Here is a 53,504-nt window from a genome sequence, read left to right on the forward strand (position 1 = left end):
ACCTGCACACCCACTGCCCTGGTCACTAAGCTCTCCCTGTCCTCGCCTACTAGCAGTTCTCACTCAGGGGATCCACCGCCTCTTCTGCTAATTCCAGGGACCCGCTCTGGAAGGACCCCTCCCACTTCTCCAGAAGCCCCCTCCCCGAAAGATGTGCCCTACTGGAGGCTCCCTTTCTGGTAGGCTTGCCCGCCCACTCGACGGCCCCGCGGCGGGAGAGCAGCCTCCCCGCCAGACCACCTGAGCCTCTGCGCACTGCGGGGACCAACCACCTCAGTTCGCCTGCGCTGAAGCCCCAGCGCGAGGGAGGGGCCCCTGGCGCCCGCGAGAGGACTACAAATCCCGGCGTGCCTTGCGGTGGCGACCGCCGCTCCTGGCCGGAAGGTTAAAGGCTCTCGGCCCCGCCCCGGAAGATAAGGCGGCTCTTGAAGGCCGTGTCTTCTTTTTCGGCAGTGCCCAGCAGCAGGTAGGACGTGTTGGTGCCGCCTGGTGCCATCCGGTGCCATCCGGCGCCCTAGGGCCCGTGAGGGACCCCAGCCGGCTCTGCAGAAGGCGCCGGGTCTCACGGCCGGGGATGGGGGCGCGGAGGGTGCCAAGACCTGGAGGGAGGAGCCGGGGGAGCGGGAGCCCTGAACCCGGGGTGGTGGGGGTACCTGGGCCGCCCGGCCGCTGACCATGAGCCGCCCCCAGACCGCCGCGATGGGCCGCGTGATCCGTGGGCAGAGGAAGGGCGCCGGCTCCGTGTTCCGCGCGCATGTGAAGCACCGTAAGGGCGCCGCGCGTCTGCGCGCCGTGGATTTCGCCGAGCGACACGGCTACATCAAGGGCATCGTGAAGGTTCGGGGCGCGGGCTGGGGCGGGTGGGGGCGTGGGGCGCCCGGGGGGACCCACGCCACTCAAGCCGCCTCGGCCCGCAGGACATCATCCACGACCCGGGCCGCGGCGCGCCCCTTGCCAAGGTGGTCTTCCGGGATCCGTACCGTTTTAAGAAGCGGACGGAGTTGTTTATCGCCGCCGAGGGCATCCACACTGGCCAGTTCGTGTACTGCGGCAAGAAGGGTGAGCGTCGCGCCTAGATGGAAGGTCGCGGTGGGGAGGGACCTGCGGTTCCTTGAGGTTTACGCCTTGGGTGGGGGGAGGAACACTGAGGTTGCAGCCTTCACGTGGCGAGACCTGCTTGGCCACGCGTAGCCGGTGGGCGCCCGGAGAGCTGTAGGAGGAGGCTGGCTGTGGAGCGCTGCGCTGGCTTTGTGTCTGGCAAGCAGTGGTTAGGACACACCACCTTACGCTGTTGACTGCTGCCGGGTGCTGCTGTTTCCCCTCGCAGCCCAGCTCAACATCGGCAATGTGCTCCCAGTGGGCACCATGCCCGAGGGCACCATCGTGTGTTGTCTGGAGGAGAAGCCTGGTGACCGGGGCAAGCTGGCCAGGGCCTCTGGGAACTATGCGACTGTCATCTCCCACAACCCTGAGACAAAGAAGACCAGAGTGAAGCTGCCCTCGGGCTCCAAGAAGGTCATCTCTTCCGCCAACAGGGCTGTGGTCGGTGAGTGGAAGGTGGCAGTTGAATGCTGTGGGTGTCCTGTGGACAGCCAGCAGCTAGACAGGGACCTGGAACCCAGCTGCCTGCTTCACTGAAGTGTGGGCCGTGTAAGCTTGAGCACAGCTCTAAAGCGGGCGTAGCAGTTCCTACTTAACTGCTGGTTGGGTATTGAATGAGACCGAACCCCCTGAGACTCTTAAGGCAGACTTGTCTGCGCTTGGGGATAACGTGGACTTATGTGATCCCTGCCCATTAACATCCTACCAAAAGATGTGTAATTTCCTTAAAGTCACCCAGAAAAAAAGCGTATGAACCCAAGTGTGTTTACTTTGCTTTTTGTCAACACCTTTGAATCCGTGTGGCAAGGCCAGTCTTGCATGGGGGAGGCTCTTGAGGATATGCTCACAGAATAAACAAAATAACGGCAGAGAAGTGGCAGGCTAGGTCAGCTGTCCTGTTTGGGGTGGGGAGGTGCTTGCAGGAGCCCAGTGTCAGACCCTGCAAAGGGGATGACTTCCTGGAGAACCGTGGATCGAGGCAGGCGTTCCAGACGATGTGAATAAAGCCCTGGCTTAACGACCCTGCAGCGCCTGAAGAAACTTGTCAGCTGATAGGCTGCAGGGGGGCTTGGTGCTTGGTGATGGTTTCGAGGCATTTCTGAGGTTCCTGGGAACGTGTGATCCTGTATGACACACGGGGGTGGGACACTGGCACGGACCAAGCAGGGGTTGCTCTGCCTGATGGGAGGGTCCCCCAGTGCTGGGCAGGGTGTGATACATCTCCCTGAGGTCCCTGGTCTCCAACAGGTGTGGTGGCTGGAGGTGGCCGCATTGACAAGCCCATTCTGAAGGCTGGCCGTGCCTACCACAAGTATAAGGCAAAGAGGAATTGTTGGCCACGCGTGCGGGGTGTGGCCATGAATGTAAGTGGCCCAGAAATGGACAGTGGTGGGGGTGTTCAGTGTACTGGGGCTGTGAGATTGGGTGGACAGGCTCCTTCTCTGTGGTGGGGGATCTGTAGTGTGAGGCTCTCGGTGATGGTTTGTAAGCACAGGCTGGTGGATTATACCCTTCCCCAAGCCCCCCTGAGGCAGGTCAGGGCCACCCCGAACACCACTTCCCTCTTCCCGCAGCCTGTGGAGCATCCCTTCGGAGGTGGCAACCACCAGCACATCGGCAAACCCTCTACCATCCGCAGAGATGCCCCTGCTGGCCGGAAAGTGGGTCTCATTGCTGCCCGCCGGACTGGGCGTCTCCGGGGAACCAAGACTGTGCAGGAGAAAGAGAATTAGGGCTGGGGGCTCAATAAAGTTTGTCTTTTTCACAGCTGAGCTGCGCTTTTCCATGGTTTCAGAGGGAAGGGTCACTGCTGGGAGGAGTGCCCTGGTGTTCCATGTATAGGGAGGAAGGAGGAGGATGAAGTAGTTGCACTAGTGAACAGTGGAAGCTTTGGACAGAGAAGGTAGGGCTGCTGGGCTGCTTCACATCTTGACTCCTGGAATCCCCCACCACCTGCACATGGAGCAGAGAAGCCCACTCACAAGGCGTATATCCCCCAGACCTCCGTTCACTGACTTATCTTGAGCACTTGGAGAATCTGTATGAGGCTTTGGGTGCTGTTGGGTGAGAGAGTGGTGTCCCTGGACCCACAGCCTGGAGAGCAGGGGTGCTGCCTGCAATGGAAGGGCCAGACTAGTTTCTCAACAGATGGGCTTCCTTTTTGGCAATAGCCCACTAGCACCTTGTCCCAGACTAAATGATGGACTGGTCAAAGCTGATCGAGCCAGGGCAGACTGGGCACCAAGATGCGAGTGGAGGCCCATCAGTGCCTCAGGACCAGGACACCTGCTTCCCAGAGGCCAGCCAGAGCTCCCTGCCCCTAGTGGTACCCCTCGTGAGCTGATGTGAAAGCAGGAGCTGCAAGCCACTGTGCCTGACCGACCACTGGAGTGAGTGGTAGGCTGATTGGCCAGCAAGGGTGGATGGCAGGCTGAGGTGTGATGCCCTCTTACAGACTGGGTGGAAGGGCACCAGCTGGAGTCTGGCAGCCACCTTCCTGAGTCTCGCGCATGAGAACTGGTCCCCTTGACTGTTCTGGGAGGCTGGCAGGGTTCCTCGTGGGCGGCAGGGCCTCACTGGTTGCCAGGTGGCTCCCGGTTCTCGTGGTCCACACCTGTCTCTAGTGCGAACCTCAGTTCTAGTCTTGCCTTCCTGGGGCCCCATGTGTCCTGTGCCACCCACACCTAGACAGTGACCCAGTAGGGCTAGGACCTCGGTCATGAGAGGAGGGCAATGGTTCCTTCTGAAGGAAAGGGCACTGGACATGTTCGCCTGAACCATAACCTGCTTGCAGTATTGCTCCCTTCTGGGTAAAGTGGCCTGGGGCTTTGTCCAGGGGACTGGCCAACAGGGAGAGTTTGCTCCAGGAGCATTCGGGCACTCAGACCCTGAGTGGACACTGGGTACCATTTATAGGAGTTGGGGCTGGGGGCAGTGGGTTAAACTAAAACAAGGGCTGCTTTGACCAGTAAGTATCCTCTTCACATGGCCCTGAGAAAGGGCGTGGTTTTCTGCCTTCAGCTGCAAAGGAAAGGGCCTGCCTGAACTTTTGTTGGTTGCAGTGTCTTGAGAGTTTCACTGAAAAGGAGAATTACTGGAAATCTGCTGGTCACCAAAGCCTCCGCCTTGCCTTCGCTGCGAAACCTGGGGTGTCGTGGTTCCATACTGCCACCTGGTGGCAGCGTTCCCGATTTACCATGCAGCTGCTACTTTCCTCGAGGCGGCCGACCACCGAGACGCGGCGTACGTTTCCCAGAGCGACCCTAAGGCGTCTTCTGCCGGGATCCGGGAGGAGGGCCACGTCACTTCCGGTCGGGTTTCGGTCGGCTGGGCCGGAGCGGCAGGCGCGTGCGGCCGCCGTTGGGCGGCGCTGAGGTGAGTGTGGGGCGGCGGCGGCGGCGCCGGCCTCCTCCTGGGCGCGGAGCACGGACCCTTCCCTCGACACCGAGAGCTCCCGCCCCTGGTCCCACTGCAAGGCCCCAAACCCTACTGTTTTCCCCCGGTCGGGGTCATTCCTCGCCAGGCCCCTCTCCCGCTGCGGAGTCTCCGTCACCGGTCCCAAGCCCGCCCTGGGGTCTCTCCACCGGACTCCCCTCCCGGGTCGCCCCAAGGGGCTGCTTCCGCGGCGCGAGATGCCGCCGGTAACCAGGCGCCGCGCGCGCCGGCCTCGCACTGTTGTGCTCCCCTCTCCCCCTCCGCCCCCAACTCGTTCCGCCCCCGGTACCCTCCTCGCGGGCCTCCAGCTCGGGGGTTCATGCCCGCGCACACTCCGTTACCTCCAGCGTCAGCCCGCTTCCGCATTTCCCCTGCGGCCCTGCGGGTCCCGCACCCCGCCCCACCGGACGTATCTCCCTTCCTTCCCACCCTTCTGCTTCTGGCCCTCGGAAGCCTTTCTCCCAGCAGCCAAATTTTTCTCTTTCTAGAGGCTTTTATTCAAGGTCTGAAACCTTTTTATTTGCCCCATTGTTTTGTGCTTTTAAAATGTAGCATTAAAAAGTCCTTTTCGATAAAACTTAAGTACAGAAAATGGATTAGCAAACGTCAGGGACTGGGATTGCCAGTTCTCTTTTTACTACAATTTTTTCAAACCCACCCACCCCACCGCCCTTTGTTTTTTGTAATTTAGGAAAACTGTTAAAAATCCTGGCGGACCAGTGGCTAAGACTCCGCGCTCCCAATGCAGAGGGCCTGGGTTTGACCCCTGGTCAGGGAACCAGATCCCACCTGCCGCAACTAAGAGTTCACATGCCGCAACTAAGAGTTCGCATGCCACAATTAAGACCCGTAGCAGTCTAAATTAAAAAAAAAAATTCTCTTAGCAAATTTCAAAGTATATAATACAGTATTGTTGACTATAGTTACCTGGCTGTTCATTAACTCTCCAGAACTTACTCATCTTACATAACTGAAAGTTTGTACTCTGAGCATCATGTCCATTTTCATTAACCCCCAAACCCTGGCGACCACCATTCTACTCCTTGAGTCTATGATTTGGACTGTTTTAGATACCACGTATAAGTGAGATCATGCGAGCGGGGGCTACTCTTCGTTGTAGTGGCTTCTCGTTGCGGAGCACGGGCTCTAGGCGCGTGGGCTCAGTAGTTGTGGCTCACGGGCTCTAGAGCACAGGCTCAGTAGTTGTGGCGCATGGGCTTAGTTGCTCCGTGGCATGTGGGATCTTTCCGGATCAGGGCTCGAACCCGTGTCCCCTGCATTGGCAGGCGGATTCTTAACCGCTGCGCCACCAGGGAAGCCCCTCCTTGTGGGTTTTTTTTAAAATTAATTTATTTGTTCACTTATTTAGTTTTTGGCTGCATTGGGTCTTCGCTTGCACATGGATTTTCTCTAGTTGCTGAGAGCGGGGGCTACTCTTTGTTGTGGTGCGCGGGCTTCTCATTGCGGTGGCTTCTCTTGTTGCAGAGCACGGGCTCTAGGCATGTGGGCTTCAGTAGTTGTGGCATGCCGGCTCTAGAGTGCAGGCTCAGTAGTTGTGGCATACGGGCTTAGTTGCTTCGTGGCATGTGGGCTCTTCCTGGACCAGGGCTTGAACCTGTGTCCCCTGCATTGACAGGCGGATTCTTAACCACTGCGCCACCAGGGAAGACCCCTCCTTGTGGTTTTGATTTGCAGTTCCCTGATGATGAGTGATGTTGAGCACCTGAGCATGTAGCTGTTGGTCATTTGTATGTCTTTTTTGGAGAAATGTCTATTCAGGTGCTTTGCCCACTTTTAAGTTGGGTTATATGGTTTTTTTGCTATTGAGTTGTGTGAGTTCCATATATATTTTGGATCTTAACCCCTATCAGATATGTTGTTTGCACGTATTTGCTCCCATCTCTTAGGTGCCAGAAAAATAACTCTGTTGATTGTTATTTTGCTGTCAGCATGTTTTTTTATACCTCTACACACTTAATATTGTTTCTGTATTTTAAAATGTACTTACGTATCATACTGTTGATATTCTACACCTACCAGTTTTACTCAGTCTTATAACTTGTGTTTTGTCTCCTCTGTGACAGTGATGTGTTCATTCCTTTCAACCGCTGTGACCTTGCTTGTTCCCTGATGATGAGTATTGAGGTTGTTCCCTTTTTTGCTTGTACACAGACATGCAGGAACATCCTTGTGTGTCTTTTGTGCATTAGCAAGAGTTTTTATAGGGCACGTACCTAGAATTAGATTTCCTGACCCAGGGGTTTGCAGAGTTTCAGCTCTACCAGGTGGTGCCTGATCGATTTCCAGAGCGACTACCGGACTACCTACGGGACTCTGAGAGTCCATGTTTCTCATGTCTTCAGCGGACCACCAGGGAATTCCCTTTTAAATTTTTGATGGTTTGTTTCTTTTTGTTTTGTATTTTTTACAAAAATGCTGTATATCTTTTATTACATAGGTTTGAAAATATTTTTTTCACTCTGCAGTTTGCTTTTAATTTTTTAAAAATATTTATTTATTTATTTGGCTGCGCCGGGTCTTAGTTGTGGCACTCGGGATCTTCGTTGCCACCTGCGGGACCTTTAGTTGCGGCATTCGAACTCTTAGTTGTGGCATGTGGGATCTAGTTCCCTGACCAGGGATTGAACCCAGGCCCCTTGCATTGGGAGCGTGGAGTCTCAGCCACTGGACCACCAGGGAAGTCCCAGTTTGCTTTTAATTTTGTGATGTCTTGTACAGAAGTTTTTTTTGATGGAGTAAAATTAAGCAACTTTTCCTTTATGGATGGTGTGTTTTCCGTATTATTTCCTTATAATAGCTAAAAACATTTTAAAGAAACATTTAGGCCTTCAGCCTGTCTGAAATATATTTTTGTGCGCCATGGAAGGCAGGATCTAATTTTACTTCCCTGTGGAAAATCAGTTATGCCAGCTCCATTTATTGAATGGTGCATTGCCCTTCACATTGCACGTGTGTCACTAATATATGCGTGGATCTGTGCCATTCTCCTTCCCTGTGCTCTTACAATCAGCCCTCTGTGTCTGTGGGGTCTGCATCTGCGGAGTCAACCAACTGAGGATTGAAAGTGTTGGAGGAAGAAAAATTACAGAAAGTTCCAAAAAGTAAAACTTGGATTTGCTACAGCTAGCAACTCTTTTTTAATAAATTTTATTTTATTTTATTTTATTTTATTGATTGATTGATTGATTTATGGCTGCGTTGGGTCTTCGTTGTTGCGCGCGGGCCTTCTCTAGTTGCGGTGAGTGGGAGCTACTCTTCATTGTGGTGCGCAGGCTTCTCATTGCGGTGGCTTCTCTGTGTTGCGGAGCACAGGCTCTAGGCACGCGAGCTTCAGTAGTTGTGGCATGCGGGCTCTAGAGCGCAGGCTCAGTAGTTGTGGCACATAGGCTTAGTTGCTCCGTGGCGTGTGGGATCTTCCCAGACCAGGGCTCGAACCCGTGTCCCCTACATCAGCAGGTGGATTCCTAACCACTGTGCCACCAGGGAAGACCTACCTGGCAACTCTTTACATAGTATTTCCATTGTATCTACAACTATTTACATAGCATCTACATTGTGTTAAGTATTATAAGTAATCTAGAGATGATTTAAAGTATATGGGAGGATGTGTATGTGTGTGGGTTATATGCAAATACTATGCCATTTTATATAAGGGAGTTGAGTATTTTCAGATTTTGGTATCCTATTGGGGTCCTGGAATCAATTCTGCATGGACACCTAGGGACAGCTGTATTTCACTTTTATTACCACAGCCTTATAATAAGACTTGATATCTGGTAGGGCATGGCTCTGCCTTAGTTCTTCTTTGGCATTGCCTTTGCTAATCTTAGATCATTACTCTTGTGATATTTAGAGTCATTTTGGTTAGATATCATGATATGTCCCATCAGTTTTACTTGTACAGAATTAATAGATTCATTTGGGGAGAACTGACATTTTTGTGATATTGAGCCCTCCTGTTTATGAACATTGTCTGTTTCTCCATAGGTTTTGTTTTTTTATGTGTGTGTCCTTCAATGAAGTTTTATCATCTTGTCCATAAAGTTAGATTTTTTTTTGTTAGATTTCGTAGGTGCTGTATAGTTTTTGTAGCTGTTAGGAATGCTGTTTTTTTGGTTGCTGATTGTTAGTATATGGGAGTGATATTAATTAGTCTGTTGACCTTGTATATGGCAATCCTGTTGAACTTTTATCATCCCAACACTGGGTTGATACTCTCGGATTTTCTATGTAGATTGTCTTTTTTCTTCTTCTTCTTCTTTTTTATTTTGGTTACGTGGTGGCATGTGGAATCTTAGTTCCCCAACCTGGGATCAAACCCGTGTCCCTTGCAGTGGAAGCACGGAGTCCTAACCACTGAACTGTAGCTTGTATTTCTTTTTCTGTGACTTAATGCATTGGCTAGGGTCTTCGGTACACTGTTACATAGCAGCTGGGTGAGGGAGCAAGCATTTGCCTCTTGTTGCTGACTAATGCTAATGCTTCTGTTGTGTTCCCTTAGCGTTGTTATGAAACAGACTTGAGCGCTAGGAGTGCCAGGGTCTTGGCCTGCACTCTGAGAACCACTACTCTTATGTGTGGTATGTAGAGTTGTGTTCCCTCTTTTGTTCTTAATAGTATTTCCTTTTCCACCTTTTCCCCTTCCCCACATTGGACTTGCCAGACGTTTGTGTATTTTATTAGCATTTTCAAAGAACCAAGGTTGAGATTATTTTGTTTCTTTAAATTGTGTTTATTTTTTTTCATCTTCTTTCCTTGAATTGCTTTCTTATTCTGTGCCTGGTTTCTTGTTGAATGCTTAGATTATTATTTCAATCTCTTTGTTAAAATAAGTGCATTAAGGTTTCCCTTAGGTAGTCTTTGTTTCCATTTCCACCTTAATTTCCATTTCTGTGTTTTTCTTGAAGGGGGGTCCTTTTTTAAATCAGATATTTCTAGTGGAACAACATTATGAAAGTTTGCCAAATGATATCAGCCTTTGGAATTTTTTGTGTTATATATATATATACACACATACACACACGTTTTTTAAGATTTATTTTTTATTATTTATCTTATTTATTTTTGGCTGCATTTGGTCTTAGTTGTGGCACGCGGGCTCTTTAGTTGCAGTGTGCGGGCTCTTTGTTGCGGCGTGTGGGCTTCTCTCTAGTTGTGGTGTGTGGGTTTTGTCTTCTAGTTGTGGCGCGCAGGCTCCAGGGCGTGTGGACTCAGAATTTGTGGTGCGCGGGCTTAGTTGCCCTGTGGCATGTGGGATCTTAGTTCTCCGAGCAGTGATCAAACCCACATCCCCTGCATTGGAAGGCAGATTCTTTACCCCTGGACCACCAGGGAAGTCCCCGGAATATTTTGAAACTTTCTTTTTTGCCTGGTATGTGTTGTTTCTTACAATTTCAGTGTACATTTTGAAAAAGTGTATTCTCTGTGCTTTAAGTAAGTATACTTTATTGGATCCACTCATTTCTGAGGGAAGTGTGTTAAAATCTCTCATTCCAGGGGAGGGTTTGCACGTTTCTCTTTGGCAGTGCACTTAGCTTTGGCTTTCTATACTTCGAGAATTTGTTTGTAGGTACACGTTTGTAATTACAGCTTTTGGTGGATTTTTCATTTTATTAATACCCGGTGTCTGCTTTTGTTCCTAATAATGACTTTTGCTTTCAGTCTTGTTTTGATTGGTATAAACATCGCTAAGGCACATGCAGCGAAGCATGTTTAGCTTGCAAACACCGTGCTAGGGGGAAGAAGGCAGCACGAATGCAGAAGGCATAGCCCCTCTGACAGAGTCCGCAGGGTGCTGATCTGCGCTGCCAGGAGCCAGGCAGAGGCGGCAGAGCCTGCAGCGGCGGCAGGGCTGCCAGGGCCTGGTTCTGTGGGCCGGGCCTCTCGAGCTGTGTGTTCGGGTTGTCGACTCTGCTGTGTGAACGTCATACTCCAATAAAGAGCTTTAAAGATACAGAAAAGGTAAATATAGCTATTAGAGCTTTATTTTAATGAGTGTTTCTTTGGTCTGTCTTACATTTAGCCTTTCTGTGTTATTTTAGGTTGTATAGGTGCATTTGTGTCTCTAATTGGAGAGTCTTGCGCTTCCAGTAGGTGAGTTTAGTCCTTTTACTTCTAACTGTTACACATCCATTGGTCTTGTTTCTACTAGTTTTGTATTTTTTGCCTCCTCATCTTTGACTTTGCTTTATGCCTTCTATTGATTGTTGTTTCACTCCTTTTTCTTCCTCAGCCCTTAATGTGTTATCTTTATTCTTTCATAGAAAGTGAATGACTTTCTCCGTCCTCCTCCTGAATGAACTACTTGGTGCCCAGGAGGAGGTGGGGGCAGATGACCTGAACTGTTGTGCGTGTCTGCAGGGAGCGGAGTCTGCCTGGAAGGCCGAGCACTGAGGCCGCTGCAGGAGGGGCCGGGCTGGACCTGCACATGTCCCTTTCTTGTCCCTCAGCACCTGAGTGACGGGCCGCTGCCTCCATCCCCGGGAAGCCCAGGGTACTAGGCGATGGCAGCTTTGCATCTGTCTGCCCTGCCCCAGGTGAGCATCTCTCTTCCCTGGGAGGCGTGAGGTCTTCTCCCAGGACTTCCCTGTCTGCTTGGCCTCAACAAACACTGTCAGGCATCTCTGCTGTGGGGCGCTGAGCAGAGGAAGGGTGACCCTGGGAATCCCCCAACCTCCCTGAGTGAGCTGGCTCAGCAGCCAAGGGATCAGGTCACCCCCTAGGGCCACGCTGAGGGATCAGGCCTGTGATCACCCCTGTGCTGCTTCTCTAGCCCAGGCCCAGCCTGAGCCACGCTTGGGCCTGCAGCAGCTCTTGTTGTTCCAGGCTGAAGTGACCTTCGAGGACGTGGCTGTGCTCCTCTCCAGGGAGGAGTGGGGCCGTTTGGGCCCTGTTCAGAAGGGCCTCTACAGGGATGTGATGCTGGAAACCTACAGGAACCTGGTCTCGCTGGGTGAGGCCCCTTCCTGGGATGCAACTCAGGGAACAGTCCTGGGGACTCAGGGCTCAGCAGGGCCTGGGCTGGGGGCCTCATCCCCTGGGCCCAGAGACGGGTGTCACTGACCCTGGTCCCAGGCAGGCCTGGTCTGCACAGAGGAGGGCCCTGGGTGGGGCTGGGTTTGCCAGCACCGGATAAGACTGCCTCCCTGCCCCAGGCCCAATGTAGGTGCACCTCCTGGTGGAGAGAGTCCCCTGTGCTCAGATCTTCATCTTCATGACCACGTCCACCCCTCCAGGGAGTATCCAGACTTCCCATCACCCCCTGTACCTGTGTGTCCTCTCCCCCGCCAGTCCCAGGGTGAGCCCACACTGTGTCCTTGGCATCAACCCCAGGCCCTGTCTCCTTCCCAGGAGCTGGACCTGCAGGCCCCAAGCCGGAGGTGATTACACAGTTGGAGCGAGGGGATGAGCCGTGGGTCCCGGACGTGCGGGGGAGAGAGCGACCGACCATCGATGGCTCAGGTGCGTAGGGGGGCTGACTCCCTGACTCACTTGCTGAACAAGCATGTGTGGGGGTCCATGATATGTAGTGTCAGCCCACTCATGAGTTTGGAGGAGGATGCATTATGGCCAGTGCAGTAGCCCTGGGAGTGGCCTCTGCTGAAACCCGGGTCACCTTTGCCAGCTTGGGTGCCACAGTGGGGTGACTCTTTCTTTCTTTAAATTGAAGTATAGTTGATTTACAATATCCTGTTAGTGTCAGGTGTACAGTGTAGCGATTCAGTATTTTTACAGATTATATGCTTCATTTAAACTTGCTACAAAGTAATGGCTACGTTTTCCTGTGCAGCACAGTATATCCTTGTTGCTTATTTACAGGGTGATTCTTGAGCTGAATCTTCTAGGGGGGTAAGAGGGGGCAGTGTTGGTGGAGGAGAAGAGGGGAAGGCACTCGGGTGTGCTGTGAAGGAAGGCCAGGCCCCCCGGGCTCCATGGAGCCCTGCTGTCCAGGGCTCATGCCCTCCGAGGGGCGTCAGACCGTCAGGCGGGGCCATAACGATGGAGAACATCGCTTTGTTTGCCCTCTTCTAAGTTAACCTACTAGATGATTACAGGCCATTATAGGAAAGGGAGGGAGTACACATCACCCCAGATCTCAGCACCCAGATACAAATGTGTTCCAGTGTGTACCTGCTGTCCCTTTTCCAGTGAAGTCTGGTCTGTGCCCGCACACAGACGTCGCTTCCTAACAGGAATGCAGTGATCTGTGTGCATTGCAGGGTCGCTGGATTTTTCACTGAATGCATTTCCATTTCTGTGCACGCGAGCTGTGGTTACTGCTCTCCGTGGAAGTGCTGTGGGGAATGGTGTCCTGGGTTCACTGCCACAGAGAACGCTGATGAGTGACTTTTTGCAGGTGTCTTGCTGATGTCCTAGGAAGGAACTGTTGGCTCAAAGGACTTGAATTTCACGTTTGTAAATTTGTTTATTCAAATATAAATACTTACAGAAATGGGACAGACCCTATTTACAGCTCAGTCGATTTTTATGAAAAGCTATCATCCAGATCAAAATAGAGAACATATCTAGTTCCCTGGGAGCCCACAGGGCCTCCTCCGTCATTTCTCACTGCTCCCCACCGGCCCTTCTATCTGACTCGTGTGGGGCACCTGCATGTGGTGAGCCTGCCATGTTGTATGGAGTTTGTTCGGTCTGTGTGCTGTTCTGTCGTGAACACACCACAGGTTTTTTCCATTGTACTTCTGCAGGGCATTTGGTTGTCCCCCTTGTGGGGCTGTGTGTGTGTGTCTTGGCTCACAGAGAATGCATTTCTGGTGAGTGTACTCCTGCAAGTGGAGTCACTGTGTGCCCCGTCAGGGAAGAAAGGGTGGAGACATGGGCTCAGACTTGAGGGCATCCCGTGTCGCCTCTTGAGTTTAGGGCGCTGGTGGCCCCCGGGGTGGCCTCTCGGGCCCCTGGGAAGAGCCCTGGGAATGGGCATGGCCTGCTAGGGAGGGCTGAGGGGCCCAGCCTGTGTGCTCTATCCTCTCCTCCTCAGTTGGCATGAGCTCTGCTCTCTGCCCTTCTGGGGAGGCAGCTGGTTTTCCCACCATGGATTTTGGGGTGGATTAGCTATTGTTAGGCAACCTTACACTCGCTGAGCTTTAATTTCTTTGTCAGATATCCTTCATGACTTTTGGGACCCCTCCTTGCTCTGGTTTCCATGATGCTATGAAGCTTCCATCTTCTGTCCTTTTGTGATGAGGACAGGTATCCCGCAGTCCCAACCAAGCAGGCTCTGTGGGCAGAAGGCAGGCAGGAATGGTGTGGGTGTTGGCGAGTTGGGCGGATGCTTGTGCTGCTGCGAGATTGCAGCCCTAGGCGAGGCTTTTAAGCCTCTGGGCTCCAGGCTCTCATGTCTGCAAGACTTTGGAGATGGTGTGGTTGTGATTTTGGAGATGGTGGAGATGGTACTCCACAGGTGGTCAGCAGCATCTTTATACCTTCCTTCCAGAGTCAGAACAGGTGACTGTTAGGTGTTCCATTTGTTGTTTCAGCTCATGGGACCAGGACTGAGAACCAGGAGTTGACTTCAGGCAAGATGCTCTATGGGGAAGAACTGGACCGACTCAGGGGGAGTGTTCCCCGGGGACCTGAGCCGGGAGAAGCCTGTGAGCATGTCAGGGAGCCAGAGGGGAGCATGGACGGGCCTGTGGAGCAGAGAGGCCCCAGGCCAGTCACACTGGCCAACAAGGAGAGTGGCCTGGAGTCTGGGGGAAACCTCAGGTTGGGGTCAAGCCCTCTCCCTGATCAGAGACCTCACAAATGCGATATATGTGAGCAGAGTTTTGAACAGAGATCATATCTTAATAACCATAAGCGTGTACACAGGTCCAAAAAAACAAATATAGTGTGTGATTTAGGGAAAGTTTTCACTGCAAATTTAGTTGTTAAAGAAGATCACAAAATTCCTATTGGAAAAAAATTGCATTATTGTGGTTGCTGTGGGAAAGCCTTCAGGTACAGTGCTAACCTTGCCAAGCACCAGCGGCTGCACAGTGAAGAGAAGCCCTACAAGTGCGACGAGTGTGGGAAAGCCTTCCACCAGAGCTGCGAACTCATCAATCACCGCAGGATGCACTCCGGGGAGATCCCCTACCGCTGCGATGAGTGCGGGAAGACGTTCAATCAGAGGCCCAACCTCATGAAGCATCAGAGGATCCACACTGGGGAGAAGCCCTACAAGTGTAGCGAGTGTGGGAAGCACTTCAGTGCCTACTCGTCCCTCATTTATCACCAGAGGATCCACACTGGAGAGAAGCCCTACAAGTGCAACGACTGTGGGAAGGCCTTCAGTGATGGCTCAATCCTCATCCGACATCGTCGGACTCACACTGGAGAGAAGCCATACGAGTGCAAAGAATGTGGCAAAGGCTTTACCCAGAGTTCTAACCTTATTCAACATCAAAGAATTCACACTGGAGAAAAACCCTATAAATGTAATGAATGTGAGAAAGCCTTCATCCAAAAAACCAAGCTTGTTGAACATCAGAGAAGCCACACCGGAGAAAAGCCCTATGAATGTAATGACTGTGGCAAAGTCTTCAGCCAGAGCACCCACCTCATCCAGCATCAGAGGATCCACACGGGAGAGAAACCCTACAAGTGCAGTGAGTGTGGGAAGGCCTTCCACAACAGTTCCAGACTCATCCACCATCAGAGGTCACACCACGGAGAGAAGCCGTACAAATGCACTGATTGCAAGAAAGCCTTCAGCCAGGGCACGTACCTCCTGCAGCACCGGAGGATCCACACCGGGGAGAAGCCGTACACGTGTGGCGAGTGTGGCAAGGCCTTCCGGCACAGCTCCAACATGTCCCAGCATCAGAGGATTCACCTCCGGGAAGACTTTTCCCCGTGACAGGTGGAGGCCCCTGAGGTCTGCTGTGCACTTCCTGCATGTGACCCACCCAGCCCTTTACTTGCTGTCCACATAGTGTTGCCACAGGTGAAAGGGCATTTCTGTCTAATTAAAAAAAGTCTTAAAACAGAAGCAGTGCATGTTCACTTTAGAGAAATCGAGTGAGAAACGTAAGCAAACAGGAGAAACTCTTGTAGCCTCCCCTTAGACAAAGAGAACTCACCATCACTGCGCCCGGTGTAGGTTTCGTCCAGACACACCGAACAGCATCCTCAAGAGAAGTACTGTGGTGCTTTCTGTGCAGCTCATTTCCTCAATCCTGGAAAACTCACACTGGATAGAATTCTATGTGTTTACATTGTTTTACACGTTGTAAATTTTAAAAAATTAGCATATGGTTCATACTTTTCTGTATCACTTAATAGAATTAACAATTGCCTTTTTTATTGTGGTAAAATATATACAACGTTACATGTACCATTTAAACCATTTTTGACTGTACAATTCAGTGGCATTAGATACATTCACAATATTGTATAACCATCAGCAAATCTGTTTCCAAACTCTTCTATCTGTAACAGAAACTCTGCACCCATTAAACAGTAACTCTCCACTCTCCCCCTTTCCATTTTTCTGTCTTAGAGAACTTGCCTATTCTAATTACGTCATATAAGTGAGGTCATACAACATTTGCCCTTTATGTCCTGGCTTCTTTCACTTAGCATAATGTCCTCAAGGTTCATCCGTGTTGTAGCAGGTGTCAGGACAACATGCTTTCTTTACAGCTGAATAATAACTGCACTGTTCGTAGATACCATGTTTTGTTTACCCATCATTTGTTGATAGATTACTTGGGTGTTTCTGCCTGTTGATTATTGTGCATAATGCTGCTATGAACATTGGTATACAGATCTGTACTTGTACTTTCCCTTTTTACAGTACTTTGGGGTATAATCCTAGGAGTAAAACTGCTGGATCATATGGTAATTCTATGTTTAAATTTCTGAAGAATGGCCACACTTTTCCACAATGGCAGTACTATGGTATATCCCCACTAGCAATTCACGAAGGTTCCAGTTTCTCTACATTCTTGTCAACACTTGTTATTTTTCCATTATTTTGTTCATAGTCATCCTAGTGGGTGTGAAGTGGTAACTTAGTGTAGTTTTGTTTTGCATTTCCATGATGACTAATGATATTGAGCATCTTTTCTTGTGCTTATTGACCATTTATTTCTGTGCCGCCTTTGGAGAAATGTCTATTCAAATCCCTTGCCCATTTTTTTTTTTTTTTTTTTTTTTGCGGTATGCGGGCCTCTCACTGTTTGTGGCCTCTCCCGTTGCGGAGCACAGGCTCCGGACGCGCAGGCTCAGCGGCCATGGCTCACGGGCCCAGCCGCTCCGCGGCATATGGGATCCTCCCAGACCGGGGCACGAACCCGTATCCCCTGCATCGGCAGGTGGACTCTCAACCACTTGCGCCACCAGGGAGGCCCCCTTGCCCATTTTTGAATTGGGCTGTTTGTTTTTGTTGTTGAGGTGTAGGAGTTCATGTATTTTGCATAGTAATCCTTTATCAGATATACTACTTGCAAATATTTTCTCATTCTATGAGTTGTCTGTCTACTCTCTTGATAGTGTCTTTTGATGCCAGAAGGTTTTAATTTTTATGATGTTCAGTTTATCTATTTTTTTCTCTTGTTGCCTGTGCTCAGGGTGTCATATCCAGGAAATCATTGCTAAATCCAAGATTATGAAGATTTGCCCCTACGTTTTCTTCTAAGGGATTTTATATTTTTAGGTACTAAGTTTTGGTCTTTGATCTGTTTTGAGCTAATTTTTATATATGGTATAAGATAAGGGTCCAACTTTAAACTTTTCTGTGTGTGGTTATCCAGTTTTCCCTATAACATTTTTGGAAAAGTCTTTTTCTCCCCCCCACTGAATGGTGTGTTAGCTTAAGCTGCCATAACAAAATACCACAGACTAGGTGGCTTAAAAACCAGAAATTTATTTCTCACATTTCTGGAGACTAAGAAGTCCAAGATTGGGCTTCCCTGGTGGTGCAGTGGTTAAGAATCTGCCTGCCAATGCAGGGGACACGGGTTCGAGCCCTGGTCCGGGAAGATCCCACATGCCACGGAGCAACTAAGCCCGTGTGCTACAACTAATCAGCCTGCGCTCTAGAGCCTGCATGCCACAACTACTGAAGCCTGTGTGCCTAGAGCCTATGCTCCGCAACAAGAGAAGCCACTGCAATGAGAAGCCTGTGCAGTGCACCTCAATGAAGGGTAGCCCCTGCTCGCCACAGCTAAAAGAAAACCCGCGTGCAGCAACGAAGACCCAATGCAGCCAAAAATAAATTAATTAAATAAATTAAAAAAAAAAAAAGTCCAAGATCAAGGTGTTGGCTGATTCGGCTCCTGGTGAGGCTTCCTTTCCAGGCTTGCAGGACAGCTGCCTCGTTGTGTCCTCACTTGGTGGAGCAAGATCTCAGGTGTCACTTCCCTCTTCTTATCAGGGCCCCACCCTATGACCTCATTTAACCTTTATCACCACTTCACAGGCCTTACCTCCAAATACAGTCACATTGGGGGTTAGAGCTTCAGCTTATGAATTTTGAGGGGACACAAACATTCAGTTCATAACAAATGGCCTTGGCACCCTTGTCAAAAATCGCCTGTACATGCAAGGGTTTATTTCTAGGCTCTCTTCTCTTCCATTGGTTATATGTCTGTTCTCATGCCAGCATCACACTGTTTTGGTTAATGTAGCTTTGTAGTTAAGTTTTGAAATCAGGAAGTGTATGTCCTCTAACTTTTAAATTAATTAATTAATTAATTTGGCTGCGCTGGATGTTAGTTGTGGCATGTGGGATCTTTAGTGGGGCATGAGAATGCTTAGTTATGGCATGTGGGATTGTGTTCCCTGACCAGGGATTGAAGCAGGGTCCTGTGCATTGGGAACGTGGAGTCTTAAGTCCCTGGACCACTAGGGAATTCCCTACCTGTTCTTTTTTTGAGGTGGTTTTGGCTGTCCCTTGAGATTCCATATGAATTTTAGGATGGGTGTTTCTATTTCTGCAAAAAAACGTCATTGGGATTTTGATAGGGATTGTAGTGAATCTGTAGATCAGTGAGTTGGGTAGTATTCTGCCTCAGTTGATATGATCAAGTGGGGTTTTTTCCTCATTTTATTAATGTGATATATTACAGTGGTTGATTTTCGTATGTTGACCCTCCTTGCATTCTGGGAATAAATCCTGCTTGATCATCACGCATAATCCTTTTTAAATGGGGATTTAAAAAAATTAATTGGCTGCACCAGGTCTTAGTTGTGGCATGCAGGATCTTTGTTGTGGCATGTGTGATCTTTAGTTGTGGCACATGAACTCTTTTTTTTTTTGGCTGCGTTGCGTCTTCGTTGCTGTGCGCGGGCATTCTCTAGTTGCTGCGAGCGGGGGCTACTCTTCCTTGCGGTGCGCAAGGCTTCTCATTGTGGTGGCTTCTCTTGTGGAGCACGGGCTCTAGGCATGTGGGCTTCAGTAGTTGTGGCACGTGGGCTCAGCAGTTGTGGCTCACGGGCTCTAGAGTGCAGGCTCAGTAGTTGTGGTGTACGGGCTTAGTTGCTCCGCAGCATGTGGGATCTTCCCGGACCAGGGCTCGAACCCGTGTACCCTGCATTGGCAGGCAGATTCTTAACCACTGTGCCACCAGGGAAGCCCACGTGCGAACTCTTAATTACGGCCTATGGGATCTAGTTCCCTGACCAGGGATGGAACCCAGGCCCCCTGCATCGGGAGTGTGGAGTCGTAGCCACTGGACCACCAGGGAAGTCCCCATGCATAATCCTTTTAATATGTTGAATTTGGTTTGCTAGTATTTTGTTGAGGATCTTTGCATGAATACTCATAAGGCTATTGGTCCATAGTTTTTTGTCTTTGTCTCTCATTGATATCGTGGTAATGCTAGACTCATAGAATAAGTTAAGTATTACTTTCTCTTCAGTTTTTGGGAAGAGTTTGAGAAGGATTGGTGTTTATTCTTTTTTAAATGTTCTGTAGACTTGAAGCCCTCTCTGTTGGGCTTTTCCTTGATGTCCTTATATCTAAAGAGAGTCTCTTGTAGACAGCATGTAGTTGAATCTTGGCTTTTTTTTTTAAATTTTATTTATTTTTGGCTGTGTTGGGTCTTCGTTGCTGCACGCAGGCTTTCTCTAGTTGCGGCGAGTGGGTACTACACTTTGTTGTGGTGCGCGGGCTTCTCATTGCGGTGGCTTCTCTTGTTGCAGCACACGGGCTCTAGGTGTGCAGGCTTCAGTAGTTGCAGCATGTGGGCTCAGTATTTGCGGTGCGCAGGCTCAGTAGTTGTGGTGCATGGGCTTAGTTGCTCCACAACATGTGGGATCTTCCTGGACTGGGGCTCGAACTTGTGTCCCCTGCATTGGCAGGCAGATTCTCCTTTTTTTAAAAAAAATTATTTTATTTATGTTTGGCTGCATCGGATCTTCGTTGCTGCGCGCAGCCTTCTGTAGTTGCAGCAAGCGGGTACTACACTTTGTTGTGGTGCATGGGTTTCTCATTGCAGTGGTTTCTCGTTGTGGAGCACGGGCTCCAGAGCGCAGGCTTAGCAGCTGTGGCGCACAGGCTTAGTTGCTCCGCGGCATGTGGGCTCTTCCCGGACCAGAGCTCGAACCTGTGTCCCCTGCGTTGGCAGGCAGATTCTTAACCACTGTGCCACCAGGGAAGTCCCTGGATCCTGGCTTTTAAAATCTACTCTGCCAGTATCTGCCCTTTAATAAGATAGTTTAATCTATTTACATTTTACGAGGTTCCTGTTGAATGGTTTATTTCTATCATTTATCTATTTGTCTTCTGTATGTCTCAAGACTTTTGGGTCTTCGTTGTGCGCGGGCTTCTCATTGCAGTGGCTCCTCTTGTTGCAGGTGGCTTCTCTTGTTGCAGAGCACAGGCTCTAGGCACATGGACTTCAGTAGTTGTGGCACACGGGCTCAGTAGTTGTGATGTGTGGGCTCTGGAGCGCAAGCTCAGTAGTCGTGGCGCCCGGGCTTAGTTGCTCCGCGGCACGTGGGATCTTCCTGGACCAGGGATGGAACCCGTGTCCCCTGCATTGGCAGGTGGATTCTTAACCAGTGCGCCACCAGGGAAGTCCCTCCAACCCACTCTTAATCACCTTTGCAGAAAAGACTACCCTCACCTCAGGAGAGGGCTGGCCTCTGTCCTGGGCTCCTGGATGGTTGGAATGTCCTGCCTGAGAAGAGTTATCTTTGTTTACCTGCAGCCTTGGGCCATGCGAGGTGGTCTACACCAACAGTGACCTATGGGGAGTCCTTGGGCTGCACGGCATCAGCTCAACCTCTGGAGGGGCTGGAGCCTGAGGTTGGTCATGCAGGCAGCCAGCTGTCACCGGCCCCAGTAAGAGCTCTGGATGCCAAGGCTCAGGTGAGCTTCCCTGTTGCCATACCCGTGCACTGTGTCCCACACCAGTGTCAGGAAAGTAATGCTGCCTGTGACTTTCCAGGGAGAGGACAACGGAAGCTCCACATCTGGAACTTTCCCTGGATTCTGCCCCATGCAGCCTCTTGGCTGATTTGAATCTGTGTCTGTTCCCTGTAACACACTGTAACCATGTTATATCAGCTTTCAAGGTGAGTTCTTTGTGTCCGTGTAGCAAGTTACTGAACTTGAGAGTGATCTTGTGGAGCCTGAACCCTGTGAGTGGTGTCAGAGGTGAGAGCTGTCTTGGGGACCCTGCACTGCACACCATCTCACCGGCACTTCTCAGCTCAGGAACTTTTACACATGAGACTAAAAGTGTTCCCCAGACTTATCCAGATGGGCCAGAGTCGAGACCCCAGTGCTGTCCCCACCACCACTCCTCTGATTTTCCTCTGCCCCCAGGGAAGTCCGACTCCTGGGCCTCCACCTCCAGCCTCTCTGTGCGCGGAGTGGACTTTGTGGACTCACCTTCCAGACCTGTCGTCCGGGAGTGCCACTGGCCCTCAGCCTCTGGGCTGCCTGGCACTTGCCAGCCACGTCCTGGCGCACAGTCATCTTCCTCCAGAGGAGATGGTCACACTGTTGTGTCCCCATACCCGACACAGGTGGACTGTATTGTCACCAGCAATGCATTTTCCTATCCCTTTACAGCTCTGCGTATCACAGCATAGCCTTCACTGATTGATTGGCAGGGGAGGCATGGCTTTGTTTGGATTTGGCACCCTGGTTGCATTGCCCACTCATGTCCAATGGCCTCTGACGTGTAGGAGATCCTTAAGCCAAAGTTACTGATCTTCCTTCACGCATAAATATGGGTTCCAGGCATTGCTTTTTTATTGGAAAATGTCAGATTATACACAGTACATCAAATTTTAGGTGGTCTAAAATATTTTCCAAATAATAGAAAATTTGAAGAGAACTAAGCATCAGATTTTTTGGTAGCTGTTAGAAGAAATAATATAAAGAGAAAGATTTAAATACATAAAATGTAAAGACTTCGAACTAAAAAAAATCCAAAGTAAGTGTGAATGCTGCTGACAAGTCAGAGGTGGGAGATAATGGCTGAGAATGGTGTTACCAGGGTGAGGGGGACCCCAAAGATCATTCCAGCCTCTGACGTGACTTCCAAAAAGGGCAGACTGCCCTTAGGTCCCAGCAGATCATGTGCTACTCCTGCTCCTTGGAAAGGCAAGTAGCAAAAATGCATGTTCCAGGCTCCTTCCCAGGGAGAGGGGCACTGCAGCTCGCCACCCAGGTCAGTGCAGCTGAGAGCAAGAAAAGGCAGAATGACAGAGTAAGTGCACTTCATTTGGCAAGGTGGGAAAGCAAACTATCCATTTTGGAATGATTTCCCCCAAAACCCTAACTTACTTGGAGGATTTAGCAATCAGAATGATTTGCACTGTGTAACTCAAGTTGTCCTGTGATACAGAGGGTCTTTCCAAATAAGCATCTCTGTACACTGAAATTACCTGACCTCTTATTTTCATCTTGACTACAACATGACCATTTCTTTTTTTTTTTCCAACAGAGCATTACTTTTTTTTTCTTTTTTTAAAAAACAATATATATTTTTAATTGAAATATAGTTGATTAACAATGTGTTAATTTCTGCTGTGCAGCAAGGTGATTCAGTTATACATATATATATATATATTCTTTTCTAAAATATTCTTTTCCATTATGGTTTATCATATGATATTGAATATAATTCTCTGTGCTATACAGTAGGTCCTTGTTTATCCATTAAACATTATATATAAAAGCTTCCATCTGCTAACCTCAACCTCCCACTCCATCCCTCCCCAACCCCCTCCCCCTTGGCAACCAATAGTCTGTTCTCTATGTCCAAGATTCTGTTTCAAAAATAGGTTCATTTGTGTCATATTTTAGATTCCACATATAAGTGATATCATATGGTATTTGTCGTTTTCTTTATGACTTCACTTAGTATGATAATCTCTAGTTGCATCCATTGCTGCTGCTAATGGCATTATTTTGTTCTTTTTTATGGCAGAGTAGTATTCCATTGTATAAATAAACCCCATCTTTATCCATTCATCTTGTCAATGGACATTTAGGTTGCTTCCATGTTTTGGCTATTGTGAATAGTGCTGCTATAAGCATAGGGGTGCATGTATCTTTTTAGATTCGTTTTGTCTGTATATATTCCCAGGAGTAGGATTGCTGGATCATATGACAATTCTATGTTTAGTTTTCTGAGGAACCTCCATAACTGTTCTCCATAGTCGTTGTACCAGTTTACATTCCCACCAACAGTGTAGGAGGGTTCCCTTTGCTCCACACCCTCTCCAGTATTTGTTATTTGTAGACTTTTTAATGATGGCCATTCTGACTGGTGTGAGGTGGTACCTCATTGTAGTTGGTTGTTTTTTTTTTTTTTTTTTTGCGGTATGCGGGCCTCTCACTGTTGTGGCCTCCCCCGTTGCGGAGCACAGGCTCCGGACGCGCAGGCTCCGGACGCGCAGGCTCAGCGGCCATGGCTCACGGGCCCAGCCGCTCCGCGGCATATGGGATCCTCCCAGACCGGGGCACGAACCCGTATCCCCTGCATCGGCAGGCGGACTCTCAACCACTTGCGCCACCAGGGAGGCCCCTCATTGTAGTTTTGATCTGCATTTCTCTAATAATTGGCGATGTGCATTTTATCACGTGGCTTTTGGCCATCTGTATTTCCTCTTTGAAGAAATATCTGTTTAGGCTTTCTGCCCACTTTTTAACTGGGTTTGTTTTTTTGTTATTGAGTTGTATGAGCTGTTTGTACATTTTAGAAATTAAGCCCTTGTCAGTTGATTGTAAACTTTTTCTCCCACTCTGTACATTGTCTTTTTGTTTTGCTTATGGTTTCCTTTGCTGTGCAAGTTTGTAAGTTTGATTAGGTCCCATTTGTTTATTTTTGTTTTTATTTCTATTTCCTTGGGAGACTGACTGGCTCAGGTACGATTTGTCAGGCAATGTTTTGCCTATGTTCTCTTCCACGAGTTTTATGGTGTCATGTCTTATGTTTAAGACTTTAAGCCATTTTGAGTTTATTTTTGTTTATGGTGAGAATGTTCTAACTTCATTGATATACATGCATCCAACTTTCCCAACACCACTTGCTGAAGAGACTGTTTTTTTTTTCTTTACCATTGTATATTCTTGCCTCCTTTGTCAAATATTAATTGACCATGGGTGTGTGGGCCTATTTCTGGGCTATTCCGTTCCATTGACTCATATGTTGGTTTTTGTGCCAATACCACAGTTTTGATTACTGTAGCTTTGTATTGAGTTGGCCAAAAAGTTCAGGTTTTTCCGTAAGATGTTACAGAAAATCCCGAACGAACTTTTTGGCCAAGCCAATAGTATTGTCTCAAATCTGGGACGGTTATGCTTCCTGCTTTGTTCTTTTTTATAAATTTATTTATTAATTTATTTTTGGCTGCATTGGGTCTTCGTTGCTGGAACTTGTGTCCTCTGCATTGGCAGACGGATTCTTAACCAGTGCGCCACCAGGGAAGTCCCCTGCTTTGTTCTTTTTCCTCAGGATTTCTTTGGTAATTCTGGGTATTTTATGGTTCCATATGAATTTTAGGATTATCAGTTCTAGAAGTTTTTGTGTGGAGTCTTTAGGGTCTTCTACGGCCATGGCTCATGGGCCTAGCCGCTCCGCGGCATGTGGGATCCTCCCGGACCGGGGCACGAACCCATGTCCCCTGCATTGGCAGGCAGATTCTCAACCACTGTGCCACCAGGGAAGCCCAACTTTTTTTTTTTAAAATAAATTTATTTATTTAATTTATTTACCTTTGGCTGTGTTGGGTCTTTGTTGCTGCACGCGGGCTTTCTCTAGTTGCAGCGAGCAGGGGCTACTCTTTGTTGTGGTGCGCAGGCTTCTCATGGTGGTGGCTTCTCTTGTTGCAGAGCACGGGCTCTAGGTGTGTGGGCTTCAGTAGTTGTGGAATGCAGGCTCAGTAGTGTCTCCCGGGCTCTAGAGCGCAGGCTCAGGAGTTGTGGCACACAGGCCTAGTTGCTCCGCGGCATGTGGGATCTTCCCGGGCCAGGGCTTGAACCGTGTCCCCTGCATTGGCAGGTGGATTCTTAACCACTGCGCCACCAGGGAAGCTCCCCCAAAACTTTTTGAGCAAAGAACTGTTCCGGGTGCCTTTTACAGTCTTCCAGGGAGTTGAAATTTTTTCCATTAAGAGAATTTTGTAAAGACTGAAATAAATGGAAATCCAAAGGTGCAATGTCTGGTGAATATGGCAGATGAATCAGAACTTCCCAGCCAAGTTGTAATAGTTTTTGCCTGGTCATCAAAGAAACTAGTGGTCTTGCGTTATCCTGATGGAAGATTATGCGTTTTCTGTTCACTAATTCCAGACGCTTTGTGATGAGTGCTGCTTTCATTTGGTCTAATTGGGATCAGTACTTGTTGGAATTAATCGTTTGGTTTTCCGGAAGGAGCTCATAATAGAGGACTCCCTTCCAATCCATATACACAACATCACCTTCTTTGGATGAAGACTGGCCTTTGGTGTGGTTGGTGATGGTTCATTTCTCTTGCCCCACGATCTCTTCCATTTCACATTATTGTACAGTATCCACTTTTCAGTCAGCCATCACAATTTGTTTTAAAAATGGAACATTTTCATTATGTTTAAGTAGAGAATTGCATGGGAAAAATGGTCAAGAAGGTTTTCTCCGCTTAACTTATGTGGAACGCAAACATCAAAGTGGTGAACATAACCAAGCTGGTGCAAGTGATTTTCAACGCTTGATTTGGATATTTTGAGTATGTTGGCTATCTCCTGTGTGGTATAATGTTGATTGTTCTCAGTTAATGTTCTCTATTTGATCACTATCAACTTCAACTTGTCTACCCGACCATGGAGCATCGTCCAACGAGAAATCTCCAGTACAAGACTTCGCAAACCACTTTTGACACGTTCGGTCTGTCACAGCACCTTCTCCATATACTGCACAAATCTTTTTTTGCATTTAGGTTGCAAATGCAACCTTCTTTGAAATAATGAAGCATAATATGCTGAAAATGTTGCTCTTTTTCTTCCATCTTCGATATTAAAATGGCTACACAGAAATTCAAGACTTCTGATACAAGTCTTTTTTTAAATGCACGCTGATATGACAGCTGTCACATACAGGCTAACAAAATTGTTTTTAATGAAGTTAAAGACAATTAAGTGCTACTGAGCCATCTTAAAGAAAGAGCCGAATGAACATTTTGGCCCACCCAGTAGTATTCACATCATCTGCAAATAATGGCAACTTTACCTCTTCCCTTTCAATTTGGATGCCTTTTATTTCTTTTTCTTGTCTGATTGCTGTGGCGAGGACCTCCAGTACTATGTTGAATAGAGGTGGTGAGAGTGGGCAGCCTTGTCTTGGAACATGACTGTTTCTTACTCTAAAACTTCCACACAATTAGGAATTGTGTCCTGAGTAGTGGTGGGCTCAGCTCTGAGTAACACTGGGAGTCAGACGCCAGTCATGGACTGAGTCAGAAAGTTTGGTAGCTTCCCTGTGGTCTCAGTTCCTCTCTCATGTTACACCTGAGTGATGTAAGCTCCTCTCAGCAGTGTCTGCAGAGAGGGGAAAACAGGCTTTTACCTGTATCAGTGATGGCTATGGACGTAAGGATCAACACTCTAGGACTTCCGTGGTGGCACAGTGGTTAAGAATCCACCTGCCAATGCAGGGGACAAGGGTTCAAGCCCTGGTCCGGGAAGATCCCACATGCCATGGAGCAGCAAAGCCCGTGCACCACAACTGCTGAGCCTGCGCTATAGAGCCCAAGAGCTACAGCTACTGAGCCCGTGTGCCACAACTACTGAAGTCCGTGCGCCCGGTGCCTGTGCTCTGCAATGAGAAGCCCACGCACCAGAACTAGAGAAAAGCACACGTGCAGCAACAAAGACCCAACACAGCCAAAAAAAAAAAAAAAAAGGGATCAACACTCTGGTCCTTGATTTTTCCTGAGAAGCTGATGTGTTCTCAATAGAAAAAAACTTTTAAAGATTATGAATAAACTAGATTAATCACAGTATCCGACAATGAATACTAGACTCTCTTGGAACTAGAGTAAAAAATGAAAGAAAACCCTCAGTCATAGGAATAGAAATATCAGAAAGTAAACAAAAAGCTATTTGAGAATTTTGTTTTAAAAAAGTATGTGCCAGGGCTTCCCTGGTGGTGCAGTGGTTGGGAGTCTGCCTACCGATGCAGGGGACATGGGTTTGTGCCCCGCTCTGGGAAGATCCCATGTGCCGCGGAGCAGCTGGGCCCGTGAGCCATGGCCGCTGAGCCTGCGCGTCCGGAGCCTGTGCTCCGCAACGGGAGAGGCCACAACAGTGAGAGGCCCGCGTACCGCAAAAAAAAAAAAAAAAAAGTATGTGCCAAAGAACTGTCTTTTTAGTAACACTATTTTTGGGAAACACCATAGTGTATAAAGAGGCACCCACGTGGTGTAGCAGCTGTGAGGTCTGGGCTCTGAGTGCGAAGAGGCCTCCTAAGCCTACATGGGCCCAGAAACCAAAGACATACCATGATTTCTATGCACAGGTTTTGAGGAAAAAATCCATTTTTGAGTTGAATCTTCACTAATAAGTAAGTTAGGACATCCCTTCTGATCTTGAAAAGTTAAAGGAGTAGATAAAGGGTCTTCTAACCTTACATAATTTCTCACTAATCTTTAGAGTCCCGCCCCCCCCACCCCCCTGCCACCTGGTTTTCATACAAAACAAGTGGTTCCACACACACAGGACTTTCAGTCATAATACATTACGACACTTGGTGACAATCTTTTTTATATCATTTTATCCACACAACATTGTAGTGCTTAACAGAATACTGAAAATATAGTCCAACATTCTAATTTTAAGTGCAATAATCAGAACAGTCATTGAATTTAGGAAAGGCATATAATGTTTTAAGAAGAAAACCTTTATCTGGAGTGAGGAAGTTTTACTGTGACAGTAATCCTTATGCTGTAACTTCCTTTACTTCCTCATTTCTAATAAACTAATGTTAAATAATGAATTGGAACTGTCTTCACCAAAATTCTCTACAATTGTGTAATTACTCTGCAGTTGAACCTCAAGAAGTTGAAACAAAACAAATGAGGCATCCTCTGAAGTTCTTCCAGAGACATGTCAGTGCTTCCCTTCTCAGTGATACTGACGGGCACCTCCCTTGGACTGGAGGCTTCCTGGGGCTGGGTGCCCAAGTTCCCGAGTGCGCGTTTGCATGCGGCCAAGGTCACAGCTTCTTGTGTACCTTCTGGTGCTGGATCAGGTGGCCGTGCTGGTTAAAGGCGCGGCCGCACTCCCCACACTCATAGGGCCTCTCACCTGTGTGGATGCGTTGGTGCTGCACGAGCACCGAGTACTGGCTGAACGCCTTGCCACAGCGGCTACACTCGTAGGGCCTCTCGCCTGTGTGGGTCCTCAGGTGCACGATCAGCGTGGCCTTCAGGCTGAAGGCCTTGTCGCACTGTGCACAGTGGAATGGCCTCTCACCCGTGTGGACCCGCTGGTGCTGGACCAGTGACCTGCGGGCACTGAAGGCGTGGCCACACTCACCACACACGTAGGGCTTTTCGCCGGTGTGGACCCGCTGGTGCTGGGTCAGGTGGGAGTGCTGCACGAAGGCCTTGCCGCATGCGTAGCAGCCATAGGGTTTCTCCTCGGTGTGGATGCGTTCGTGGTTCAGGAGGGTGGAGCGGTGCCGGAAGGCCTTGCCGCACTCGCTGCACTCATAGGGCTTCTCGCCCGTGTGCACGCTGTGGTGCTGGATGAGGACGGAGCGGTCGCTGAAGGCACGGCCACACTCGCCGCAGGCATAGGGCTTCTCCCCGGTGTGGACCCGCTGGTGCTGGAGCAGCGTCCTCTTCACGCTGAAGGCACGGCCACACTCCGCGCACGCGTGCGGCTTCTCCCCGGTGTGCACCCGCCGGTGGCTGCGCAGCACAGTGCTGTGGTTGAAGGCCTTGCCGCACACGCCGCACACGTAGGGCCTCTCACCGGTGTGGATGCGCTGGTGCTGGAGGAGGTGGGAGAGCTGTGTGAAGGCCTTGCGACACTCGAGACACTCGTGTGGCTTCTCCCCCGTGTGTATCTTGTGATGCTGAGCAAGATCTGAGCTCACTCTAAAGGCCTTTCCACATTCGTGACACGCGTAGGGCTTCTCGCCCGTGTGGATCCGCCTGTGCTTGCTGAGGACCGAGCTCTGGCTGAAGGCCTTGCCGCACACGCCACACACGTAGGGCCTCTCCCCGGTGTGGGTGCGCTGGTGCTGGAGCAGGTGGGAGCTCCGCCCAAAGCACTTCCCACACTCCACGCACCGGTAGGGCCTCTCCCCGCCAGGAACAGCTGGTCGCTGAGCGACAGGCATGCCCTGACTCAGGGCCCGGCCTTCGGGGGGGCCAGTGTGGCTGGGACTCAGACAGAAGCTCTCCTCGGGTTCACAGCTTCCCTGATCACTCCACTCGGCAGGTGTTTTCCTCAGGATCATCGAAATTTCCTCTGAAGTGAGTGGTCTCAGACTCAAGTCTCTGTTCTGGTCCTGCTCCTTGTTCTCACATCCTGAAACAACAAAACCACAGTGAGCGTGTTAACCCACTTGAAACTGCAGAGCAATTGCCACCCTGAAGGCGCTTCGCTGGAGCAGGGAGGCCCCTGAATGCCCATGGCTGAGAGGCCACCAGTAGGTGACACAGAAGGTGCCCAGGCCGACAGTGTGGCTGGAGAGAAGGGCCGGCTCCAGTCCGAGGGCCCCTGTGAGGGGCACACGAGGTCAGAGCCCACTGCCACCCCAGCCCCGCCCTGCCTGGAGTGTCCAGAGGCCATCGGAGGTGGAACTGAGGTAGGACCACACCTATGACCGTGGGGGGTGGGAAGGGGGCTGCTAGGAGATGCGTGAGCACTGCGTGCGTGTCCAGCAGACTGCTCCCTGGGGGACAAGACGGGGCTTTCAGGCGTCCGTGAGGATGGCAGAGAACGCCAGGGGATGTTTCCAGAGTCAGGGCAGGGGCTCTGTAGGCTGAGTGGGCAGAGCAGGGGGTGCCAAGGACATTTTTTTAAATCTCGGAGACAGAGCCACTGAGTTGACGTCACCAGGGGACAGGACTGTCCCGGAGGACGGCCTGCTCGGAGCGATGTCCATCAGGGACGCTCAGCAGGTGAAGCTGGCCCGCGGCAGGGCTGTGACGGCACGAGACGGGGGACAGGACGGAGCCAGTCCTCCCACGACCCTCCCAGTGCCCGTCTCAGCGCCCACTGTGCTGCGGCCTCTAGCTTCCCAAAGGCCTCGCTGGGGACAGTGTTAAAAACGGCGGTCGCTGAGGGACATGCCAGTGTGAGAAGCCCCGGGGGCTGAAGAAGATCCGAGGAGGGAACTCTCACTCCCTCGCCACACAAGGACACTCCTGGGGCCTGTGACAGGTGCCGGGGCCGGCAGCCCCTGGGAAAAGCAGACTGACAAATGCTATCCCAGAAACACCAGGAGATCACGAGCTAGAATGGCACCAATGTGCGTGCCCGTGGCACCTGCCTCTCCCTCCCCTCCTGTGGGCCTTCTCAGCTCAGGGGACCTGCATTCTGCTTCACAGTGAAGACCCAGAAGCCCCTCCCTGCCTGAATCTGGTGGTTAAAGGTCTTTCTGGAGTTTCTGATTAGGAAGCATACTGAATGGCAACCAGGCACGTTGTCACCGAACTGTCCGTTTTTCTGTAGTAAGAATATTTTCAAGTCCCATCAGCTTTTCTTTTCTTTTCTTTCTTTTTTGGTGGTAACAGCATTATTGCGATATAAGCTTTACTTTTTAATTCACTCAGAACTTGGTTTGAGAAGACAGGTGCTGTGCAACGGGCTCCCTCAAACCCCAACCAGGACCCTTGGAAAATAATGGACTTGGAACCCAAGCAGTCCCTCCACCACGCAAGGGAGTTTCTAAGATAGACTTTGACTGAAGTGTTTGGAAAGAGATTTGTGCCAACGGGGTCAACATGTGCTTGATTTGACCTGTGATGTCTTGTGACATCCAGGAAATGGTTACCTTGGAGGGACTTAGACATACCAAATGGTAATACTTCTTGCGAAAGGATGGAGGCAGGGGCTTCCCTGGTGGCGCAGTGGTTGGGAATCTGCCTGCCAACGCAGGGGACACGGGTTCCAGCCCTGGTCCGGGAAGATCCCACATGCCACGGAGCAACTAAGCCCGTGCGCCACAACTACTGAAGCCCGCGTGCCTAGAGCCTGTGCTCCACAAGAGAAGCCACCGCAACGAGAAGCCCGCGCACCACAACGGAGAGTAGCCCCAGCTCACCGCAACTAGAGAAAGCCCGTGGGCAGCAACGAAGACCCAACATAGTAAAAAATAAACATAAATAATTTATTTTAAAAACCCCCAAAAAACATTAAAAAAAGGGGGGGGGATGGAGGCAGCCCGACTGCAGCAAACCCTCAGCAGAGGGTCATCTCGGAAGAGGCAGGAGCAGGGCTGGGGAGACTTACCCAGAGTTCCTTAAAGAAATCACACTGAGGGCGAGGGGCCCCCAGAGTGGTGTAGAGGCTGGGGTCCCACCCCGAGCTTCAGCTGCCCCCGACACGGGGACATCCTGGCCTCCCCACCCATACTGCTCTCCAGGGCTCAGGTGGGTGTTCTGCCTACAGCCAGGCCTCTTTGTCTGGAGGGCCCACCAGCACATCCACGTCCAAAGTCCAGAACAGAACTTGGCTCCTCCCCCTGCAGCTGGGGGCCCTCAGGACCCACGTCTCTCTTCTGATTCCCTTTTTTTTTGGCCGCACCATGTGCCATGTGGGATCTTATTTCCCTGGCCAGGGATCAAACCTGCATCCCCTGCATTGGAAGCGCAGAGTCTTAACCACGGGACCACCAGGGAAGTCTCTCCTCTGTTCTTCTCTTCCTCTTCCAACCCCAGTGTCCAAGCCCTTGTTCCTGTTACCGAACAGTCACCGCCCTCTGCTTCCAAGCACTGCCTCTGAGGGCCCCTCCCCGGGACCCTCAGAAGAACACAATCTCAATTGGGCAAAGTCTCGTGACTGCACTGACCAATCTAGCTGTGATTCCCATGTTCTTCTACCATTAATGTCATTATTATATTATTTAAGACAACACGTATTATTATATCACTTTGTTAACGGCTTTCCCCCAGGGGCCAGAAACCTGGAAAGAGCATCTCTTCCACCCCGACAGCAAGAAAAAGGTAGACAGACAATCTACAGAATCTTAACTTTCCTGAATCCATCACAGAACTAATGTCACAATAATAACCAACTGACCCGAAATCTAGGCAAAGACAGGTGCTTGAATGGAGACAGGTGTGTGGGATGGCCCATGGCTGAAGGGAGGGGTGAGAGGAAGATGGAAGGCAGGGCCACCACACAAGCGGCTCGGAGACTCCAGCTAAAACATTAACAGATTGACAAAGAGCCCCTGGGAGCATGGACACGAGGGCGCATCTCTGTGGACCTCCCCTGGGGGGAGTATCACAGGGAGCCTCCCTTGGGGGTTCAGGTCTGAAAGAGGGGGGAGCCTTCTCTACGGAACAAAAGTTGTGAGTCACTGGGGGAGGGTAAGCAAACTTGACACTCTGGGGACAGATGAAAATCATGGCTGGGGGAAGGGAAGACTACCCTGTGCTTGGGGGGTGGGGGTGGGGAAGGGCAGGAAACGACCCTGGACCCAGACAATTAGAACCTCCTTCAGCTGGGGGAGGGCTGAGCCCAAGGACGGACCAGGACAGCAGAGGTTGCTCCATCCCCCCTTCCCCAAGTCTAAAAAGTGCTGAGCAACAAGCCACAGCAGGCTACTGAGGGTGGAGGAAGGCTCTGAGGTACAGAAACACACGGGAGACTGAGTGCCCCCGGCCCTGCACGAGGAAGTGCCTGTGGAATCTGAATCTGGTGGCGCCCTGAAGGCAGCGATGGGCACAAAGGACCCAGCCCAGCTCCTGCCTGAACCGACTCTGCCTTTCACAATAAGAGTTGAGAAGGAGAGGCTGTGTTTCCAGACAGACAGTTTACCTCTTTCGCTGTCCGATGAGTGATGGCTGACATTCAATAAAAAAGTAAGAGATACCAAAAAAGACAAGGGCGTGAGTGCGCGCCCATGCGTGCACACACACACACACACACACACACACACACACTCACACTCAAGACACTAAGCGGTGATACGCCAGGCTCAGAGGTGACCCGTGTGTTGGAACAACCTGCACCATCAGACACAAGACACGGCGACAGAGGTAAAGGACGCCTTTGATGTGCTCGTCAGTAGACTCAACTCAGCTGAGGAAACGACCAGGGAGCTTGCAAATAGGTCAAGAGAAATTATTCAAACTGAAACACAAAGAGAAAAATGAACAGTGAGCAATAAAAACAACACTGAACAGAGCTGTGGGTCAACACTGAGCAGCCCAACTTGCATGTTGTTAGAATCCCAGGAGAAGACAGAGGACAAGGAAGTAAAACATCTGAAAAGATCATGGCTGGGATTTTTCCAACAATAACGGATGATATCAAAACACAGATCCAAGATCAGAGAAACACAAACATGTTTCCTATTCAAACTCCTAAAAACCAAAGAGAAGGAGAAAATCTTAGACGCAGCTACAGGGAAAAAAAACCACAGAGAACACAGAGGAACCAATGTAAGAAATACAGCAGACTCGTCATCAGAAACCTTCACGTCAGAAGACAATGCACGGACATCCTTCAAGTGCTGAGAGGAAAACACCTGTCAATTTACAACTCTGTGCCCAGCAAAAAATACCTTTCCAAAAAAAGGATAACTTTTTGAAAAGAAAAAAACCAACAGAGAGAGTTCCCAACCATGAAATCCACATTAATGTTAAAGAAATTCTTCATGGGGAAAAAATATACCTGACAGAAACTTGGAATCACACAAAGAAATGACGGTTTTTGGAAATGGTTAAAATGAAGGTAAATATAAAAGACTATGAAAAAGTTTTCTAAGTCACTCTAAAAGACAACTGTCTAAAGCAAAAACAGTAGTTCCATATTGTGGTTTTACAACATATATAAAACTTAGGACAGTACCCTAAAATTGGGGAAGAAGGAACAGGGAGGTTGTTAAGGACTGAACGTTTGTGTTCTCCCAAATCCGTATTCTGAAGCCCTAACCCCCTGTGTGATGGTATTTGGAGGTGGGGCCTTTGGGAGGTGCTGAGGGCTAGTTGAGGTCATCAGGACAGGCCGCAGCGATGAGAACAGTGTCCTTATGTCTCCTCAGGCACAGAGTCAAGTGAACACACAGCAAGAAAGTGGCCACCTGCACAGCGGATAAGACTCCATGCTCCCAATGCAGGGGGCCTGGGTTCAATCCCTGATCAGGGAACTAGATCCCACACGCATGCCACAACTACGAGTTCACATGCCAGAACTAAGGAGCCCATGTGCTGCAACTAAGGAGCTGGCAAGCTGCAACCAAGGAGCTGGCAAGCCGCAACTAAGACCTGATGCAAATAAATAAATAAATATTGAAAGAAAGGGAGGGAAGGAGGGAGGGAGGGAAGGAAGGAAAGAAGGAAGGAAAGAAAAAGAAAGAAAGAAAGAAAGTGGCCACTTGCAAGTCAGGAAGAGAGCAGAGCCCTCACCAGAAACCAAATCAGCTGGTACCTTGATTTTGGACTGCCAGCCTCTAGAACTATGAGAAGTAAATTTCTGATGTTTAAGGACCCGATCAGTGGCATTTTGTTATGGCAGCCTGAGCTGGCCAATACAACAGCATGCTTTGTGTGCACCACTGTGGAGCAGTCAGTAGTGCCCGGAAGCAGCGGTTACCCTGGACCAGCCACTATACACCCTGTTGTTTGTTCCCTCTTCTTTTTCTCCTTTCTAAAAAGTTCGGTATTTTTCATGATTCTATCTTATCTCCTTTGCTGTCTTCTCAGCTGTAACTCTGGGCTATTTTAGTGGTTGTCTCAGGGTTCACAGCATGAGTCTTCAGTCTGTCAGTCTGCCTTTGGCCCCTGCTTCTCTCTATGCGATGTGTCTTTTTCTCTGGCTGCCTTTTTTTTTTTTTTTTTCGGTACGTGGGCCTCTCACTGTTGTGGCCTCTCCCGTTGCGGAGCACAGGCTCCGGACGTGCAGGCTCAGCGGCCATGGCTCACGGGCCCAGCCGCTCCGCGGCATGTGGGATCTTCCCGGACCGGGGCACAAACCCGTGTCCCCTGCATCAGCAGGCGGACTCTCAACCACTGCACCACCAGGGAAGCCCTCTGGCTGCCTTTAAAATGTTCTCTTTGTCACCAGTTGTCAACGTTTAATTATGATGTGGTTTAGTGTAATTTTATTCATGTTTATTATGCATAGGGTCCCTTGAGCTTCTTAGATTTCTGAGTTTATAATTTTCATCAAATTTGGAAAAACTTCAACTGTCACTTCTTCAAATATTTTTCCTGCTTTGTTCCCATCAGTGATATATATCAGGCTATTTTAGGTTCTCCCACAGCTCACCGATATTCTTCAGTCTTTTTTAGCCTTTGTCCTGTTTCCTTTTCAAAAGTTTCCATGCCTTTGTTTTCAAGTTCACTAATCCTTTCTTCTGCAATGTTTAATCTGCCACTAATTTTACCCAGTGAATTTTTCATCTCATCGTTTTTTTCATATTTAGAAATTAGATTTGGGTTTTAAAAAAATAATATTCCATGCCTCTACCTAATACACTATTTCCTGTAGCTCCCTGAACATATGGAATTTATTGTTTTAATATCCTTGTCTACCATTCTATCATCCCTGTCATTTCTGGTCAGTTTCACTTGACTGGTTTTTCTTCTAATCATGGTTGTATTTTCTTGCTTCTTTGTATCTCTGGTTAGATGCTGGACATCATCGATTTCCCCTTGCTTGGTGCTGGATACTTCTGTATTTTTATAAACATTATTGAGCTTTGTTCTAATACGTGGCTAAGTTACTTGGAAATTGTATGGTTCTTGCCTTTCAACTCTGTTCAGTCTGACCAGAGCAGTGTTTAAGGTTATTCCCCCCCAATTAGTGAGGCAAGACCCTACTCAGTACTCTACCTGATGATGCCTTGTGAGTTACAAGGTTTTCCGCTCTTGCTGGTGGGAAAAGACAGTGTTCCCAGCCTTGTGTGAGCACTGGGAACTGTATTTATTAGCTTACAGTTCTGTAGGCCACAATTCTGTATGGCGGGGAAGGGTTCTCTGCTCAGGGTATCACAAGGCTGAGATAAAGTGTCAGCCAGTCTGAAATCCTGTGTGAAGGCTCAGGGGATAAATCCACTTCTCAGCTCTTTTTTTTTGTTGGCAACATTTAGCTCCTTGGAGCTGCAGGGCCGAGGTGACCGTTTCCTTGCTGGATGCCGCCTGGGAGTCACCCTCTGCTCCTACCTCCTACCTGCATCTTTAAGGCAGCAATGAGGCATCAAATCCATCTGCTTTAAAAAAAATTTTTTTTAATTAATAAATTTATTTTTGGCCACACAGAGCAGCTCGTGGGATCTTAGTTCCCTAACCAGGGACTGAACCTGGGCCAAGGCAGTGAAAGTGCTGAGTCTTAACCACTGGACTGCCAGGGAATTCCCTCCTCCTGCTTTGAATTTGACTCGTCTCTGACCTCTAGACCCAGATTTAGAGCATTCTCTGTTCTTTAAAGGCAACAGTGCCATTTCACATAACCTAATCATAAAACACATAACCACAGTCCTGGGGATTATGCAGGGTATGTATACCAGGGATCAGAGGGCAGGGATCCTGGGGTTATCTTAGTTGGCTTGGTGTCCTAACAAAATATCACAGACTGGGGGGCTTACACAACAGGAGGCTGGGAAGCCCAAGACCAAGGTGCCAGCAAGGTAGGTTTCATTGTCATTTCATTGACAAAGAGAACATTTTAAAGGCAGCCAGAGAAAAAGACACAACGCATAGAGAGAAGCAGGGGCCAAAGGCAGACTGACAGACTGAAGACTCATGCTGTGAACCCTGAGACAACCACTAAAACAGCCCAGAGTTACAGCTGAGAAGACAGCAAAGGAGATAAGATAGAATCATGAAAAATACCGAACTTTTTAGAAAGGAGAAAAAGAAGAGGGAACAAACAACAGGGTGTATAGTGGCTGGTCCAGGGTAACCGCTGCTTCCAGGCACTACTGACTGCTCCACAGTGGTGCAGGCTATGCAGAGGCTCTTCTGTTGGCTTGTCGGTGGCTGCCACCTTCTCACCTGGCCTCTCCTTTGGCTCTCTTCTATTAGAACCTGTTCACGTTTTGTGCCCATTTTTCTTATTCGGAGTTTCTTCGTATTTATTCTCTTCAGAGCAATGTATTTATTAAGTGTGCACTGTACTGATAAATGGTAACAGTATTCAACAGGTTGTTCATTGAAATATCTGAATTCACTGTCATCTGTTTAATGAGATTTTTGCATGTTCTTAAAAACTTATACTATGTTTTTTTTTTAAGCAGAAAACAAGTTTTAGTTCCTTTTTTTTGACTTATAAGCCTCATCATCACAGAGTAAAGCTGGTAGGTCAAAGAAATAATTACTCATTTGCATGGAAAAGTATCACTTCTGATGTTTGAAGCTTCCTGAATGGGTGGTTTCTGGCCTGATGCCAGAGTAACAAGACAAGAAAGACGACTTTAACACTGAAGAATAATTTAACATTTCAGGAGGTCACTCCCTCCATCATCCATGGCACAAACACAGCACACAACAGACCCCGGCTGCCACGAATGCGGGGATGGGCTGCCTCTTGCCCCACACTCTCAGGATGGCAGCTTCATCGTTGTTTCAAGTGTACAGTAGCAACAAGACAAATAAAGGGGAAAAAGCAAGTCCACTGAAACCAATTTTCTAATTTAACCTCCCCCCCCGCCATTCTGTAGAGATTGTGTGTGCTGTGCCGTGAGAACACACGCTCTGCATCGGAGCGGCCTGGGAACCTCCTCGTGAACCATGAGCACAAACACGTCAGGGGTTTTGCACTGGATCGAAAAGAAGATGAGACACACACTCACCCCAGGGACAGGACGTGCTGTCTTGCTGCACACAAGCTGTCATGTGGTCACACGTGAAGGTGTCTGCAAAAGGAACAGAGAGTTGAAGGGACAACAAAACCCACGCCTCTCCCAAGAGTGGAAAACCCTCTCATTTGCTGTTACGAGACGCAAGTGCAGTTCACTGGGTTGGAGATGGCAGGGCCGGGCAGGCGCACACGCTTCTCCCTTCGAGGAGCTGCCGGGCGAGGCCGAGGCACATGGTGGCGGCCCGGGCTGCAGCAGGCAGCTCCTGCTCTGTGCACACCCCGTCCGCTGGGGCCTGCGGGTGGGGGGCAGTGTGAGCAGGCGCTTCTGTGCGAAAGCTGCTCTCTCCAACCCGCCATGACCTTGGAGAACGGCGGTCTCTTTCATCAGATCTGAAGGGCACTCGTCTTAAGACCTCCATCAGGTGAAACCACAGCTGGTCCACCAGGGACCCAGGTCTGGTTGGGGGCAGCTGTTTTCTTGCCCCCTGCAGCTGCAGTCAAAGATTTGCTCAACATGATGCTGTGCCTTTTCTACATTCCCTGGAAAATCGCATTCCTCCGGGTCCAGCCAAGTCACTGCTCCTCTGAGGATACCTGATTCTGCGGGTCAGTGAGAGGCGGGCTGTCCGTAACACCTGGTGCCCCTCCACACGGTACCTAGAGACCCTGGAGTGGAGCAGCCACGGGACTGCTGCCATGCTGTCCTCACAGCCAGAGGGGCCGCGTCCTGCAGGGCAGGCTGGCTGAGGCTCCCTGAGACTCCTGTCCTCGTCCTTCACTGGATGTCGCCCACCCCCGCCCCGCCCTAAAGCAACTGCTGACCGTTGCCCTCAGGACTGGACGCATCTGCCAGCACCCTCCCTTCTACACTTGCCTCCATAAAGGTCTGGTGCTTCGTCTGTTAGATTAACTACTGGACACCTCACCTCTCTGATGCTGCTGTAAATGTTATCTTTAAGAGAATCACATCTTGAAAAAAATTTTTCTCTCTTGCTGTTTTACCTATATGAGATGGTGGATGTTACCTAAACGTACTGTGGTTATTATTTCACAATATATTTAAGTCAAATCATTATGCTCTACACCTTAAACTTGTAATGTCACGTCAATTATATCTCAATAAAACTAGAAAAAAAATCATACCTTTGGTGCTGATAAATAGAAATAAAACTGATTTTGTACCTAGCAAACTCTCTTGTGAATTCTGGTCAATCTTACAAGAGAAAATCATATGATTTTCAACGACTTCTTTCCAGTTCTGTAGCTTCAATCTTGTTGCTGTGTTCCGTCTGTCCTGCCTTATTTTGGATGGGATGCCCGGATGGCGCCATGTGGCCGTGGATGGTAGGCTCCTCATCTCAAACAGCCCCAGCCCCACGACCTACCAGGTTAAGAAACTTCCCTTCTACACTGAGGTGCTTCCTTCCTCCCTCAACCAACCAGGGATCCCTCAAACGCTGGAGGTCCCACCAGAACGGGGCCCGGCCCCGCCTGCCCGCAGGGTCCCTCTGCCAAATCAGACCCCAGGAGGAAGCCACTCCGGCCACCTCCCATCAGCACCCGCAGGTGCTCAGCCCTTGGTGCAGGAAGGCGGCTCCCCACTCACCTGAGCGGCCAGTGCCCAGGCCCCGGCGCCCCTCATTTCCCTGTTTGTCCAGGACCCACGGCTCCTCTCCTCGCTCCAGCTGCGAGATCACCTCGGGCTTGGATCCTGGAATTCCTGCGCATGGGGAGGGAAGGCCTTTTGTCTACACAGCATCTGTGAGCACCCTAACCCTGCCCTGGGCAGAGCACACAGACAAACGAGGCGTGCAGAGAGGCCTTACCCACGGAGACCACGTTCCCGTAGGTTTCCATCATCACATGTCGGTAGAGGCCCCGCTGAGCAGGGCCCAGGCGGTCCCACTCCTCCTGGGAGAGGAGCACGGCCACGTCCTCGAAGGTCACCTTGGCCTGGAACGACAGGGGCTGCTGCAGGTCGACTGAGTGTCTCCATCCGAGATGAGGTGGGTGCAAGCAGCATGGGGGTGTGGGGACAGGCCCAGGGATGCGGGGGCAGTGAGCAAGGCAGGGGTGCTGTGCAGGCCTCGGGGTAACTCACCTGGGGCACCGCCGGTGGCGGTAGGAGCCTGGCCGCTGCCATCACCTGGTCCCTGGGGAAGATGGAAATCAGAGGAGCCTGTGGGACTGAGGAAGAGCAGGGAGCACGTGATGGGCCCAGCTGGGACCCCCGTGAACTATGACTCCAGTCCCAGAGCAGCATAGATGGGCCCCGAGCTCTCGGGCCCAGGAAGGTCCCACCTGACACCTGGGGAGGCGGTGCACCCCTAGGGCAGTGGGCCGTCTGCCCAGCTCAGCTGGCATGGCCTGCAGTGTGTGCACAGGCTCGGGTGAGCGCGTCCTCACAGGAGCCAAGCTGTCATCCAGGGAGGCACTGGGCCTGGCTGCCTCCAGAGCTGCTGGGCGTGGACAGTCCTGCCAGGCCGCAAACCTGTGGGGACCCCATGCCAGGCCCTGCATGCCTGGCTTGACCACAGCCCTCCTGTGGGCCCACTGATGCCCTGGCCACGCCTGGTCCTGCCCCGGTGGCGGCTCCAGCGGGGGTCGGGTTCTGGTGGGAGTACAGAGTGACCCAGGGATTTGGTTTGAGCACCTGACAGGGAGGCCCGAGGGTGGGCAGGTTCTGGGGAAATGCCAGGCCAAGTAAGCTATCTGTCACACCCCAACTGCCAGACAGAAGGGGGGACCAAGAGCTCCCCTGGCAGGGTGATGGGGCTGACGTCACCTGGAGGCCGAGGCGGGTCCGCAACAGGGACACAGAAGCCCAGCAGGCAGACTGCTCGGGAGAAACGACGCAAGAACGAGGTCAACCCCCTCAGGCAGGCCCCTTGCCGAGCAGGACGCTTCACCTCACGCTGTGGGCCTCTGGGGGAGCAAGTCAGGGCGCCACCACCTCACTTTCTTTGTAAAACGGCCAGTGGAGGAGTACGTTTACCACACAACTTCCAGGAAAATACACACTGGACTCCTGACCGTGGCTGCCTCTGGGGAGCAGAAGCCTTGGCGGAGAGAGAGGCTGGCCCTCACCGCCCACCCCTCCGTCCACCAGAAACGCCCACTCCCCCAAAACGCGTGTGCGTGTGTGTCTGTGCGTGTAACGGCAACACGACTCTAGTTAGGATTCCAACCGGAGTCTTCGATTAGAATTCAAGGCGTGAATAAAAGCACCCCAGGATGCACCCGAAAACGGGTACCGACCTTTGTTAACGGCACAGCTCTGGTCCTCTGGGAACCCAGCAGAGGTGGACAGTCATTTGCACTACGGGCTGACCATACCTGGGCCAGGACCCAATAATGAGCACCCACAGGCGCCCTATTCACAGCCTCCCCAGTGGGTGCTGGTGGCCGGCCACGAGGCCCTGGGCCAGGCCAGCTCCTGCCCGAGCCCGTGTCTGTGACCTGAGCTGCTTCCCGCTGCACAGGCCTGACTGTCCAGTGGAGTCCAGGGGCTCCCTTTGGTGCGCTCAACTGGTGACCTCCTACCCTCCACCGGGCATCTCCACGTGGGTGTCCTCTAGCACCTCAGACACTTAACGTCAAACACCGACCCCGCCCTCCACCCGGTTCTGCCCCAGCTGATCTGGTACCTGCACACGATCCAGAATCTGGGCCTGTGGCAGCACCGTCCTGTCCTGCCCCCCCATGGGAACACAATGACTGTTCTCGGCTCCAAGGCCACCCCACCCCGCCCCTACACCGTTCCTGAGGCTGCTCAGCCCTGCCCGGGCCTCCCCTTGGCTGGGGTGGCTCCTGCCCCTCGGCTGGTGCTTGGCCATGTCACCCTCTCGCTGAGGCCCCTCCTGAGCCCCCTTGGGGTCCTCTGCCTCGTCGCCCTCACACCCCCCTTCCTGCCCCAGCAGAGCCCCAGTGGCTCAATGTTTGCTGAATAAGTGTATGAAATTACAGGAGCAATGAGACCACACTCCACCCTTCAGAACAGCAACAAGTGCCAGGCGAACATCTGCTGTCAGCAGCACTGGGGAAGCGGAGTTTCTGTTACGCTCTTTCTCAGGTGAGAAAGTCACCTGGTATATTTAGGGGCAGCAGATACATCCTTAGGCAGTGCACGCCCTCCTGGGAGGGACGTGAAACCAGGAGGGGTGGGGGCAGAGCACAGCCCTTAAAGAAGGACACAGATGTCAGGTGTGACAGAAACTGGTGAGAACCACCTACGCCCAAGACGGTGGAAGGCTCGCCCCCCAGAGCCTCATCATGTGCTCACTGTGGTACATCAGCTAAATGACACACCCACAGCCCCCACGGTTCCGAGGCCCCTGCCCTTCCCCTGGAAAAGCTGGAACAACCCTCCGACTTGTTAGCCTATGAAACTACCCGGCCCATAAAAAGTAACCACCCCGTATTTCAGGGCCGCTCTCGCCTTTTGAGACGGACCACATGCTAAGGAATGCGTACCTCTCCAAATAATTCCACTTCTCACCTATCACTTTGCCTCTTACTATGAATTCCTTCTGCGCTGAGACACAGAGCAGGGGTCCCCACCCCGCAGGCCGCAGACGGGTACCGGACGGGCCGCACGGCAGGAGACGAGTGGCGGGCAAGCGAAGCTTCACCTGCCGCTCCCCATCGCTGGCGTTACCGCCTGAACCACCCCCCCCTACCCCGTCCGTGGAAAAACTGTCTCCCACGAAACCGGTCCCTGGTGCCAAAAAGGTTAGGGACCGCTGACATACAGAACCTGAGCTTCATTAAGTCCTGAGCCTAGGCGTGTGGTTTCAATGAAAAGACAGTGAGTTCGAGTGTCATCCCATCAGCTCGAATCCCGTGTGAGTCGTGTGGTTTCAGAAGCTGCCTTCAGGGTGGTGCTGCTGCCAAAGCCACAGTCCTTCCACACCAGTCCGGCACCTGCTAAGACCAAGATTCAGGCTGCGCCCGGGGGCCAGACGGGTCAGCAAAAGCATGGGATATGGAGTGTGTCCACAATGCTCCTGTTTCACAAACAATGACCTCAGGGCCACGAGGGGGTGTGAGTCCTTGTCCACACCAGTAAGACAGAGAGATGACACACCTCCTCTCAGGTGAGAGTACTTGACTAAGCGTCATGCCACCCGATGGGATTAACTCAAACCCAGCGGCCAACAGGCTGAGGCACGGAGGGGTGGAGAGGGAGAAGCCGAAAAGATTCCCACCTGCGGTGAGTCCCAGAGAAGCACAAAAGCAAAAGACCTCTGCCTAGGATGACCTCTGCAAACTGCCAAAGGGAAAAAGCGTGAAGTATCCTGAAGTATGCTTGCTGCTCTGGTCTGAATGTCTGTGTCCCCCAAATGTATATGTATGTGTTGAAATCCTAATGCCCAATGTGAGGGTGTTATGAGGTGGGGCCTTTGGGAGTGCTTCGGTCATGAAGGTGGAGGCCCCCTGATAAGGGACCCCACAGAGCTCCCTTGCCCCTTCCTCCACGTGAGGACACAGACGTCTGCAGCCAGGAAGAGGGCCTCACCCGCCCCTGCTGGCCCCCTGACCTCGGACATCCGGCCTCCGCACTGTGAGAAATCAATGTCTGTTGTTTTTACGGGCTGCCTGGTGTGTGGTGCTTTGTTATAGCAGCCCAAATGGAATAAGACACTTACATCCTGATAAAAAATAAAGGAAACAAATTTTAAAAGTGGTACTAACTAGTTTTTCTTTTTTTTTTGCACTTTGGTAGATAAGGTCTGGGTTTCCTGGAACAAGTCTGTGCCAGATGCAAAGACGTGCAAAAAAAAAAAACACTGCAGGCCGCTAACCAACACCACAGGGAGGACAACAGAGCCACCTGGGCATTGAACCTGGCTTTTACCAGCCACTCCCACCTCGATGCCCAGAGCTCCAGTCATCAGGAAGGGCGAACAGGTGGGCAGGACAAGTCCTGTTTAGATGGTCCCCAGAGCAGGAATCGCCACCACCAAGGGTCAGAACTGGCTCTGAGGAGCTGCCTAAGGAGGCCACGCCGCCCCCAACACAGCGGCAAGTACAAAAAGCACCCGCCCCAGGGGTGCCCGCGACAGTGACCCCCCCACCCGCGGGTCACCGTCATTCTTCAGATGCAGGAATTTCGTTTTTTGGAACACCCGCCAAGGACTAACCCAAACAAACCAGAACAGGCCAACATTCTCTGCAGCAGTGGTCACACTGCAGTGAGACTGCCGAGTGAGGTCGGCTCGGGTGGTGACTTAGGGACAGGAACTAAAAACGGGACTGCAGAGACGCGAAGAGCTTAGGACTTAACGTTTGTTATTATTTTGTTTTGTAAGCTAAGCTTTAGTAACTTATCGCTCTTGCTGGAACTGCTGATGATCTTGATGTAAAAGAGCCCTCCTTCCAAAGACCTGCCCACAGGGACAAGCATGACAGGCACACTCCCAGTCCCTGGTCTGGGGTGGGTGGCTCCCAGAGTCTCCCCCCTCATCCTCACCGTCCTCACCCCCAGGTTTTCCTGCTGGAAGGTCTGCCTCGTCTTTCTTCATCTCCACGGAGCCCCACCCTCCAGGGTGGAATCACCTTCCAAAGAGGCACTTCTGAGCCACCCGTTAAGCCCAAAGCACAACCCTGGAACCTTCGGAAGTAAACGATCACACACATGCATCCACGCGGATAGCTTTCCTACACAGCAGCAACACGGAGTGAGGAAATACACAGGGAAAAAGGTTCTATTCACAGATGGCAACAAGAAACAAGGTTAAAATAAACCTTAGACACGTGATGCTAACTCTGCCCACTGTATCCACAAAGCCCTGGTGCCGAGAGCCAAGCGGGCCTGGACCAGAAGGGGCAGAGCAGGGCCACGTCTGTGAACAAACGGATCCGGGGAAGGTGGTCCAGTGACCGGCAGGCACTTGGACAAGGGGTCTGAACTTAGGTCTTTGCACAAGGCTCAGCGTATCTCCCAGAAAGCTAAGCAAAAGCAGAGATTAAAAAAATACGACAAAAAAACACACAAAAAAAACCCCAAAAGACAGAAAAAAAAAAATGAGATCATTTCATATCATATACTGAAAGCATTCGGCTAATGAAGAATAAAAGATAAATCTTTAGATTACATCATAAAAAGAACGTGAATAAAGTCTGGGGGGCAGAGATCCACAGATCTGCCGCATGAAAATCAAAACCTTTGCACATCAAAGCACCATGAATCCCAGAAATGGGCCCAAGGCTTGGGAGAATTTAACACGCGACAAAGGTGATTTTCCAAATCAATGGAGAAATGAATTATTCAGTAGGTTGTGTCTGAAATATCAGGATTTAGAGACAACACTGAGGCTGGATTCCCAACTTGCCCCACACCAAAATGATTCCAGATGGAGCCAACATTTCACAAGTACCAGAGAAAAACAAGAATTTATTTAACAACTAATCTTGGAGTAGGGAAAGCCCTTTAAAACACAGCACAAAGCCAAAAGCCTCGAGGGTAAATATCTGACCATTAAACACTCGAAATCTTCCATCTCAAAACGGAACAAAACACCATAACCGGAGTCAAATGACAATTTGAGAAGACACGTAGGTTAAAGAACCGAGCTGATGAGAAAGGAAACGCCAAGGGCAGCGCACACCGAGGGCTCGGCTGAAAAGGCGGCACGCCGTCTCCCGCTGAAGCGCCCCGGCAAGCTTCCAGCAGGCAGACACCCGCGGACTCTGGGAAAGGCTGGTCGCGCTCACGAAAAAGGGCTTTTACAAAGTAACCGGGAAACGAGCCTCGATGGAAAATGGAGGCGGGAGGGGAACTCGAGAGGAAGCACTTTTCCCAGAGAGACGCCAAGGCCGCCGGGACGCTGAGAACGACCCCCGCGGACAGCGGTCCCGCGACCCCGGCCCGCCCCCAGGCGCCGCGAGAGGTTGGAGCTCGCGGGGTCGAGGACCACCCGCTGGGCAGGGCTCGCCGTTCGCGGGAGCTGGGCGGGGAGGGCCCGGCGGAGGCGAGAGTGGGGCGGGGGCTCGGAGTGCGCCTGGAGAGGGCAGGGGGCGCGCGTGGGAAGCGCCCGGCCGCGAGGAGGGTCCCGGCCCCCCGCCGCGCGGGCAGAGGCTCCCGCTGCTGCCCGTGCCCCGACTCACCGTGCCCGTCGCAGCCTCACGCGCAGATGCGGCCGCCCGAACCTCACTCAGACAAAGGGGACACCCCGCCCCGTCTGCGCACCCGCCAATCCCGGAGCGCCCCGCCTCCCAGGGCCCCCGCCCACGCCTCCCAGGCAACCACTCCTAGAGCGCGACACTTCCCAGTCCGCCGTGGGCCCCGCCTTCCCTGCCCGGCGCCTTTCTCCTGACTGACGCCTTCGCCTTCTCCTGACTGACTCGCGCTCCGGAGCCACCGAGAGACGCGGCCTCCACCGCGCCTAGAGAGGCCACGCCGCGTCCGGGCCTCCCAAGGCCGCACTTCCGGCGTGGGCCTCTTACTGCTGGCCCTGGCGGCGCTACTGGCTGCTTCCTATCACGGCCGGCCCCCGCCCTGCTTCAGCCGGTGTCACCCCGCCGAGGCGGGGCCTGGCACGGGCTGGCGGTGTCGTCATGTGTGGCGGCGACCGCCTCCCCATCTCCCTGCTCTGGTTTTTGCGCACTTCGGGGGCGGCGCGCGGTCCGGGGCTGGAGCGTCCGAGGACGACGCTGTGGCCGACGTGGAGGACTAGCGCGGGCGGAAGGAAGAGGTGGTCATCGCTGCTTCCTACCGCACCCGCTGGCCCCCCAAGGACGGGCTGGTGTCCTTCCAAGTGGCACGTTGGCTGGGGCTAGGGTAGAGCTCGGCAGGCTGGGAGGACTGGCCAGGCTGAGCCGGTGCCCCGACTGCGGGGCAGAAGTGGTCTGGGGAGAGGCCCCAGGCTGGAAGTGGGGGAGGATGTGGCAGTAATTCTCTGGGAAGCAGGCACCGGCATCAGGGGCAGGGTTCCCACTCCGCGGAGCGTGAGGTCAGCTTCCCACGGGGAGCTCGTCTAGCACGCACACCCCTGTGGAGCAGAGTCCCCTCTGCCAAGGGACTGAAGCTCAGGACCAAGGTCGTCCGATTTGGCTCTACTATTGGACCGTCCCAGGTGGTTTTGGCCAGTTGCCAGTGTTAACGTAATTAAACAAGGAGGCCATAAGGCTGCAGTGGCTCTGCTGCCTTGGTAGCTACTTAAGGAGCCCCCAGCAAGGCTTTCCAAATAAGGCGACTGCTTAAGTTGTGGCCCGTCAACCTCCTTGCTTTGCTTCTGCCTCTTTAGAAAACCCTCTTCCCTAGCTCCTGTTGGCAGAGCGCTCCTAACCTCTTTTGGTTTGGCGCTACCCGATTCCGTTCTGTGTTTGCTCAAATAAGCTCTTCAAAAGTTTTAATATGCCTCAGTTTACCTTTTAACAACAGGGAGTGAGCTCTATCCCAGCAATCTTGGTCCCAACTGATGCTTCGAGTGGGGAAAGCAGGCAGGACACAATCAATATGTGAATTACAGAGGGTGTCCAGAGGTGGTGTGAGCTATGAAAGGTCCACTCAGGTGCCACTGCCACGCACAATTGTCCCCGGCTCACTGGGTGGCACAAGATAGCAACAGGCCTATACTTGCTCCACCTTCCTTCTGCAGGACACCCACATCATCAAAGAAAACAAAGGCTTTTCTGTCTGTCCTTAGAGGCTCCAGCTCATGACCACAGGTCCCAGCTTGTGCTTGGTTTCCCCACTTTACATCCATCTTCCCTTTCCAACCCTGTCTTGCTCCAGCATCGGACGCAAATACAAGAGCCGATAGGAATTGCTTGATTACGTCCCACAATTGCGTGAGGTGTAATCCCTGTAACATACATATTTTAAATATAATCTTTTATTGTTTATATAATTTCTGTCTCCTAGTGGCTCTGCCTCTGAGTGAACCCTCATACGGTATATACTAAACAACAACACATGCACATGTGTGCATGAACACATGCTCTCCTATTTGTTAAAGTAAATTGAGAATTAAGATCCCACATGCTGTGCAGCGTGGCCAAAAAAAAAAAAATCATGCATAATCGGGGAAATGCAAATGAAATCTCTTTTGAGCCCCTTTCCCACTCACCCCTCTGGCACGTCAGTGCTACAGGCATTCTACTCATTTTGTGGACTGGCGTGTCCCAAGTACCTGGAAGAGGGGCTGGCAATGAGTGGATGGAGGGATGAATGACACTGATAAGCGAACACCCTCAGACACCACCACACCAGCCCAGCCATATCGATTTACATCACAAAGGGACACTTATTCTCCTCCAGCAACTCCTGGGAACTGACCCACAGGTCTGACTGCGCTTGGGAAACGACCCCTGTATGTCTCATCCGGGTCCTTTGCTGGATGTCAGGAGGGTGTGAGGAGACGGGGCACTCCACAGTCCACACGTGTTGTCCAGGAGGAGGTGACTCGCTACTCAGAGGCTTCCAGTCTCCCAATTTCCTTTATCTGCAGCAGGCAAAGCAGAGAGCTCCTTCCTTCTGGAGCTCACATCCCGGTGGGGAAACACCATCAACGTGCAAATTAGATGACTTCAGCTGGTGAGGCTGCTGGGAAGCAGGCGACGGGGACAGGAGCCCCTCTGCAGGGACCCACTTTCCCCCTCACTCTTTCTTTTTTCCTTTTAGCTTCTTATTCTGGAACATTTCAGAGACACACAAAGGTAGGGAAAGTGTATAATGAAACCGCACGTCCATTACACAACCACTTGTTAGTGGTTGACCCACAGCCAATCTCTTCTCACCTATTCTTTATCCAGTTACCTCCTTCCCATCCCATCATTTCCATATCTGTCTCTAAAAAATTAGGGCCCTTACAAAAGGTAATTACGAAGCCATTATCATACCTAAATAGCAACCATTATCCCCTGTTATCAAATATCCAGTGTCCAAATTCTCCCATTTGTCTCAGACGTTATTTTCATTTTTTATAACCGGTTTGTGTGAATCAGGATCCAAACCAGGTACACAAATGCACAATGCACTTGGCCGACAGGATGTAGAGTCTCTTAATCTATAGCCTCCTCCCACTTGTTTTTTTCCTCTCTGAAATCTATTTATTAAAATCAGGCCATGTGTTCTGTGGAGTTTCTCACACTTGGGATTTTGCCATTCAGATTCTCGTGGCGCCCTCTGTCCTTAGACGTTCTTGCAAACTTATAGAGACTAATTGGGTTTAGGCTGGTGGGGGCAAGAATACTCACACGTGGGCGCTTGTATTTCCACTGACAGTCATTGCCTGGGCGCAGTTCGCTCAGAGTTTGCAAGACGGTAACATTCTCCTATTGGTATCCCTTCTGCATTTGTGGGAACAGTTCTGTAAAGACAAACTTCCCCATATCAAGTGTTTGGTTGCCTTGAAATATGGTCCATAGAGAAAAGGCAAGTTAAATGCTTAATTATTCCCTTTATTTACTAACTTTCAGAATAATGATTTGGTTTTCTAGCATTCTCCAGAGCTGACCAAGTAGGTACTTCTTTTTCTATATTATTTGAACGCAAAAATTTTAATATATTTAATGTGTTTTAATTCATTACAGTTTTGAAAATTAATACTCATATCCTCCCATCTTTGGTCAGTGCAAACCTCTTCAAGTTGGCCCTGAGTCTTTTTGACACAAGCCCCTTGCTCACTGATTTCTTCCTAGATTTCTGATATGACAAGATGTCCTAGGCTCAGCTCCCATGCCCCTGGATCCTCAGGCTGGAATCTGTTTTTTTCAAGGAGCCCTAGTCCACCTGAGTGGGAAATGGTGTTTGGAGGCCACGGGGGTCGGGTGGGTGGGGCTCTAGGGATGCTCATTGCCACCAGGCTGGACATTACTTCTAGGTCTTTTCAGAGGACAGAGGTAGAATACATAACTTTAAATGTAAAAAAAAAAAAAAAAAAAAAAGAATCGTGAATTCAGTGATATTTCAAATTCAAATTTAGAGCTAGGTGGTTTTAACTTCTTTTATTTATTTATTTTATTATTATTTTTTAATATAGGCTGCGCTCACTGCCATCTTGGCTCAGGTTACCCATGGGCCCTGATCGCAGGATAGGGTCTGCTATGAAGCCACGGAGACCAGGATCAGAAAGCACCCGGCACCTGCACCCTGAACCCCGCAACTCAACCTCAGGCCAGGATGGAGGCAGATTGGAAGACCCTGCCCCAGCTTCTACTCATCCACCGGAGGCCTGGTTTTACATGTGTATCTGTTTTTCTTATATTGAAAATCCTGGACCCTAATTATCTAAACACAGTTACTTATTTATCATTTATATGTAATGGTTTCAGAATAACAATGTCAATATTATTAACAGTATGATTATTGAAAATAGTCTAGATTTTTTTTGCACTGATTCTTGTTGTTAGGATATATCCCATTTGGGATACTACTCTACTTCAAAGTAAACTGAAAAATTTTGCTTCTGTGGGGTTAAGACCCTAACTCTATACTAGTTCACTTGTTTCATTTTGGTTTTGCTTTTTAAAGTTACATTTTTCAAATTTTGATATAATTTTGTTTTATGATTGTGTAAAACTTATATGGTTCCAAAGTCAAGTCTACAAAACGAAGTACAGTCAGAAGTCTTGCTTCTCTCCCTGTTCCCGTCAACCTCGTACTGCCCTCACCCTATTGGCAGCCATTTATCAATGCTATGGTTTCTCCCTCCATTTTGAAAAATCGGAGTGAACTTCAATGAACAGTAGTTCTGTCCCAACTGCCTTGCATGCTGGCGTTTTTCCCTTCAGTGTCCTGACAATCTCTCCTTAGCAGTGTCTAGGGATGTTCCTTTCTCCTTTTAGCAGCTGCATTCGCCTCTCTTGTGAATGTGCCATCGTGTATTCAGCCAGTCTGCTATGACTGGACGTCTGATACCATTAAAATTAATGCTGTAATGAGTAGATCTATATGGCTCTTTTCATAGTTTTGCCAGTTTACTTTTAGGGTAGATGCCTAGAAGTGGACATTTGTAATCTGTTTTTGCTGTACGTTGCCCAGCTCCCTTCCACAGGGCTGTAGGATCTTGCATTTCCACTGGTGATGTTTCCTCACAGCCTTGTGAACCAAGGATGTTGTCAAATATTTGGTATTTTGCCAATTCTGCCAAGCAAGAAATGGCATCGTGGTGTGGTTTCCTTTTGCATCTTTCTTGGGGGTGGAGTTGAGCATCTTTTCATATGCTTAAGTGCCACTTTCACTTACTTGTTGGTCTCTTCCCTCTGATTTTAGAAGCACTATTATATTAACCGTTTGTGACGTAAGTTGCAGATTTCTAAAAACTCTGTTTTTAACACAAAATTATCACTTAAGGTTAAAAATTGCAAAAAAAAAGCCCTTACAGTCTTTTTTTGATGCAACCTGACAAGTTATAATCAATCAATTTGATACCAGAGAGATGGTTGTAAAGGTTAGACTTCAAAATCACCTTTAACTTATATTCTGTTAACCTGATTTCATTAACTTTCATCATTCAGTTCATCCTCAACCTACTTAATGTGTACAACTTAGGATACTTAGAAATACCCTGTTCAGAGAAGAGAAATGGAAATTTCTTAGGGGGAAATACACTATAAGGCTGATAGTACATTGATTTTTAAAAATACTTGACTGCTGTGTCTTTTTTAAAGGTTTTATTGAGGTATAAATTGCACATATTTTAATTGTTCAATTTGACATAAATATATGCCTGTGAAACCATCCCTGCAGTTGAGACAATGAACATATCTCCAACAGCCTTAAATGCATTCCCTTCCCCATTGTTGGCAAGGGATCTACTGTCCTCTAGCTTAGTTTGCATTCTCTGTAGTTTTATATATGTGGGATCCTAGAGGAGTTATTATTTTGGGGTGAGTGGGCCTGGCTTTTTTTTTTTTTTGGTGGCTCGCTGGCTCCTTAGTTGTGGCATGTGCGCTCCTTAGTTGCAGCCGGTGGGGTTCTTAGTTGCAGCTCACGTGCTTCTTAGTTGCGGCTTGCCAGTTCTTTAGTTGCTGCATGTGAACTCTTAGTTGCAGCACACGTGTGGGATCTAGTTCCCTGACCAAGGATTGAACCCGGGCCCCCTGCATTGGGAGCGTGGAGTCTTTACCACTGCGCTACCAGGGAAGTCTTGGCCTGGCTTCTTTATTTTTTTGCGGTAAGCGGGCCTCTCACTGCTGTGGCCTCTCCCCGTGCGGAGCACAGGCTCCGAACGCGCAGGCTCAGCGGCCATGGCTCACGGGCCCAGCCACTCCGCGGCATGTGGGATTCTCCCAGACCGGGGCAGGAACCCGCGTCCCCTGCATCGGCAGGTGGACTCTCAACCACTGTGCCACCAGGGAAGCCCGGCCTGGCTTCTTTCACTCAGCGTATTTATTTTGAGATTTATTCAGATTGCTGCATGTATCAATAGTTTGTCCCTTTTGAGTGTGGGGGGTAGTATTCCATTGTAAGAATGTATCACAATGTATTTATCCACTGTGATGTATAAATTTACCTGCAATAGACACGGGGTTGTTTCCAGTTTTTGGCTATTGCAGCTAAAACTGTTACAAACATTTGTGTATGTGTCTTTGTGTGGACCTGTGTTTCCCTTTCTCTAGGGTAAATATCTAGAGGGGCATGGCTGGGTGGCATGATAGATGTAGGTTCAACTTTTTAAGGAACTGCCAACCTCTTTCCAAAGTGTTTTTTTTTTTTTTTTGCAGTACGTGGGCCTCTCACTGCTGTGGCCTCTCCCGTTGCGGAGCACAGGCTCCGGACGTGCAGGCTCAGCGGCCATGGCTCACGGGCCCAGATGCTCCGCGGCATGTGGGATCTTCCCGGACCGGGGCACGAACCCGCATCCCTTGCATCGGCAGGCGGACTCTCAACCACTGCGCCACCAGGGAAGCCTGGCAGGCATTATTGTCTTTCTTGTTTCCTGCTGTATCCCCCCTGTGAATGGCACAGGGCAAGTGCCCAGCATGTACTTACTGAAAATGGGAATCATCAAATCCAGGCTGGATGAGGAGGAACATGCAGCCAGTGGAGCTGCCCTACAGTGAGAAAGCGAGAGGTCTCGTCAGGCAAAGACCGAAGCGGGGAGCTGGAGGATGGCAGGGCAGGACTGCCATCCAAGCTGCATCTCACTGGGGTGTTGCCTTGGGGGAGGGGCTGAAGTGGAGAGGAGGGTGTGACAGACGCCTCTGCAGGGCAGCAGTGCCAGCTGCTTCGCAGGGTCTCTGAGGTGAGGGTGGGCAGCCCATGCTGCCCAAGCCCACGGGACACACCTGTGCATCCAAGTCAACCCTTCCACACTCCATTCTCTCCAAACCTCCCACCACCTCTCCCTCTGCATCTGCAACTGCTGGTCTTGCCTCTACTTCCTTGAAAACACAGGAGCCAAGACCTTACCTTCCCACCGTAACTACAAACCTGACGATACCTGCCCCTTGCTACCCTTTCTCCTGGAGCAATGCAGGAGGTGCCCCCCACCCCAACCCATCCATCCTGTAACACCCCCAGGTCAAGGCCTCCCTGGTGGTAGAGGTGTTGCTTCTGGGCCAAGTTC

General features: G+C 50.4%; 3 protein-coding genes across 9 annotated transcripts; 2 read left to right on the top strand and 1 right to left on the bottom strand.

Moving 5' to 3' along the window:
• The first annotated feature begins 385 nt into the window (after window positions 1-385).
• On the top strand, window positions 386-2,873 carry RPL8 (ribosomal protein L8). Its single transcript, XM_060115751.1, has 6 exons — window positions 386-466; window positions 691-837; window positions 918-1,059; window positions 1,328-1,546; window positions 2,350-2,465; window positions 2,676-2,873. The coding sequence occupies exons 2-6, from the start codon at window positions 700-702 to the stop codon at window positions 2,832-2,834; spliced, it is 774 nt and encodes a 257-aa protein (XP_059971734.1). The 5' UTR covers window positions 386-466; window positions 691-699; the 3' UTR covers window positions 2,835-2,873.
• A 1,542-nt stretch (window positions 2,874-4,415) lies between these two features.
• On the top strand, window positions 4,416-16,307 carry ZNF34 (zinc finger protein 34). 5 transcript variants are annotated; one of them, XM_060116402.1, is made up of 7 exons: window positions 4,416-4,476; window positions 10,219-10,518; window positions 10,599-10,650; window positions 10,821-11,093; window positions 11,383-11,509; window positions 11,908-12,018; window positions 14,055-16,307. In XM_060116402.1, exons 4-7 carry the CDS (start codon window positions 11,061-11,063, stop codon window positions 15,416-15,418), a joined length of 1,635 nt encoding a protein of 544 aa, XP_059972385.1. In that variant the 5' UTR covers window positions 4,416-4,476; window positions 10,219-10,518; window positions 10,599-10,650; window positions 10,821-11,060; the 3' UTR covers window positions 15,419-16,307. The 5 variants fall into 5 exon arrangements, with proteins under 5 accessions (XP_059972385.1, XP_059972387.1, XP_059972389.1 ...); XM_060116404.1 differs by having other exon boundaries at window positions 10,918-11,093; XM_060116403.1 differs by lacking the exon at window positions 10,219-10,518 and having other exon boundaries at window positions 4,431-4,476.
• An 11,449-nt stretch (window positions 16,308-27,756) lies between these two features.
• Window positions 27,757-46,144, bottom strand: LOC132500869 (zinc finger protein 250-like). 3 transcript variants are annotated; one of them, XM_060116191.1, is made up of 6 exons: window positions 46,096-46,144; window positions 40,088-40,173; window positions 39,813-39,939; window positions 39,593-39,706; window positions 37,979-38,041; window positions 27,757-29,538 (listed from the first exon to the last, which is right to left on the bottom strand). In XM_060116191.1, exons 2-6 carry the CDS (start codon window positions 40,127-40,129, stop codon window positions 28,214-28,216), a joined length of 1,671 nt encoding a protein of 556 aa, XP_059972174.1. In that variant the 5' UTR covers window positions 40,130-40,173; window positions 46,096-46,144; the 3' UTR covers window positions 27,757-28,213. The 3 variants fall into 3 exon arrangements, with proteins under 3 accessions (XP_059972174.1, XP_059972175.1, XP_059972173.1); XM_060116192.1 differs by having other exon boundaries at window positions 40,088-40,139; window positions 46,096-46,131; XM_060116190.1 differs by lacking the exon at window positions 46,096-46,144 and having other exon boundaries at window positions 40,088-41,840.
• Window positions 46,145-53,504: the final 7,360 nt, after the last annotated feature.

The sequence above is a fragment of the Mesoplodon densirostris genome, chromosome 13, assembly GCF_025265405.1.
Source record: "Mesoplodon densirostris isolate mMesDen1 chromosome 13, mMesDen1 primary haplotype, whole genome shotgun sequence".
NCBI classification, from domain to species: domain Eukaryota; kingdom Metazoa; phylum Chordata; class Mammalia; order Artiodactyla; family Ziphiidae; genus Mesoplodon; species Mesoplodon densirostris.

Excerpts from the sequence above, each read along its gene's own strand:
- RPL8 (XM_060115751.1), top strand. The coding sequence starts at position 700 with ATGGGCCGCGTGATCCGTGGGCAGAGGAAGGGCGCCGGCTCCGTGTTC. Across the intron at positions 838-917 it reads ACATCAAGGGCATCGTGAAG|GACATCATCCACGACCCGGG; the intron begins GTTCGGGGCGCG and ends CTCGGCCCGCAG. Across the intron at positions 1,547-2,349 it reads CGCCAACAGGGCTGTGGTCG|GTGTGGTGGCTGGAGGTGGC; the intron begins GTGAGTGGAAGG and ends GGTCTCCAACAG.
- ZNF34 (XM_060116402.1), top strand. The coding sequence starts at position 11,061 with ATGGCAGCTTTGCATCTGTCTGCCCTGCCCCAG. Across the intron at positions 11,094-11,382 it reads ATCTGTCTGCCCTGCCCCAG|GCTGAAGTGACCTTCGAGGA; the intron begins GTGAGCATCTCT and ends TTGTTGTTCCAG. Across the intron at positions 12,019-14,054 it reads ACCGACCATCGATGGCTCAG|CTCATGGGACCAGGACTGAG; the intron begins GTGCGTAGGGGG and ends TTGTTGTTTCAG.
- LOC132500869 (XM_060116190.1), bottom strand. The coding sequence starts at position 40,249 with ATGCTGCTCTGGGACTGGAGTCATAGTTCACGGGGGTCCCAGCTGGGC. Across the intron at positions 39,707-39,812 it reads CGGGAACGTGGTCTCCGTGG|GAATTCCAGGATCCAAGCCC; the intron begins GTAAGGCCTCTC and ends CCCCATGCGCAG. Across the intron at positions 38,042-39,592 it reads CCTGGGCACTGGCCGCTCAG|ACACCTTCACGTGTGACCAC; the intron begins GTGAGTGGGGAG and ends TTCCTTTTGCAG.